The following is a 68,641-nucleotide window of genomic DNA, read 5'->3' as shown; positions in this document are numbered from 1 at the left end:
AGTTTATAATACATTTTTTTATTGGATATTTTTTTTATCAGTGATGTGTCAAAATATAGACTATATTTCTGCAAAACAAAGGAAAAATAAACCTGACAATTAAAACATTAATTAATATTGTTTGCTAAAAGATTTGACAACACTGCCCTCTGCTGGATTTGGACCTCTGTTACAATGTTGATTGCAAACATTAGGGCTGTCAATTGTGTTTAAATTTTTTTGATGTGAGTCAGCTCTTTAAAATAGAGTCAGGAAAGTGGTTGAATTAGTATACCTCAGGACCATCCAACGTCATCATGCAGGATCGAGGATGGAGAGATGTCCAACATCACGATAACATGCAGCCAGTCAGACAACAGAACGAGTTTTACGGTACATCAGCAGCACAGGACACAAAGACTGCATTACTGCACTATAAGAAGACAAAGGAGTATTAGGCTGTTGTTTTTCTTTTTTATCTAAGTCTAAAGGATAGATAACAGCTAATTTATATGTTGTACTTGTTTAGAACTTATGAGAGCTGGCTGTGATTAAATGGAGGTGTTGTTTTTTCATCTTGATTAGATAGAGTGAGTGATTTAGAATAAGATAACAAAATACAATTAAAAGCAAAAGTTTCATAGTTTTCATTGTTTAATGCTATATTTCACCATATATATATGTGTGTGTGTGTGTGTGTGTGTGTGTGTGTGTGTGTGTGTGTGTGTGTGTGTGTGTGTGTATATGTTGCACATTTAATTAATCCTAAATCCTATTTAGCTCGTGGATTTACATTTACAGTGAAGTGTTGTGGACATTTTGATCAAACATCATGAATATTACAGACTATAGACCCAAATATAAAACCTGTAAACTAGTTTCTATAATAATACACAATAATAAACGTATCATTCTGCACAAGGGAACAACCCTTCTGGAAGGCTTGAAGGCTTCTACTATGAATATTATTGTAAGATTCGTCTGCAATAAGACTCATGTTTTATTCTGTCATGGACAATACAGGGATTCCCAAAAGTGCCTGTATATATGGGAAAGTACACATTTTAGCAAAGTTTATTAAATGTCCTCACATGTAACATCTAAACATGTATATATATACACACACACACACACACACACACAACTAACATTGTCTCTCCCACTCATGATAAACACATCTAATGGTTTGCATGTTGAGCTCCCTCTCAAAGGCTCTGGGTTACTGATCAGTCTGTAAATTCAAGCCACAGCAGTGTCATGGTGATACTGTTGGGCCCCTGAGCAAGGCCCTAAAACTTTTTGCTCCAGAGGTGCCGTATCATGGCCGACACTGCATTCTGGCCCAGCTTCGTGATAATCTGGTTATATGTTGTATTGTGTTTGTGACAAATAAATATTTAAATGTGCTATTTCCCTTTTACACCATGTTTTTTTTTTTTGTTGCCAAAATCATTCCTAAATATGATGTGGAAAAAAAAAACATTAACTCATAAAATATACAAACTTACAATTTCTAAAAAAAACATTTTTAAAATCTAAAACATTTTTCTAAGTCATGTTCTAATGTATGTAGATTTTTGAAAAAAAAAAATACAAATAAAAAGATTTGTACATTCCCTTTTTTTAACGAGTAATGTTTTGGGATGTTTTGGGATCTAACGCCAAACTGTGCAGAACAGCTACTTAGACGTGAAGCAGGGTTGTGCGCATGCGCGTTAATGTCGCCACTGTAGCTCAGTGTGTGAGTTACGCGGTCCGGTGTCGGCCTTCCCGTTTCCACACTCAGCCAATACTTCAGAGCCTCACGGAGCTTTGTGTCCTGCAGCATGTTCAGATCCGCCCTCCGCCTTTCCTTCTCCGCTGCTCGGAGCATAACACAGGCCCGGACACAGGCTATAGGTAAAATATAACCTTGTTTTAACGACCTTGTGTCGAGAGCGGGAAGTGGTGAAGTTAGCAGCTTGTTAGCTTGGCTGCTAGCTTGTTAGCTTGGCTGCTAGCTTGTTCGCTAATTTTAGCCAGGCACATTTTGGGTAGTTCTATAGCAATATTTGCATTTCTGTCTAATTCATTATATCAGTTAGTTATTTTTGTAAGTATACGTTACATCCAAGCTATTAATATTTCAGCTTTAACTATATTTTTTACCGTGTCCTTGTAATGACCCGATGAATGGTTCAGGCCTGACATGAGGCAGGCTAACTCTCACTCGTCCTTGCTTATTTCAAGTTCAGGATAGACTTCCTGTGTTTCAAGCTCATATCTTGTTCATTTTAGAGACATGCCATTTAAATAACATTGAACCTTTAGTTTCTTCCATTTGTCCACTTAAACATACTTTTTTGTCTTATTTTCCAATTATTAAGAGTCTGTTAGCATTGTGTAGCCTGCAGTTTGTTATTGACTGTAAGCAATAGAAGGTGACAAAAAACTACCAGGAGACAAGCCTGGTTTTGTGATTATTATAAATAAATAAAAAAAAAAAGATCCCCCACCCTTACTTTGTGTGTATTGTCAAATGCGTAAGGTTGTAAAAGACACCCCAGAAGGAAGTGTTTAAACCGCAGTGTAAGCAAAATGCTTGAGGTGTCTAGTGAAACCGTTTCTCTACACATGATGCGGAAATGCATTCTCTTCCCTCACCTCCCTGCTTGTAGTCCTTGATTAATATTTAACCCAAACTAAATGCGATAAATAAATATTTCCTTTTATGGCCTTATTCTGTCAATATCTCACACTGGATGCTTAACAGGAGCACAGAGTAAGGGTCATCAACTGGTGGACTGCAGTCAGGACGTGGAGCCAGAAAAGTGTTTTAACAGCAAACAGAAAGCACAAAACAATACTGTAGCAGAGCTGAAAAACAGAGATGTATTACTCACACCTGGTGCACTTTTACTAGTATGCATTTATCTGCATTTTTAAATGAAGAGAGTAAAAAAGAGTTGCACTGTTTCAAGGCATTTACACAGAATGTTTCCATTCTTTGGTCCAATTGACAATGGGTTTTTTTTGGGGGGAATATGTGTTCAATGTAAAAAAAAAAAAAAATAATTGTTTTCTATTGCATTGAAAATGCAAAGCACTGGACGTTTGGAAAATTTTAGATCCACTTATTTGCTTCCCAAGAATATCAGACTCAACCCTCAAAATATATTTCCAGGCAGAATGTTTTTGTAGCAGATTTAAAATGTCTTACCATGTTAACAAATCAAAGTCTGTTTACTCCTGTCACACTTTTGGACATGGCATGTTTTACAGATTGAACAGTCAGTTAACGTTTGACATTGATTTGGACTCCTGACTGTATGATTGACTCACTCAGTCAAAATCTGATCCATTATTAGTGAACCTGCATTGTCTTCTGATGAGACAAGGCGAGTTCAAAATTAAAATCATTGTTGTTTTGGATTTGTTTTTAATTTTACTGCTTCTGAAAAGAATACACATTCTAGGGACATCTAGTGATCTTCATTTGAAAAGTGTTCTTTTAGATTCTTCACATCATTATTGTCATGTAATGTATCGCACATTTTGACACTGCTAGAAGTGAATTATTGGTATTCCTCTAATTCTAAAAACTGAGTGCTCTCAAAAAAATTTACTTGATCTACTACATTTGTGCCATGTCCCAGAGGGAGCTTGCTGTAATCTCCAGCCAGTGGCCTCCATCAGTGTACTCTTACACTCCCCTGGCCATAGTTGGGGTAGTGTTGCTGGGTTAGAGGTCACATCCCCCAGAGCTCGTCTTTGCACTTATAAAAAAAAAACTATTCAGCATGCACTGGTAGTTTAGGGTGCGTGTGTGTGTGTATAAATATATCTATGTATGTATATATGTTTATTAATTCCACCTAGGTCAGAATGGCACATCTATTCAGGTTATGTTACTTCTGTTATGGCCCATAATACACTGCATGTTTTTAATTAAGGGACCCTGTTATTTTTCACGTTAGTGTAAACTCAGAGTTTTCTGAGTGCCCCATTAGAAATTTTGAGTACAGCAGGTATACAAATGTAAACAATGCATACTAATGTTTGCAAAATTTACAATTTCTTGGGTGACTTCATAATTAGTAATAAATACAAAGACTCAGTACTCCAGATGTATTTCTTATTGTCGTTTACACTAATGCCTGCTTTGATAAGTGTGGTGTTATACAAGGTCACCTCTCTTATAATTTGGCCTTTTCAAATGCTGTGTGTCTAGAAACAATGTTAAAACACAATGAAGCATGCAATATTTTAGATTGTCTTTGTGTGTTGTTGCTTTAGGATTTCTCTTGGAACTCATTGTAACTAAGAAGCCTAAACCTGTTACAGCATGATCATGAATCTGTGCACAAAGCACATGCTGAAGTTGAAGTCAAAGCTCGCTGTTGTTCTGAGTCCTGGCCTTGTCTTGTGTAGTCACTTAGTTCTGTTTTTAATTTGAGGTGTCATGCAGGCTTCTTCTCTAATGTATTGTTTTCCTTTCAGCTCCTTTAGCTAGCCGCTGCTACTCCCATGGCAAGCAAGAGACAGACGAGGAGTTTGATGCCCGCTGGGTCACCTACTTCAACAAACCAGATATTGATGCTTGGGAGCTCAGGAAGGGTCAGTCATTAATGTTATGAATAATGAATGTGTGCTGTTTGATTTTTTTTAATGTTTTGAATTTTCAGTGAATTTAATACTTTTATATTGAATAACATCTTTGAATGTTTTTTGTAAAGAATGTAATGATAAAGGGGGAAAACATTTCCAACAGTAACACGCTGTTCAAGACAAAGGAAATGTTTTTCCGTATTTCTTTAAGCAACCAGATTGTCCAGTTTTTTCCCAGATAATGTCAACGGGTGTAGTTATCAACCAAAAACAGGAAGTACATTGATTTAAGCAGGCTAGCAGTTCACAGCACATTTCCTTGATGCAAATATGATTAAAATATATTTAGGCCGTCATTATGGGTTGGTAATGAAATAATAAAATCTATCCAGGTTTTTTGAGTGTGTTTTTAACTGCTCCTGCATCAGTCTAAATAAATTTCGCTTTACTATATGTGATTTTTATTTTAAAAAAATTCTCCCCATTCAGGTATGAATACGTTGATTGGGTATGACCTGGTACCAGAGCCCAAAATCCTGGACGCTGCTTTGAGAGCTTGTCGGCGATTAAACGACTTGGGCAGTGCCATCCGTATTCTTGAGGCAGTTAAGGTCAGTACAGTTTAGCACTAACATTTTAAGATGTATTAGGCACTGGTTGTCCTTTCTGTGAACTTATAAACATCTCTGGAGGTTTTAATTAGAACAATATAATGCACCTCTTGTTAATGCAATTTTTTTATTTATTTACACAGGACAAAGCAGGTCCTCACAAGGAGATCTATCCATATGTTATTCAAGAGCTTCGTCCCACACTTAACGAGCTGGGAATTCCTACACCTGAGGAGCTTGGCATTGACAAAGCATAGACAGTCATGGTGAGTTATGGCACATGTATACATCAAACAATTTCCCACAAACATAGTGGATCATCTAAGACATATTTGATGTCCATTGTTTGCATCATTACTTTTACACTAGAGCTATAAGACCTCATGTGATGTTTTAGCACACATTTTGTTATAAACTCGAACAATATTATCTGATGTGTTATCTGCTTAACTTCATCATGTACAGTTACACCAATTTTGGGAAGCTGAGTCTTCATTTATAAAAATGTTGAAATTTCATCGGTATTTCCTCATATACTTTTGGTGCTTTTGCACCAGTGACTTACTAATGACTTTGTTGCATAAGCGAGACTACTTCAGTGAGAGAATTAAAGAAAAGGTAGGATTTTATTTTTATATATATATATATATATATATATATATATATATATATATATATATATATATATATATATATATATATATAAAATACATACGTGTATGTGAATATATATGTATGTGTGTGTTTTACATATTTTTGTTAACACCAACATTATTAAAGTTATTGATAACAATTTAAAAATATGAATTAATTAGCCTGAGAATCAGTTTAGCTGTCTAAACTTTTTTTATTAAAAAGGGTGCCGTATCATGCATGTTATATTTTTTTTATCGACAATTTTATTTCATCTTTACTATTCACGTGCTGTTAAGGTCTTCTAACAAAGCAAGTATAGCCACAGCACAAGAAGCAAATTGTTGTAAAGTCAGCAGAGTGAGCATATTTTGTTGTAACGTCTATTTCTTCTGTGTTCTTCTGACAGAGTCTTCCAAGGGACCGTTGCCATGACTGGGAATGAGTGGATCTCCTGTACTTGAAGTCTTTACCATGTCATGATATTTGTGTAATATTTAATTGGCCTGTACAATGTTCTTTTGCTTGTAAAATAGTGGTGGACCTAATAAAGGGTGAGATATATATTTTCTGAATCTGGTCACTGTCTCTAAATAACAGCTGTGTATACATTCACCGCAACATTACATTTTGTGTGAGGTGAATAACCTGCGTGCAGCAGTACCACTTCTTTCCACCTGTTACAAAAATACACTTGATAAACGGTATTCGATGTTCTTACCACTAGATGGCAGTAGCCAGCTTGTTTACAAATTCAGGCCAAATACATAACGCGCTTTGTTCATGTAGGATATAGTGCTCTCTGTAGAGCATACAGCTCTATACGAATAGAATACAGCACTCGTATATTTAATGATACTGCTGTTTACTGCAAGATATAAATATTAATCAAGTATATATATATATATTTTTTTATATTGTATTCGTGGTTGTAAAATCTGCATGAGATGAAAATAGCAGTTTTATTGTAGGATCATGTAAAGTGCAATTTTTGCTATAAAACAATAAAATAACCAATCATGACAAAGTATATAGTGATGCCCCGTTTAAAATGCGCAATGTGTGTATAATTTTGCGCATACCTAAACTCATTGGAATTGTCTGAATCAATAACTGGCTAAATAAATGACCAACGAAACTAGTGATGGACAGTAACGAAGTAAATGTACAGTGACAGTAATCCAGTCACTTTAAATGATAGTAATTCGTTACTATACATAAGTAGCTTTTTGCGTATCTGTACTTTACTGAAGTATTTCTATTTGGGGAAACTTCACATTTCAAAGTCAAATATTCAGTATAAATTTTACTCAACTGCATTTTGTTCCTTTTTATATATGAGTGAATAAAAACTTAATTAGTCAAACACCAATTGTTTTGAACTAGTTTTGATTGGTTCTTGGTGGTATCTACTGTACTTGGCACAAACATCCTGTTGAGCCTCAATTCAACAGCAAGCAGAACATTAGAAGTAATAAATTATGGATTGGTGTTCTACGAATCTTTTCACAAAAACTGAGTTGATTAAGCAAAAGGCTTGTGACCAAGTGATAACAGATAATTACAGCAATAAGAAATAATAGTACTTTGGATACTTAAGTACATTTAAAGGCAAATGCTTTTGTTCTTTTACTCAAGTGACAGTTTAAAAGGAGTACTTTTACTGGAGTGATACTTTACCTATGTATCTCTATAATACATCGTTTGTGTATTGCGTCCACCTCTAATTGAAACAGAATTTAATTCATATTTTATGTGGATGATTTTCCTTTACCCGCACTGCACATTTCAATCCTTATTTGTTAAACCTCCACCTTTTAGCCAATCAGAATGGAGAATTGAACAATGGCTCAGGTTGAATTGCCAAACGGATAATTTATCAGTAGGTAGTAAATAAGAAGTTGACTATCATAGTGTGTGAAACGTCACTCTTTTCACGTTTAAAAATAAAACACATAAAAGCATGGATTCCTAAAAAAAAAAAAAATGTACCAAAGATCCATGAAGACATAGATGCGACAAGGATGGTGAATTCTGATCAGAATATTGTTTGGTCTGTCAATATGTGGTGCTTGTAGTGGATGCAGCTCCAACAATCGTTTCAACAGAAGTGTGAAAATGGTGTGTGGGACTGCACTGTCTCTGGAAGGCCTACTTGTTGCTGTAGTGCTGTAGGCGGGCTCTGCGATACTCTGGCTGGTGTGTGGGTGGAGAAACACCAAGGGGAGTGTGGGAGTCCCAATGTACGCGCCACTTCAGGAGGGCAGGTCATCGTGCGTTTCCCTTTGGCTGGCCCCCTGTTTCTTTTCTTTTTTTTTTTTTTTTTTAAACCCCCTAAATCCTAACATCGATTTTATTTTTCCTTGGGAGCACTTTAGAGGACTATCAGCGGCTTATCACAAGGAATATTAAGCACCCGGGTGGATGCACGCAGGCTGGGCGTGTTGATCGAGCACAGACGGACGGCTTGGTGGGAAAGAAAAAAAAACCCAGTTTAGTTTAGAGAAAGAGGGATGGTGGACAATTCCAGTAGCAGCAAGGCGCAAACGGTGAGCCCGACTCAGTATGATTAATATTGTTGTACTATACATCCAGCCCTCTAAGAGCCATAAAGTTTGGAAATTGAATTCATAAATTTTCTCTACACGTGAAAGCTTTTTTTGGTTAATTTATCCACTTTATATACGCAGTTTATGTCGCTGAAATTTATTGTGTACACGTCATGGCTGCAGGAGTTTTGTGTCTCCTCGAGTTGGAACAACTCTCCTGGATCTTTCAGTCGTTACAAATAACAATTTCATTGTGTTGGGGGGGGGAAATAAGCAGTGGGGTTTTGTTACACTTTTCTGTGAAAACACACTCCACCGCCGCGTCTCGGCTGTTTGTCCTCCCTGTGCTGGGTGATTGGAAATACGCCATACTTTCAAAGCCGCCGCCGGATAGTTTTTATGTATCGTCTGTTTGATGCACTCGTTTAAAACATCGATATAACAAATGTAACACTAACAATGCAGTTGATGTGGGATACATTATTTAAATGTAGGTATTCAGAGACACCGTGTTTGGCCGGACATCCGGTCACTGGTGCCAAGTAGCCAAGGATCGGGGTCAAAGTACAAACGTGCCTGTTTTTTTTTTTTGTTTTTGTTTTTTTCTTAAAATCTTGCACGACGTTTTCATTCTTTGTTTTATTTTAATCATATAACTAGACAAAGTCAGGTATTATGGGTTTTATGCCTTTGAATCGCCAAATTATCTAAGTGGAGGCTGAAAATCCGTAATCGCTCCCATTTGGACGTAGCGTGTAGCCCAGAGGCCATAATTACATGATCCTGCGTGGCGCTCTCATACTGGCAGACAGACTTTTAATCGGACTTGAGTTACACAGTAAGGAGTTATTAAGAGATTTAGCCTTCGGTCTGATTACCCCCTAAGTAAATTATATAAGCGGTGAGATTCACGGTCACTCCAAGCTTCTGAATTCATGACTTATATATTAATATTCAATCGTGGATTGAGTGTACAATCTAACATAATGGAAGAGGTGAAATGGATTGTTTTAAGAGAAACAGTTCACCCCTTTATTGTAATACCCTCGTTAAAAAAATTTTTTAGTCTAGACAAAAATACAGGAAAACTGCTCAAATAAAAAAGTCTACTACACAAATTAATGACGTCTGTGTCTTCAGCCCATTTTATCTCAGGATAGTGGCCTGGCAGGAGCTTTCTCTCAGACCGCCCTCGGTGCTGTGGCTGGTGTTAAACTCGAGGCCGTTATGGAGCAGCTCCAGAGGCAGCAGCAAGCTAAACTGGACATGGAGAGGAAAGAGCGACACCTGAGTGAAGCCCACATCCTGTATGCCCAGCAGCTCGCTGCTCAACATGCCATCATGGCTTCTGCCCGTGCCCAAGGAATACCAATAAACCCAGAATATTTTAGCAACAGTTCAAGGGATCAAGTGCTGAAAAGCAGCCAAGGGCCTCCACCCAGGGTTTCTACACAAAGTAGTGTGGAATCTGCGCAAGACGGGGAGGACGAGGAGGAGGTGAACAGGGGACCGGCTTCAACTGGAGAAGAGGATGACGATGAGATGATGGATGGTGAGGATGACAGTGAGGATGAAGAAGGAGAGGGGCTGGAGTTTCTCAGAAAGCAGAGTCTGGCTCTTCAGCAGCAAGGGGTGGGAATTGCTCCGTACCCTTTCCCAGTCTACGCTACCTCTTCATCAGCTGCGAAAAAGCGAGCCCGCTCGCCTCCACCAAAAGTGAAGGATGAGCCTGAGGACAGTCCATCCCCGACTGAGCAGCATGCATTCAATACGCCAAATGGCCTTGCCGACTGGAGTTTTGATGACTCAATCAAACAGGTTTGTCTTTTGTTCACATCTTTTTTTTTTTTTTTTAAGTTTGAAGTACACTATTGTAAAAACAAAATTAGCACACAGCATGAAAAGTGGGTATACCATAAAATCGTATTTATAAGTCTGATGTCACAGACTAAGCATTTTTATTTACTCTTTTATTCATTTTCTCTTTCCTCCCACATTCTTACTTTCCTCTGTTCTTCCTGGCTAGCAGTGCTTTCTTGGAACAGATACTTGGCAATGTATTGCTGTCTTGGCTTCTGTCCAGAGAGACACGCCGCCTGTGTTGTCAGACACAAGGCCAAGTTGTTGAAGGCACGTGCCTCTGCTACAAGAGACCAGTTACTGAGATTTATATGCAGCGGTGGTCTCACTGCAAAAAGTTTCTTATAGTATAGATTTTTTTTATTTAAAATGGAAGAAGATTTATGAGCTCATATTTTTGTATTCATAACTGTTGCTTTCTTTACCATTTGAAACAGAAACACACTGGATAATTATAAACATTCAATTAACCTAGCATGATGCATTAATTACATTTGTTACATTAATTACATTACATATAATTCTATTTGGGGGGAGGGGGGAGCTTTTAAGTACAAAAAGGCTTTTTATGTAGCAGAGATGATCATTTTCACATTTCTAATTATTTCGATTATCAAAGACAAACATTCAATTTGCAGCTTCGGACTAATATAAATTATCGATACACCAGCTACAGCATTGTTTTCAGTTTCAATGAATTTGTAGTATTGTCTTTATATACAGATATAGATATAGAACTTAAGCCTCTTTTATTCAGTCTGATACTAGACACACTAAGCTGTGTTTTAGAGGCAGTCACTGGGAGTCACCCAGCAATAAAGCCATTATGGCAGGAAGTGAGGCTCCATGTAGATGGGCAGCAGTCTGATGTTTTGGTCACACCCATGTCGCTGTATATTTATAGGATAATGGTGGGTGTGGGCAATATCATTTCCTGTCTTGCTGGCTGGATGTGGGCTTCATTACAAGAGATGATTTAATCGGAGGGGTTTTATTAGCTTTGTTTAAGCAGTCAGTTAGTATGCATACCGCAGTCCACATTCTGTTCCTAATGTTTAAACACATTGTTCAAATATACATTTTACTTTCATTTACAGCTTAACTTAAATATGGTTACATGAAATACACATTGGCCCAATATTAGTTAGGTGTGTCTTTTTTTTTCTTTTTCTTTTTTTCTTTTTTTTTTTTTTTTTATAATGAAACACACACATACACACACAATCTATGCAGCTCTGGTGAATTCCATGTCCAGGAGGATTAAGGCAGTGCTAGATAACAATGGTGCTCACACAAAATATTGACACTTTGGACACCGATTTGACATGTTCACTTAGGGTGTACTCACCTTTTGTTGCCAGCTATTTTGACTATGACTATGTTTAGTTATTTTCAGAGGACAGTAAATCTGTACCACTATGCAAGCTGTACATTGACTACTCTAAAATATATCATTTCATTTAATCAGTTTAATCAATTTAATTCATTTTATTTCTATAGTATGGTCCCTTGAGAATATATACCTTAGACTTAGAGTTGGATATAACTTATTGATCCTGTGGGGCAAGTTATTGCATTACAGCAGCAATGGGTCGTTATTATGTTGGAAAACTGGCGTTCTGTCCAGTTTCAGAAGCGAGGGCATCATGTTGTGCTTCAGAATGTAACAGTACATGTTGGAATCCATGTTTTTCCCTTAATAAACCACAGCTCCCCAGTATCAGCAGCACTTGTACAGCCCCAGACCATGATGCTACCACCACCATGCTTGACTGTAGGCAAGACACAATTTACTCATCACAGGGGAGACTCCATACATGCAGAACACCATCTGAGCCAAACAAGTTTATTTAAGTCTCATCAGACCACAGGACATGGTTCCATTAATTCATGCTCTTAGACAGGTTGTCTTCAGCAAACTGTTTGCGGGCTTTCTTGTAAACCAGCTTCAGATTTGGCTTCCTTCTGGGATGACGGCAATGCAAACCGACTTGTTGCAGTGTGCACCTTATTGTCTGAGTACTGACAAGCAGACCTTCTGCTTCAACAACCTCTAAAGCAATGCTGGCTGCACTTATCAGTCTGTTTTTGAAGCCAGCTTCTGCACCTGGTGCACAGCACGAGGATTCAACTTATTTGATCGACCATTGCGTGGCCTGTTACAAGTGGAACCCATCTTGGGAAACCTCTGTATGACCCTGGCCACTGTACTGTAACTCAGTTTTAGGGTGTTATCAATCTTCTTATAGCCTAGGCCATCTTTGTGAAGAGCAATATTTTAAATTCTCAAATCCTCAGAGAGTTCTTTGCCACGAGGTGCCATGTTGAAAATCCAGTGGTCAGTTTTGAGAGAATATATTCAAAGCACCAAAATGTAACTGCTCTAATACAAGATATATATTGTCCAGATATCCATAAAGCATGCATTAACAGAGAATAGACTTTTCCATGTCTATCTAATAATTTGTATAACCACAGAGCGTTGCTGGTTTCAGGTCTCATCTATCATCCCCATAAAAAATACTGAGACCAACAAAAATGTGTTTAGACTAGAAAAAAACCAATATATTTTGTGCGGGGGAGGGGGTTCCCCCATGTATTCAGTCTAAACATATTTTCCTGTTGTTCTGTTGTTATAAAAATTCTTAGACAGAGAGTCTTTTCTCTGTTAATGTATGCTTTATGGATATCTGGCCATGTGGTTTGGCTTTGCCATGGTAGGAGGTATTTATTGATGACTAGGAATTTGTTCGCCTGCCTTTATTGTCTCCATTTTGTTTTGCTTTCTTTTTATCCTGCCTTTTCATGTCTGCTCTTTAGTATTTAATGATGCTCTTCAGTGGTGACAGTATCAGATTGCAGTGTGGAGGGGGGCTGGTTTGATGGCACCGGCTATACAAAAGAGAACAGATGCCACAAATGGCATTTTCAAATGAGGGTGGGGGTTGTCTTTTTGAAGCTTTTCACACTTTAAAGGACAAGTCAATCAGTAAACACCTACATAGTGTTGGAAACCCTGGTAATGTTTGCTTATATCCTTAGGAAATCACCCAATTAATTGTCAGCGTTTAGATAAAAAAAAAAAAAACCTGCATTCTGGTTTCCTTTATTTGTTGTTTCCATGGAGATGAATTTGCTAATTAAAGTCACATGCATATGGCTGGTGGAATAGCCTGTTGGTAGTCATGAGATTAAGCAGTGTATGAAAAGCTGCAGAATGGCACCTTTGTAATGGAAACATTTTGCACATGGGTGAAACTTGTAAATATTCTGTATGCTATTACCACAATAATAAAGCAGACTGTTTTTAGAGCTTACCTGACAAACTTCATAGGTAGAATGTGGTTATTTGTGGACACCACACACGCACACACACGTGCGCAGTAGTTGTAGGCTCTTTCGCAATGACGCAACACCCAACCTTCTGGCCCCTAGCATGCTAATCTAGTATGATTAATGCTAGTTTAATCAGGCTCAGTGGCCACTGAGACACATTTGTGCTGAATTACAGCCAAATACTCTTAGCAAGAAGTATCGAGGCAAATAATTTGATCACATTCAGAGATTTATTCTCCTCCTGTGAAAGAATGAATATAAAGAAAGCTGTCTTTTTGTAGGCTATAAAATCGTCTAGCCAAACACTGTTATTTAATCGTCACTTCGGGAGCTGTGAGCAATCGTTCTTATTAAATTGATGTTTATTGTTGCAGTGGTTTTAATGATGATGTGATGGCTTAGATAGATGCAGCTATAAATAAAAATTTGATTTAGTTTCATTTACTGATGTTTTATGTGTATTTACCGTCTATGTGAATTTTGCGTGGTGTAACTAAAGTGCAATGAGGTTTAGCTGCAGGTTTTATGTAACATATACGTTATTCCAAAGAATGGCATTTCCACTCATTTTTTCTTTCTTCAATTGTCATCATACGCTTCGTGTTCTCTGCAGTTCAGTAAAATTGAGAGGTATTATTAGGCGTTAATGCTGAACAACTCTCTTGGGTCCTATGATCATTGCTGTCAATGCAAAGTGCAGCCATCTGTGTGATAGATCTGGTCATTCTGTTCAGCACTCGTCATTAAGACCTAGCATTTTTTTGGTTGCCTGCATTAAGCGTAGACCTGGTAGCATTTTTGAGAGTTTAAATGGTTGCATTGGTGTTACCGAATGTCATCATTACACACCATACCAATTGTTGGCATGTTCTAAGTATTCTTGACTTTTTAGTAGTGTGCTGTAAATTGTGCCGTTAGTTTGTGAAGTGAGAAAATGCTTGAATCTGAGGTATTTGATAGTAAAAATGTTTAACGGCTTGGGTTGAGTATGTGAGGTTGGGGGGGGGGTGGGAGGTGGTGGGTATGATATTGGTGTCTGGATTGTCCAGACCCGCCCAAAGGAAACATTCCAAGTGGCATTAGGAGTTTCTTCTCCTGAAACGGTGAGAATTCTCACCAGGGGTTTTTGCATGAACAAAGAATAGAGGGAGTGGCCATGTTGTCCTGTGATTTGTGACCTTTTCTAGTCAAGTTCATTGAATGTAACTGAAGTAGTAATGGATGGGGGTGGTAATCGAGCAGAAAGTTTGGGGAAGCAAAGGAGGCTGCTATTTATTTCCTTGTCCATTTCCTTTACCACTCAGAATGTCTAGAATGTTTGTTGTCTATACACCTCCCCACATCTACCACCAACGCCTGTCCTGACCTGACTGAGGTTGTTTAGATTCAGAAAGTTTGAAGATTCTTGCAGTTTTTAGATTTTTTTTTTTCTGTACACCAAATTCCACTTAGGAAGGTTTTAGACCCTTATTTGATAAATTACTTCTTTTCAAATCTCTAGCCTTAAAGAAAAGCAGTATGATTGTGGTGGACAGTGGGATATTCTCATCTGTATCCATTTTGTTAAAAGGCTATCTGTTCTTTGATGTAACACCCAGTCTATTTTCAAAGAGCTGTCGACTTCTCGATTAGCAGTTATAGGCTTCTCTATGGCCCTTTGTCTGCTCTGGCTCTTCTTCTGTGTGGAGACTAAGTAACACTGTCATAAAGTAAATTTCAACACTGTTATTACGCTTCCACTGTATAATTTGCAGCACGTCTCGTGTACTTTTTTTCTGCCCATGCTGATCTCTATATGCTGAAAAATGTTGTCGTTTATTTTATGTCCTTCATTGAATTGATTATATATTTGCATTGTTTTGTATTAAGGTTTACATTGATTAGCAATTTGCCTTGCAGAACCTCTGTAAGTAGGCTGGTAGAAAATCTGTGAGATTAAAGTACTCTCTCAGTAACCAAATACACCAAAGAGTTCAATACAGCAATAATGCTTAACGTTCAGCAGTGGCACGTAGGACATATGATTCGGCTTACATTTATTTAGAGTAAATTGAAGATTATATGTTGGTTTTAGTGGCAGGAATTTCATGACTATGACTCACTGTCTGGATATAGAAATTCAGAGGAAGAGAATGATCGTAAAGTAAAGGAAGACAGTACTGCTATACTACTGGAACAGTTCTAAAATATTTTCTGCCGAATATGAATCAGTGTTTTTTGTTTTTGTTTTTTGGGAAATGTTTAAATTCCAAATGTTGGATTAAAATGATTAGCTTCTCGTGTGAATGCTAGTAGTACACTGATCACAGTTTTTTTAAAACGTGCAAATCTAATGCTAAACTAATTTCTTTGATTGTGGATTTCACGGTTTGATTTCATTGGTGAGCTCCAGGTTTCTTGTGAACTCACCAATCAAACCAGGAAAAATCTGAAAACCCAGAAATGTCTGAAACCTTAAACATATGTAATTTTTTATTTTAATAGAGTTCATTTTAGAATACACACTAACTATTTTGCCACTTTTTTTATAGAAAGCAAATTAAAGTCACATCCTCATCATATTTCAGGATGTTGCTCTGTATGCACTCAACTCCCACACAGTGCATTCACACTTGGTAACATAAGGTGTTTGTCCCATCTCCCAGAGTAATTATTTGACATGGTCGCATGTAGTTTCTATTGAATTGATATGGGGGATGGGGACTTCATTTCCTCTTTCTGACCCTGATGGTCATCTGTTCTTGGCTAATTTGCCCTCTTACTTCATCTTCTTTAATATAATTAGTGAGGCAAAACCCTGATAACAGCATGCACAGTTTATAAATGTCTTGACTGTGAGATAATGGTGTGTGTGTGTGTGTGTGTGTGTGTGTGTGTGTGTGTGTGTGTGTGGAACAATTTGCCATGTCGGCGCCATAAAAAATGGCAGTTGAACACCTTTGCATTGATGAAATGTTGATTCTTGAGTGTGCATGTACAGCTAAAGTTTCCTGTTTGGTTATGTTGAGTGCATCAGTGCTGCTTATCAGTATTTCATAATTTATGTTCAATGTCTTTGAGGCTTATAAAGTATATATGTACACAAACTTCCCGCTCTTTCTTTTTCACACACACACAAACAATACCACACAGTATGTCTGTCCTCTACAGTTCCCCTGCCGAGTGTCTCCTCTCATGTGGGCCCAGCTGGTGTGTATTTGCTATAAACTCTGAAGATCCCATTCTCTCCCCAGCTGTGATTCACTTAGCATATTAAAGAGGGGGATGGAGGGAAGCTCCTGTAAAACTGCTTTATTACCTCTCTGCCTTGTTTCTATAGCTGCTCTCAGGGACAAACTGGACAGCCTGTAATCAAGCAGAGTATATGCGCAAAGGAACTGTAAGAGCTTAGAAGTGCTTTATGAGACATGCCATGAGAAGCACTGATGATGCAGACGTCAAGAAATTGAAGGAGATGCCTATAATCTAAGTGCCTGAAAACCTTTACCGAAATATAAGTAGAAGCTTAAGTGTTTGTTTCATAGGTTACGCCTTTATGACTTATCCCTTTACTTATAAAAGAATTATAATAAAAATTACAAGAAAGAATCAGGAATCACCACAAGTTTTTTTTTATATGCAGTTGGAAACGGTGAGCACTCTAATGTTTAGAGATCAGTGCTAATTTAGTACCTTTTCTTTGTCCTTAGTCTGTTTTTCCTGGTTTTGACCTTTCTTTCTATTAAGTCTTTAGCTTATGGGAGATAGTTTTCTTACTTCCTCTTCTACGTTTTTCAGTGTTAAATGCATCTCTTGCCCTACAGAACGGTAATGCAAGCTGGAATGAAGAAAGCGATGGAGGGAGAGGAAGAGGGGAGGCCTCTAGAGACTTTGCCAAGGTAAACTTAAGAGCTGAAAGTCATGGCTGTTATGTTCTTATCAGTGACATATTGACCCAGTTTCACAATGTTATCTGAAGGGCCTGTGTGCCCAGACGGTAACATGTTGTAACAAAGTGAATGCAAAACCATTGCTCATACTTTAAAAAGGGGCAGAGCAGACTGTCAGTTTATTTCATTCAACATATGGGCAATGTATTGTAGTGATCAAAAATGAACAAGGATGCAAAGTCCATGACTGTATTTATGAGATGTTAGTTACTTTATAGTAATGCTGCTGTAAAGAATGTTGTGAGAAACTCATACTGTATGTAATGTTTTTTTCTTTAATATATAGCTTTATGAACTGGACAGTGACCCTAACAGGAAAGATTTTCTAGATGACTTGTTCACCTTCATGCAGAAAAGAGGTAAGTTGACATGATTCATTAAACTTTGATTCCTTGAACATTTTGTTCTAAACCTAAATCCAACAGCACTGAATAATTTACACTGCACAAACCAGTTCATACTATTTAACCAAATACAGTATCTCACTTTAGGATTTAAGATTTTTTTCACATTCAGTCCAAAACTCCTTTGTGTGTATTAAGGACATGCACTTATTTAGTCCTGACACATCACATGACCCAATGTTTTTAGTCATATGTTGGTAAAAGCAGACACTCTACCATCATTTGATGATGGTTAGAGACTGAACATAGCACACAACTCACTCAAGGGCCAGTCTCAGGAGATAACTAAGTGGATTCACATGTACTCGGCCTCTGTGATTGTCATATTGTGACAGTGAGATGAGCCTGGTAGCGTCATCAGACAGGCTAAGCTTTCAGGGACACAGCTTGACAAGGCTGTTAACCCCTACCATAGGATTTAAACTTAACCAGATGGGGAGCTGTTTGTGCCTGTGTGCCACCCCTCCCCAGCCCTCTGTGTGTTTGTGTGTAACTGAAGGCGTCAAGAAGTTAGGTGTAATAGAGGAGGGCGAATGGCAAATGTGAGATCACGCCAAAAGTCTGTCGGTGGGGTCTGCTCCTCATGATTAATTATGTTTGTTTGACTGCTTTGGTGTGAAAGACATGCTAGTTGAGCCAGACAGTGAAAAATGGGGTTTCTAACAATCCTCAAGTTGTTCCTGTCGTGCAAGTTTAGTGTGGCCCACTTGAGGGAGGAAACTGAGGGATGTTGTTTTATCGGTTCCTTTTCCTACACACAAAGTGGGGCAGAATGAGGGCCTCTTCAGTATTTAAAGTTTACCTAGTATTGCCTGCAGCTAAAGCAAGATTTTTCATATAAACAGATATGCACAGATAAACAAAACAATATTTCTGATTATCTGGCTCGTCACTGAAGCCTCTGGGGTTAATGTGCAGATCCTATCATGTCATGAGCAGTTTGCATTTTTGATTGCTTGTAGAAATACAGCTCCCATTCTTTGTCCCAATTGATCATCTCAGGAATTTGAATCAGTCAAACAGTGCCCCTTAATGAAACTCACATACACACTTCGATACTCATGGGCCTCTACGCATTGTCCTAGTTGTCAAAATGACTGAAACCTGATAAGAGTGGAGGAGGAGAGCAGCAGGAGCTGCAGGCAAGATGGGTGAGGTTCTGTGTGTGTGTGTGTGTGTGTGTGTGTGTGTGTGCACGCAGTGGGGGGCAGGTGGGGTGTTCACTTGCTAGGGGCCAAAAGGAGTGGGGGGGGGGATCAGATAGAGGGGGAGAGGTGGATTAAGGGGCCTCCTGTCCTCCTGAAGAAGATTAATGAGTTCCTAAAATGTAAGGACTCACCTTTTGATATAAAGGAAATGAGACAACAAGAGAACATTGGGATTCTATAAAAAGCAGATGGAGAAGTAATTTTATCAAGTTAATGGTGACTTAATGGAGGAAGACCAAGTAATGTATAAAATGCAGGCGCAGGTAATGCAAGTTATTGTGAACGGTTGACAAAATGACATCATTCTCAACACACTGGACAAAAAGGTTTATGAACTAAATTATAATTTACTTACAACAAGCCAACCCATACAGACAGAGACATGCACAAATGCATTATCTGTTAAGTGTGTTAATAAATTATGCATCTCATCATTGTGAAGAATTCAGCATATGCCTTTTCCTGTTGCTCAGTGGAAAATGGATTTGTTGGTCATATATATTGTGCTGAGTTAATGTTAAGTATGGTATGTCCTGTTTTGTGAACATTTTGTCTTTTGCTCTCATGAGACTTGTTATTCTTTTCTGGTGCGTTTTTTGACATCCTGCTGAATGGATTTCCTTTGCGTTTTTATGCGTTCGGCGGTTCCCCTTCCCAAACTCTAAACTTTTATGGTGATCTGCTAGAGATTTATTTTGTAAGGACAAGCATTTCCCCCCACCTCTTCCTGCTTCTTTAGTCTGCTCTTTCTTTCTCGTTCTTTCTCGTTCTTTCTTTTTTCCCCTAATCATTTAATTTTCACCGATAGAGGTGGACTGTGCCATGCCCTTTGTACTCACTGTCAATTGATATTTGTATTGCTCACGAGGCTGGGCTTTTAGAGCTACTAAAATGTTAAGGCTATATGCAGTGCATAACGTTAGTATCATGCAGTCACATTTCTTAAATTAAAATCAAATCTAAACCATTATTTCATTTTTAGCACACTTAAGATAATTACAAAAATATAACTAGCTAAATTTAAATCTTTTTTTATGGAACACTTGCAAAATAGCCCTTGTTTTTTTATTTATTTATTTATTTATTTATTTTTTTAACCATAATTCAAATACATTCTTGACGTAGGTAAACAGCAGAGCAACAGCATTGGTGGTGGCCGCATGCATGCATGTAGGTTTACATGTAATTGTTTTGAGAATTTATGTCTACAAGATTAATGTCTGGTTACACGTCTTAATGGATCCATGTATAGCAAATGGCTTTGTATCAGTAATACTGGCTTATGACCTTAATATTAGCCTGTGTCTGACGCTGTAGATTGCAGTAGAAGGATACAGGTTTTATCAGATATTAGAACAGGTTGGGATGTTTATATTATTGACTTGAAATATAATATGAAAAATAAACATCCTTTTGCACAGCCAGTTATTAGGTAGACCGATGAGAGTCTCGAATTAAATGTCATTGTCAAGCTCTTACAACATAGCGGCAGATACTATTGTGACATAATGGAGAGGCCTGTGCTTAGAACCTGTGGACTAAAATTTAAATGGGGGTTAAACCATTTTCAGGTTTAAATGAACATAGGTTCAAATGGAAATTTGCACTTAAATCTACCAACCCCCTTGTCCTTGTTTTAAATATGCTGCAAGCAGAGATACAGGAGTATATATTAAAAACAAAATAACCTTCAGAAATCTAAAACAATATACCCATTCATCTTTACTCGAGCATATCTACCAGTTAATACTAGTTATCACTCAGTGTTTTAATAACATATAGTAAGGTATAATTTACCTTAGATGACCAAAATGCCCAGATTACATTTATCTATTTTTTCATTTGAAATTTGTAATTTTTTACCACGGAATAGTATCCCTTTCATTATATAGCAATATCTGATATTTTCCACATTATCATTACTGCGCGCATCGATCAGCAGTCCTGTTTTTAATCCTGACTGATCTTGTCCTAACTTGTCCCTTAGCTGTTTGGCCTTTGTACAACTTCATCCACCATATCATGCAGGATGTCTGACCTGGTCCTTGCATTTCCTGTGCCCCTTACCACTGACTCTACAGTAAGAAAGACAAGCATTGTTTAAGTCAGAGTGTGGTATTTCCTTGAGCCGACTGCCATCACTGTGCCTGATATTTCTTCATTAAAGAGTAAAAGCCTCTTAAAATAGGCAGCTGTTTCCTCACTTTATAGACCACAGGTCATATTCACTGGATTCTTCCCATTTGCTGAGCAATAAAGAAAAGAAGAAGATATCAGTAAAAAAGTGTCTCAATGAGAAAAAGTTCTTAATACCTACTAGTTTTTTACTGCATGTATCCAGTTTTGACCAATACTAGAAATTTAGTTGTGTGTGTGTGTGTGTGTGTGTGTGTGTGTGTGTGTGTGTGTGTGTGTGTGTGTGTGTGTGTGTGTGTGTGTGTGTGTGTGTGTGTTTAAGAAGTTTGTCTTTTTTGTATGTCCCCCACCCACAACAAATAATCCCTAATTAATTAAATATAGGCAATGTGACTAGTTGAAAAGTCATAAGTTTAAAGCCAGGGAAAGGTTATTATAGAAGCTTTCTTGGTGTTAAAAGGTCTGAATGGCTTTTCCACTGCACTGGAGTGTCATTGGTTTTAGTTATGCTACTCGCCACACGATCCCTCTCTTGATAATAGTACTTTACGTCCCTCACTTTGACCTGTTCTCAAGCCCTACCATTATGACCCGGGGTTAACCCTGAGCTTATGCCTGTTTACTGATCGTTTGATGAACGGGTAATGTCATCCCCAACATTAAATAACGCGTTTTCAAAGCTTGCCTTTGCCATCCCCAGGGGGTGCTGGACCCTGTCATGGAAGCCTGCCGTTTTAAATCATGGAGTGCTCTCTGGGTAAATGAACACATCATGAATATTGGCATATTCCTGAGCAGGACTTCAGAGGCAAAGAAAAAAGCTTGTGGTGCTATTAAAACCTTAGAGAAACAGAGTGCAGCATCATCTCTTGAGTTAAACATGTATAGCAGTATCTCAGGAGATTTCTTGTGCTGTCTGAATTAGATTTATTTTAAAGGTGACTGTGGTCCACATTTCATGCTTCTTTCCCACAAGCAGGAAAGCACATTTGTTAAAGCAGTTGTGCTTCTGGAGAAGTAGCACAGCTGTTGTAGCATTTTCATCCTCTAAAATGTTTATTGACCACCACCAGTTGAGACTCATTACAGTCTTTCCATTGGCTCAGAAAACATCAGTCTATACAAAGACTGAGCTTATGGTTCACAGTTAATATGTAAATGTACACACAGAGTACATGCATGTGTACAATGCACAGAATGTTGCCCTCTATCGCACTGATGTGGGTTTGTTTTTTGCTTCAGATATTTGTCTTCCTGTAAATGATCTGAGAGTAATCCTAGTCTTTTTTCCTAGCACACACTAGCTTTGATTCTTGAATTGGAAAGCTGACCTGAGCAGCACAGCACATGCTTTAATGATATTTTCTCCCCACCTGTCTTTCTTTTTATCCATTTATCTATTATGCTTTTCCTTGTTTCTTGCATATTTAAACTACCGGTCTGTGTGGGGAGGGTTTGTGCGGATTTAATGGATTCAGTTTTTCCAAATGAGTTTTGTTTGTGGGCCTATGGAATAATCTTCCTGCTGCTAGCACTCTCAGCCAGACAGCGTTGTTCATGAATGATTCAGTCTCTTTAAAGTGTTACTAAGTTTAAAAAAGTCACAATTGCAATGAGTCATTCGTTTTATGTAGTTGCTACTGATGGTCTGAACAGTACATGGTATCTACAGCTGTCTTCATAATTATCAAACAGATTTTTTTGTATGCAAGTGTAATTGCATGTTTTATACTGTGTTTTTATAGTTTTGTTAACGTGTGTTTAATGCAGCACACATTTCTCTTTGACCATTTAATTAAAAACTGTATATATAAATTTAAATATATAAAAGAGGCGAAATTAAACAACACAACGCATTTATTCACAACGTCCTTTTTTTACTGATTCAAAAATTAAACCCACCAAAAAAAAATGTTTATTTATTAAAGATTTGTTTTATTGATGCGGCAAGTCTCAAACCAAGTACCAAAAACCGTCATGATGCACACATCTAGCGTTTTAAACCATCCGTGTGGAAACATAGCAAAAGTTCAGTTTGGTGTCCTGATGATTTACATAATTGAAAACACCATAATTACTTATCTTTTTCGATTAATCACGAGTTAACTGTGTAAACTGGGTTGTATTTGTAACTATGTAAGTTCTGAACTTGATTTGTTACTCCTGTTAATTATTCGGTGAATCGGTGTGTCAGTGAGTTTTATTGAGAACCTTTCTGGCTAATTTAAAGATTTCCAGTATGAAAGAATAATTTTTTAAAACAATGACTTGCAAACATTTTAAAATGACACGGAATTGGCTATTATGAACCATTTTGGGCTGTTTAATTAGACTTTTGTTTGTTTTGGACATTGGCATGACATTGACAACATTTGGGTTGAATTTAACTGAATTTATCTCTGAATTAATCTTTTGACTGAACAGATAGAAATGACAAAAGAACAACTGATGTCCACTCACAGCCTGAATTTCTGTATTTACCTAATGGTGTGTTCAACACACATGCATATACTAACAAATACTAATGCTGTTAAAGGATGCACACACAATTGTACCATAAACAACACTATGCAAATTTATGTAAAGCTTTTAAAATATTGCACTGCAGTAAAACACTCAAAGTAAACATATAGTAGAGCAGTTGCCATTCAACTAAGCATGCAAACAATTGCTTGGTATAGGGATTTTTCATGTAATACACCAGTGGAACCTATAGTCTGGAAAAAACAGTAATTAATCTGAAGTCTGAGCTTTTATTGCTTTTATGGTTTTAGCTTAGTGTTCTCTGTAATTCCTCTATGACTCACCCTAAATGGAGCTACATACAGTCATGTTAAAGCTAACAGACTGCGATTTAACCCCCCCAATCCTGTGTAATACACTACATCAGAGTACATATCGGAAACCAGAAGCTTTTTTTTTTTTTTCTTTTTTTAACATTTGCAGATGAATAAAGCGATCAACGGAAAATTGCACACCAAACCATAGAAAAATGTGTTTGTTTTGAAAAAATAGAAATTAATTTCACCTATTTTTGTTTTCAGGCACACCAGTGAACCGTATCCCCATCATGGCCAAGCAGGTTCTAGACCTCTATAAGCTCTATAAGCTTGTGACAGAGAAAGGTGGTCTGGTGGAGGTGATCAATAAAAAAATCTGGAGAGAGATCACCAAAGGTCTGAACCTTCCCACCTCCATCACCAGTGCTGCCTTTACGCTCCGCACACAGTAAGAACATCTATTATTTCTAGTTATATTTTCAGTCGCATGTTTAAAGGGTTGTATTATCGGGTTGTAACACTGTTTGCTGATTGCTACTTATGTATTCTCTTTGTAGGTATATGAAGTACCTATACCCCTATGAATGTGAGAAGAAAGGACTCAGTTCTCCTGGAGAGCTGCAGGCTGCCATCGACAGCAACCGCAGAGAAGGCCGTCGGCCTGGGTACAGCAACAGCCTGTACCGCTTCTCTCCTTCCCCTAGTGGTGGTGCACCTCACCTCCTCTCGCCTCCCAAAATGCACCTGCCCAACTCCGGGCATAACGGCTTGCAGAGCACACCAGGTCCAGCCCTTAAGAAAGCGACAGGTAGGATCACAGCTGGCTTTATTTTAAACTAAATGGCTGATTTATAGGTTACAATGCAAATATTTCAGTTACTAAATAATTTAGTTTACCATAACAAATCTATTGTGGTGTGTGTGTGTGTGTGTGTGTGTGTGTGTGTGTGTGTGTGTGTGTGTGTGTGTGTGTATATATATATATATATATATATATATATATATATATATATATATATATATATATATATATATATGTATGTGTGTGTGTATATATATATATGTATATACTGACCAAGCATAATTTTATGGTTTCCAATCAGCATAACATTATGACCACCTGCATAATATTGTGTTGGTCCACCTTTTGCTGCTAAAACAGTCCAGACCTGTCAATCATTAATCTTTAGCAATTTGAGATGCAGTAGCTTGTCGGTTAGATCAAATCACATGGGCCAGCCTTCGCTCCACGCATGCATCAGTGAGTCTTGGTTGCCCGTGACTAAAGGTTAACCGATATGGGTTTTTCTCTGTCCAATGTTGATATTTAGAAATCAGGCAGCCAATGGCTGATGTATGATGATATGTGATTTTCTTTTTTTCTCCCCTTCATCTAATCAAATCAGTTAATTAATATGTGATGCAGAACATTGCTTAAATTAAACATATATGTATTTATTTATTTATATGTTGGACCATGTCAGCTGTTTCTGTATGTCAAATCAGAGGCTGAGAAAGCGAACTCCAATTGGTTATTTAGCTTATCGATTGTGCACACGAAAAAACGGAACACGCTTGTTGTTTTTGTAACTTAACATGATTGAAAAAAGCTACACAAATCCAGTTAGCAATGATCGCTGCAGGTGGAAATTCTGCTTGCTTTATATATTTACAGTTGTAGCTCTTCCGTTTTTTCCTGTTTGGATGCCGAATACACACCACTGCCACCTGTTGGTAGGAGAGAGTTATGTTCTCTCATGCAAGCGCAGCATCTATATGCACAGTTTGGTGAGTCAGATGCACCTGCCTAATTTACAGCACAACCAGCCAGTGCCTGATTAAATAAAAAAAATAAAAAAATTGTCCCACTAAGTCAACCTTTACCCATGACCCTGTCTCTGGTTCACTCTATTTTCTTTCATGGCCTATTTTTTTATAATACTGAACATTACAGACCAGGAACACTCCTGCAAAAGCTGTAGTTTGGACCCTGTCGTCCAGCCATCACAGTGTGGCCCTTGTCAAACTCGCTTAAATCCTTACCATTGCACCTTTTTCCTGCTTTCCAACACATCAACTTTGAGGACAAAATGTTCACTTACTGTTCTTAACCTATCCCACCAAGTAACAGGTGCCATAATGAAGAGAGAATCAGTTTTACTCAAGTCAAGTCAAGAGGCTTTTATTGTCATTTCTATTATACACAGTGGTACACAGTACACAGTAAAAACGAGACAACGTTCCTCCAGAACCCTGGTGCTACACTAAACAACATAGAGCTACAACACAACACAAAGCTACATAAAGTGCATCGAGTGCAACCAAGTGCAAACAGTGCAGACGAAAAACAGGACAGACAGACCGATAACACAAAACACATAACACAAGATAGCACCGATCAGTTAACCTACTGTATACTTTGAATATACAATACTGTGCAAAGAGAACTACAAAAAACTATAACCAAGATTATATGTAAACATACACAGTGCAGTGCAAAAACAGCAGTAGCAGCAGTCAAGTGGAGCAAAAAACAGCATGTAAACAGATTAAATAATAAATAAATAAATTGTGGTGGAATGGATTGAGATAAGTAATGAGTGTGTTCACTCACTGGTCATAATTTTGTGTCATAAAGGTATGCCTGATTGATGTACGTGTGTGTGTGGGTATATATGTTTAGGGAACTAGTGATTCTAATTATGTTTTGTTATTGTTTGACATCAGAAAGGTTTGTGTAAATAATGCTTTTGAAGTCATTATCATGCTTTTCTTCTTCCATTTAAATGTTTAGTTCCTGAAGATGGGCCAGCTTCCATGCTGCCAGGTCGTTTACCCCTGGCCCTGGCACTAGGGCACCAACAACAGCTGGCACGGGCTGCCACCTTGGAGCAACTGCGTGAGAGGCTGGAGACCGGCATGGGTGCGTCGCCTCTGGCTGCTAGTGCCTCTGCAATAGAGGGGCCTGAGAGAAAGATGGCTCGCCTGGCTGAGGAGCAGCAGAGGCTGCTGCAGCATGCCTTCCAGCAGAACCTGCTTGCAATGGCATCACAAGTGAACCCTGCTAATCTGCGCCTCAACACTACCAGCACCCCCCGTGGTGAGTTCTCAGTCTTCATCCAGTCTGTATTTCAAGTTTGGTGGGAATTCTGAATAATTTACTGCCATTAAGTGTTAAGACAATGTTTTTTTTTTTCTCTTATCTAGAGGAAAAGCAGGATATGTCTTTCAGCATCTCCTCAAATGGATCAGCAAGTATCACAGTGTCAGTAGAGGTTAATGGGATCATTTACTCAGGTGCGTGTGTGTGTGGCAATTATATATTCGCAATACTTTTATAGTTATAAGAATGTATGTTAAGTATTGTTAAGTCTAAAATTTCTAAAAAAAAAATTAAGTCTAAAATTTGCTAATTGCTTACATTTCATACAGGATCACTGTATGCTCAGAAGTCCTCTGGAGCCTCTGCTACACCTATAGGCCAGAGCCCTGCTCTCAATCCCAGCATCCCCTCTTCTTCTAAAGGTTCAAGCTCTACAGAGCCTCCTGCTAGTGGTTCTCCTTAGCTCCCACCTGCCACTTGGTCTCTCGCACTCTCTTTCTTGGAAAATCTCACCCTCAGAGAGTCCAACGGTCTACAAAGCCAAGTCTACCTCTTTTGTTTGGGTTCATTCTGCTTATGCAGTTGAGCTTTGCTCTTTACCACTTGTCTGCTACAGACTCTCTCAGGACTTAAACGATCACGAGAATGATCTAATTACAACGAATACCTCAAATGTTTTAATGAAAATGTCATGAGCATATTTCTGTGCTCTAGATATTTGATACTAATGCAATATGCCTTCCTCTATGCATTTATGCCCAGAGAGTCATCCACCTGCAAACAATCATGGCACAAAATATTCTGCCAAAATCATACAGTAGGTGTTTGACTGTTTGACATTTTGCCATCAGTACTGTTCTTTCGAAGAGTTGACACATCAGTAGTGGATTTCCAAGCATCCAGATTGGATCTTTTTTTCTTTCTATTTCTGTCTGTTCCGTGGATATAGGAGTTTCATGGTTTTGTGCATTTTGCTTTATTTAAAATGGATCATCCTTTTTTTTTTTCCTTTTTATTTTGTACTTTGTGTATTTACTTGAATTGATTGTGGATTTTTTTCTATTATTTTCTTTTTTTAGTTTGTCGATATCCAGAAGTATTGTATTGCTTTTGAAAAGAGTTTTGAGTACTGAATCTAATATTTTCAAAGCCAAAAGCAAACTTTTTATTTTTACATAGAAACTAGAGTTTGGTTTAAAGAAAAAAGTATTAAGATCACAATAGGGACGGATGGTGTTCCACATGTCAATCATTTAGATGGCAGCATTAGACGATCAATTCTGGCTCCTAAATCTGGGCCTTTATTCCTTCAAGGAGGAGGAATTAATCAGTTATCAGAAATACTTAGGAACCAAATGAATCAAACAAGATGATATAATAATGCTGAAAAGAAGGACCAGGGTATTTGTTCATAAAAAAAAAGTTTTCTCAATTCATACTGGTTTTAGTGACCTTGTGCTTAACTTTAACACTAACAAGCCCCAAATTCTTTTTTTCCCCCCTCTTTGTTTTCACTTTTCCCCTCAAATGGCTTTCCATATTGGAAAGCAAGTTTCTCAGGAATTTCAATTAATCTCAGCCGTTTTTATTTTAGCACCAAGGCGCCTCATGTATCAAGGCTAGATATACCTCAGTGGAAGAAAGTGAATATAGCTACCTCAAAGTTACCGTTATTTAGTATGAGTTAGGATTTATCTATCAGCTCCTCAAATCACCGTAAATTAAGATACTATTAGCTTTAAAAATTACCTCTTCTTGAATTCTGAAGTTTTCTCAGGTTATTAGTACAAAATATACCTCACATTAATGAAATAGTAGAAAACTTGTTTTTACTATGTGAGAAGAGTCATTGATGTGCAGATGATTTCTCCATTTGCTCTGTTTGTTGTACTTATCTGATGACCACACAGCTGAAAACCAAAGATGATCACACTGTATTTCTACTGTGTTCTTACTGGTGTTCGTACTTTATTTACACATGGAGCCTGACAAAGTAGAATTAAAGTCTGAGTTAATGCAACAGGTCATGCAGAGCCTGTCTTGTGGTTATTCTTTTTTTTTTTTCTTTTCAGTGTTTGTACACTGGTTGAATTATATCAGATTTGGTAGTAATTTCCGGTGTGCTCTTAGTCATATAAAAATGGCTGTACTCGCATAAAGGTAAAGGGTCTTCGGAATTCAACAACACGACAAACAGCCGAGACAGCAGTATAAAGGAATGCATTTAATCTTTTTGAAGACCAGAAAATATTAGGTATGATGTTAAAAAAAAAAATGTTTATAAAAAAAAAAATGTAAGTAAATGGAAAAATTAATTCAACTAATTTATGCGAATGATAAAATGTTATACAACAGTGGTTTTCGAAGTGGAGTCAAGGGGTCTGAGAAGCATAGCCACAGGATTTATTTATTTATTTTTGTGGTTGAAATCACAACCCAACATTATCATAGTTATATCTATTATTGACATTTTGCTGGAACAAATGTACATCAGAATCGAGCTTCATCCGCTGCCCTACTTCCACTTTGACATGAAGGGATTTGAATAAAAGCGACATCTGCTGATCTGTTGTGAAGGATGCTTGTGTAATGACTGGGATTATGATGGGAAATGAGTGATTCCAGTAAGAAGGTGAGCCAAAACAAAGACTCTCCCTTTTTATACTAATCTTGGTCCTAGAATTATGTCTGCAGCCATATTGACTCATTTTATTTACAGAACACTCATAAAAAGTGTGTAAGATCTGGATCACATCAGAGGTTTACATATAATCCGGACTAAAGATTAGTGATTGAATACGGGATTTTTTTTATACCAGATTTATTAAAGAAAAATTACAAATCATTCACAACTTACATTAGTATATGCACAAATATACATTAGGTCATTGTATTGTAGTTAAACTAGCAAAGTAAACTCAAATGATTTAAGGTAATGCATTCATTACAAAAAAAAAAACATGAAGGCAAGCATCTAAACCACAGTGCTGAAAAAGCTCACAAGCTTAATTAGAGGAACAGTTGAATTTTTATAGAAATTTTGCACATTAACCTAACCTAATTTGTTTTTAAACACCATACAATTTAATTAATCTAGCATAATCTAGTTCTAAAACATAGGCCTAATAGGTGTTGGTATTATTTTTTAATCTAGACACATTTTCTAGCGTTCTACAGATCTGCTAAATAAATGTCTGGTACACAAGGTAAATAAGATAAACCAAACACTGTATAACATTTTTGCTACAATAATTTGAATACTCAGCAAACATTCTGTTTCATTGACAACATTTGCAGGAGGGTTTCTCAAATTTTCACTGTACACTTAATGCATGTGAATTTTTAGTGAATAAAATCAATTGTGATATCTAACATAATATCATTTTCCACTTACACATTTATATATTAAAGTACAAATCAGTGCCCTTCTTCTCCACAACAAAAGTATACATCTCAAGTTTCTCCAGCTCTGAACCACACTCCTCCTTCTGCCTGGCAAGTAATACTCCATGCACAGGCAACAGGGGTGGTCTCATTTTCAGGGCATCATCTTATTTGTTAATAAACAACACAGTTTTGGGCTATTCTCTATGTTATTCTTAAATGCTGGATCTGCTGTGGATACTTTTTTTTTCTTCTGTAAAGCAGAACAAAATTTAGTTTAAAAAAAATCACTGACATAGAAACTGAACAAACACCGACCAAAATTATAAACGCAACACTTGTTTTTGCCCCCATTTTTCATGAGCTGAAATCAAAGATCTGATCTAAGACTTTTTCTATGTACACAAAAGAGCTATTTCTCTCAAATATTGTTCACAAATCTAGTTCGTGAGCACTTCTTCTTTGCTGAGGTAATCCATCCACCTCACAGGTGTGACATATCAAGATGCTGATTAGACAGCATGATTATTGTACAGGTGTGCCTTAGGCTGACCACAATAAAAGGCCACTCTAAAATGTGCAGTTTTGTCACACAGCACAATGCCACAGAGGTCACAAATTTTGAGGGAGCGTGCAATTGGCATGCTGACTGCAGGAACGTCCACCAGAGCTGTTGCCTGTGAATTGTATGTTCATTTCTCGACCATAAGCCGTCTCCAAAGGCGTTTCAGAGTATTTGGCAGTACATCCAACTGGCCTCACAACCGCAGCCCACGTGTAACCACACCAGCCCAGGACCTCTACATCTTGCATCTTCACCTCCAAAATTGTCTGAGACCAGCCACCCGGACAACTGCTGCAATAATCGGTTTGCATAACCAAATAATTTCTGCTAAAACTGTCAGAAAGCGTCTCAGGGAAGCTCATCTGCATGCTTGTCATCCTCATGAGCGTATACGACAGCGTGTTCCAGTTCCTGCTAATATCCACCAACATTCCATAGGCCACAATCAACAACCTGACCAACTCTATGCGAAGGAGATGTGTTGCACTGCTTGAGGTTGCACTGGTTTTTAGTCCCACCCCACTACAGTAAAACTGCACATTTTAGAGTGGTCTTTTATTGTGGCCAGCCTAAGGCACACTGTGCAATAATCATGCTGTCTAATCAGCATCTTGATATGTCACACATGTGAGGTGGATGGATTGTGCTCACTAACACAGATTTAGACAGATTTGTAAACAATATTTGAGAGAAATTCAGTAGATTCAGTAGATTTTCTGTTTCTCACAGTGGATTTAAAAATCATTCTTAGCAGGTTTTTCATTCTCATTATTATCTACTTGATTAGCACTGCACTTGAGCTGCTAGGGCTCTTTCTCAGAAACGTTTTGTTTCGAATTGTGCTCTTCTGTCTTCTCATGATCACTTAAATCATGTTCACATTTTTGTTGCCCCTTCACCTTACCTCTTCCTCTGTCCATGGTGTTCTCATTAATAAAGAATTTCAGTTAGAATGTTATTTCATTGTAACATTATTTCATTCCAGTCAAAACTAACATGCAGTTAGGAATGGCTCTATACCATAATTTTGGCTTTGGTACAACACCAGAATATAATACCTCGGTATTGATACTAAATAGAAAACACATGTGACAAGTAACCAGCCTCAAAAGATAAATAAACTGAAAACAATTGTATAAAATAAATAAATAAATAAATAAAATTAAATAATAATAATAAAATAATAATAATAATAATAATAATAATAATAATAATAATAAATAAAAAGCTTTGTATCAAACTGTAACAAAAAGCCTACAGGAAACATGTTACATTTTGATGTTGGGGAAAAAATAAATAAATCATAAAATAATATAATTTTTTTATATTAAAAACACAATGCAAACAAAATGTTTTAAAAATGCAACTGAAGTAACACGTGCATATGGCATTTGCATATCTTTTCAGTCTTTTAACGGTTTCGCAGTAATTTGGGAAGCACTGCCGCCTACAGGTGGATTTCGGAACAGCTGTGTATGAAATACCAAATTCAGCAAAATTCTATCGTACCGTTTGAAATATAATATATAGCGGTATTTTTCCAGTACCGGTATACCGCGCATCCCTACATGCAGTGTAACCACAGCTGTATGCCCATGATTAACAACATTAGGTGTGTTGTGATATAACGGTTAAAAATGGAAAACAAAAAATAAAAGTGTTTAATAAGTTTGTTGTTTATAGTAATCAACACTTAAATGACTACCTTTGTAAGTTTAGGAGTCCAGTACCGAGTCAGCTTTTCTCTGGATCATGGAAGATGCCATATCACCCTTCTGTTCTCTCCCCTTGAACAGACTTTTCAGCTGGTACAGAAATGTTCATATGGATGAAATTATAAAATGCTGAGCATCATGTTTAATTTGAGTGTATTATGTACACTGATCGTTAAAGGACTTATTTATGGTTTACCTTTTCAAGGCAGTTATTTTTAAAAAAGTCTATTTTATAGCCATCAATATATTTCAAACACAATGTTGTCAAGCAGAAAAAAACTATAAAATCCTTTACACTGTCTACCCACCTGCTCCGTGATTAGTCTCTGCTGTTGGTCAGGATCTACGATATCAGATTTTACTGATGTGTCTTTTTCCTTCATTAATGATGATTTCCTCTCTTCTTTTCCCTAAGTTGAAAAAAAAACACCAGTTAGTATAGATGAAAGATCTAGAAGTGAGGAGTTGGTGTTTGAATGTTGTGTAGAATTCCAGTACCTGTTGAGGAGGTCTGACACTATGCACTTTGTGGACATGCTGCTCTTTTTGTTGATCAGTTGATTTACAACTCTCTGTTACCACAATACACAGTCATTATAACAGTTTGTATGTAAACTGTTTTTTATTTAATCTAATGAGTACACAAGCAGTGCAATTACCTTCCTTCAGGGATTTTTGTTGAGGGCCCAGCTTCTGAATGGTCTTTAGATCTTTTAGTCCAGCAACCTGAATGATGAGTATAAAAACCAGTTTAAAGATTAATTGAAACCACCAAGTTATGGTTTATTTCTTTAATGTTCAGCACTTTAATTAGAAATATTATCTGCAATAATATCTATAGGTTGTGTACCTCATTTTCAAGAGCAGTTATCTTGGTTTGGGCCTCTGTTTTCTCTGTGTCTCTCTGTCTTATAAAATCTTTTAGGGAAAGATCTCTAAAGAGGAACACCAACAACACATTCAGTGCAACAATAACGGTGTGATACAGCAGAATTGTACTATGAGCACTGAGACATTTATCTTAATTTGGTCTTAACCATATAAGGACAAATATAATTATACCTCAAACATTAGGGTAATAATACTGAAAGCATTGTACGTATTTTGAAAGAAATAATGACATGCTAATTTAAGAAGGAAATCTAGCTCTGCTCTAGATCGAGGTGCAGTGTTAGAATAATGCAGTTTATTTGGACAATAAACCATAAAGGAATTTTCATTCAAACAAACAAAGAAAAAACATTTGATCTGAAGTCCTATTGTAGTGTCCCATCTTGGCTTTGCTTAGTTAAGTGGTGACATTTACTTGGTCACAGTTGCCATAGGGTTGTTCTACATTGTTTGTGTATCAACAAAACAAAACATGCATTATGTGACAACATTTTTGCAAACTGTATAACTGGTTTCTGATTACAGTTATGTGTATCCACCTTTGTTTCAATTCCTGATCTCTTTTATCCAGTTGCTGCTCCAGTCTTTGTACTTTCTCGTTCTGCTGAGTCACCTAAAATATAACAGAAAAGGTTAAACTATATAAAATTATCTTTACACGGTAGTCAGATCATTTTCACCTGGTCACGAGCAGACTGCAACTCATGCTGCTGCTTCTCCAGCTCAGTGTCACGACTCTTAAGCATGTCCAACACCTTCTTCAACTCAGCCTTAAGCTGCACCAGCTCTCCATCCACTTCTTCCAGAGGCACCTACAGCCACCCACACAATAATAGTCTATTACCATGAATGTATTAATGGCAACAGGTGGCCTAATTTGTGACAGAAAAAACATGGACATACAGGGTTTCCCATCAGTCTCTGCTGCAGATTCTGGCTTCTGTTCCTCTCTAGTTCCAGCTGTTGTCTGCAGGCATCAAGCTCCACTCGCTCCAAAGCTCCAGCTTCTTTCTATAAGTGAATGAATCTCACCGTTATACTTTCAGCCTTGTTTATAAGTAGGTAAATGGTAAACCTGTTATTACTAGCAGTTATTATTAGCTTTAATGTTAAATATTAATGACACATTATAACATACAATTAGATATACCTTAACTCTAGCTAGCTCTTTCTCGTACTGTGTTTTCTCTTCTTGCAATCTCTGGATCAGATTTCTAAAAGAGGACATATATAAGATCAAAAACCCTTCATGGATTTACACTAACCACAATTCTAATCAATACACAAAAAAATACAATGGCTGTACCTAAAATAATTTTGTTTCGATACAAACGTTAAAAAGTTTGAGGATGGCAAAAATACAAACCATAGGCCAGTCCAATTTTTGGTGATAAAATATATATTTTATATGAGCTTCCCAGTGCGTGTATTCTATAGAGATTTGTAACAGAACTTATCATTTTAAATTCATTTTGAATGTTTTCTTCTCCATCATGTAATATGACAAATGCTGCTTGCACACACTTACTGGCTGTCCTTCATCTCTGACTCAAATGTCTCCAACTTGATGGTAATTTCTGAAGTCTTTTCCCTCAGCTGAGGACACACATATAAAGCAAAAATAATTTTATGAAAACAAAAAAAAAGGTTTTGATATGAAATTATTTTAAATAGTAAATCTGTATATTCCCTATTAAGAAGATTACGCTGTTTGGAAACATTAAACAAGTGATGCAGTCCATACCGCATCAGTGTCTTGCTGTGACTTCTTGGTCTCCTCTAGTTGAGCCTGAGTAGACTGCAATGCCATTGCAACATCCATCCATCGCTCATTCCAGTGAGCTGCCACCCTTTTCAGCTCCTCCTTTTCTTGTTCCATTTTTTCTTTCATGAGCTGCAGCTCTTGTTTCTTAAGATCATACTCTGCCTCAACATTTTCTACTTTCTTTTCCAGGCCCTGGCATTGTGTCTCAAGCTCCATCTTTTCATATTCCAAGATTTTCTGTAATTCTCTACATACATGATAAAGGTATAGAATCCCAGAGTTAAAATATACTATCAATTCAGCTACACATTTGTCTTTTTGTTAATAAACGTAATTTAGATGTCAGACCAAAACTCACTGGAGCTGGCAGCATCTCTCCCTTAGGTCTCGTAACTCTTTCTGATCTCCCTGGTCAAACACGTCCATCAGCTCCTCCTTCTCTTCGATCAGCTGCAAACGCTCAGTTTCCAGTGCAGCTATCTGATTCATTTGGATCAATTTCTCTGCTTCCAGTTCATGAAGCTTCTGTAGTGTTTCCTGAAGCCTCTCTGTGGCTGTGGCCAGGCTGGCTGAAAGTTTCTCTTGCATCTGCACAAAAGACAGAACAAAGCTTAAACAATATGTCAGAGCATAAAATGTTTAGAGAAAAATCTTCCTAAACATGAAATGACATTCAAAATAATTAACAAAGTAGGGGGTTTTGTTATATGTTGTTGTGTTTTACTCTTTTTCATCATACGTTAAAAAGATTTTAACATTTCAGCTATCTAATTAAATTCTGATCGCACACAGGAATTGGTCATTTACAATGAAGTTTTAAGATTACGCAAACTGAGCTGTATTTTACACTGTCAGAGGAATAATATAATTATATAATAATAATGTTATAATCAAAGAGTCTTTAATTTGGCTTATTGCTGACGTAAAATTTGATACTAAATATTTGACCCATTTACCCTCTTTGCTTTTAGCTAAATTAAAAAGCTTAATTTTTCCTGCATTTTGTACATCCAGGGCTCTTAAAATTTTTTAAACAATTTATTAATATTTTTCTGAAATTCTAAAATTCAAAGTACATGAAATTCCCTAAACAATCCTCACATTTTACCAGAACAAATTTCATTTAGACTACTCAACAATATGGCACAGCGTGACTCTAATAGCAGCAGTGAGAGAATACAGTGTTTTCAATTCTGACCTCTTTGCCTAAGTGCATTTCCTCTTTCATTAATAAGATACTCTGCTGTTGTTGACTGGCCTGGCTCTTGGCCTGAGTCAGCTCGGAGTGAAGATCACACACCTGCTGGGTAAAGCCCTCTCTGCCCAGCTGGGATCTTTGCAGCTCTAGATCCAAACTTTGCACTCTTTGGTGCAGTTCAGTTTTCTCCTATAAAGATAAAATAACAGGAAAAGAACACTATAATTATAGCTTTTACCTACATAGGGAAATAACAGCAAATGAAGACAGTTGAATTTCACAGAATGTCCTTGTCTTAGTAAGTAGGAATAAATAATACAGAATATTTAAGCAGCAACATAATGCGCCTGAAAGGTCTAAAGCACCTGCACAAGGCGATCTTTTTCAGCAAAAGCACTGGAGAGCTTGGACTTCAGGTCCTCTATGTTATCCTCCAATCGCAATATTTTTGTGGTAAGCAGTTCATTTTCCTGTGGAGTATTTTGGAATCCAGAGAGCAACGTGAGTGTCAGGGTAGATAATTCATGAGGATTTCATGGACCTATTTTCTTGCATTTTAAATCTCTCACCAGTTCAAGTTGGCCATGGCGACTGCTGGTCTCACTGAGCTGGTCCTGCAAATCAGTCTGTGCCTCCAAGGACATACCAAACTTCTGCTTCAACTCTTCCATCTGATTCAATATCTTCTGTTTATCCTAAAATGCAAACCAAAGAAAAGGGGAAAATAGTTGTCTGTTTAGTGGTAGTTTTAGGATTATATTTAAACAGTAAGAGAAACTGACTGACCTTTTTATAGAATTGAAGTTGTGTTAAAGCATGGTCCTTTTCAGCCTCTAGGGTTGTGGCCCTCTCTTTTACCTCTCTGAGGACTTCTTCAAGCCTCTTGATTTCCCTCTCAGCTATTTTCTGTCCCTGTCAACATCAGCATTTTACATAATTCAAATTCAGGAGCATAATAAAATTTCATAAATCACCAATATCTATAAGATCCTATCTATTTTTTACTTTTTAATAAATCTTTGCTCATTTCAATGACACATGCAGAGTCTACCTCTCTGACAAATTCGTCTTTTGTTTCAGGCATGGTCCTGCCTAGGTGGGGCTTTGAATTTGATGCTTGATTTTGAGTATTGCTCTTGTTCTCAAGGCTAGATTTCATGTTTAAAATTTCCTTCTCCAGCTGCAGCACCCTTTATAGAATAACAAACACACACACACACACACACACACACACACACACACACACACACACACACACACACACACACACACACACACACACACACACACACACACACACACACATTCAGATCCAGTGGCTAACACAATGGATAATTTATGAAATGCCTATAAATTGTCACAATTGTTTTATGATCCACATATTTACTTGTCCTGCAGATCTGAACTCTCAAAGTGACTTTGCTCAGTTGCTTCTTTCTTCTCCTCAACAACACTCAATGCATTTGCCAGCTGCTGTGAGAGAACAATCAAAAACAAATAAGTAGCCATAGAAATGAAAAAGAATTGAAACACACACACTTTCCACCTTATTAGAAAATACACCTTATATCTAGGCTTTGATAAACTCCATTATATTTTCCAATAAAACTATATACTTTAGACCCAGATACAAAAAGTATAAAATATATAATTTAAAAGATAATAACCTACCTTCAATTGACTGTTTTAAATAAAGTTCACTTTCTAATAAACCAACACAGTAAATGTTTCAACTATAATAGAATTAGTTAAATCTCTGTAAAAAGTAAAAATGTATTCTTAACATTATTCTTACCTAAGAAAAAGTAAAAATTTGCAAAGGAAACATCAACATTTCTGTTATATAAATGCAACTTAATTTCCTTTTCTTTGACTGGCTTCAAGCTTTTTAATTGAAACCATATTTTAATCTGATAAAAGCCCAACCTTACGCTTGAGCTCCAGAAGCTGGGCACTGCTCTGGCTTTGCTCAAGCTGGGTCTCTTTGGCTTTCAGCAGGTCTGTTTGTATGTCCAGATGGTTGTGAACTTCCCGAAGTCTGTGGATGAGCTCTGTCCTCTTCATTCTGCTGTCGTCTAGTGCACTTCTCAGCTCAAATTCAGAATGAGACCCGGGTGCTCCGTCCGGTGCAAGACGTGAGGCAGACTGACATCTTTGTCTGGCAGCTGATTCGCTGTGTTTCATCCCATATTTACGGCCAATGGAGCTGATACACAAAGGATGAATTAACACAACATCAGTATGTGAATTAGTCTGAGAGTAAAAGCAAATATAAATACACAGACTATAGGCCACTTTGCTTTATATAATTGTGGAAAAAATGATCAAATGGAATCAAATTTTCTGACCTGGTGCTGATTTTAGAACTGTGATCTGATCGAGGCACATCGACACAACTCAAAGCTGAGGACTGAAAACAACCAGACATAGTTAGAGACGACCAATATGTGAGTATAAACAGAAATCAGAGATATTTTACAGATTGTATTTATGTGTTTATAAGTTATATTTGTTATTATAAATATGCTATACAAAAATATAATTAAAAAGGGGGTTTAATATATTAAATATGATAAGATTTAATTTATTGACTCACAATCTTAAAAAATACAGAAGTCACAGACATAACCTTATAATTCCAAAAAAGTGTTTGGGAGTGTTATACATGGTTATCAGTTTACTTTTCACTAGTTTTTTTTTTTTTTTTACAATACTTATCTATACCAAAATGTCTAGTTATTTATTTAGAGGTCTGGGTGTCCATTCATCACTTACCCGTGATTTAAAAAGGGACTTTTCCCACAAGTCAAACTCAGACAGCAAGAGAGATTTTGAAGATCTGAAAGAGTTCCTTAGTTCCTGAGATCCCAAACCAGAATCCCATTCCCAGTCATTTCTGTCTGATGTGCACCTGTTGTCACTGATCCAGCTGGCCATATTTTCAAGTGACCTGTATGAATGCAAGAAGTACTGTTTTAGTCTGAGCTAAAGGTTTGCAGCAAGCTGTTTAAAGAGAGCTAGCTGTTGCTGTTACTGCTGATGGAAATTGTGTTGCTTGATTTTTCCAAGAACATCGCTGCCCTACCCTCAGTCAGTAATATTTCACACAGGCTGGAGAGTTCTTACACCTGCTATGCACAGTAACAACTGTAACACAATACTTTGTATTCAAGCTGAGCAACTATAAAATATTATATTTATTCAACCTATGGATGATGATGACGACAACAACAACAACATAATAATAATAATAATATTAATAATAATAATAATGATTATTATTATTATTATTATTATTATTATTATTATTATTATAATGCTATTTTCTCATATAAAAATATGAACAATCTTGTTCAGAAGGTTAATATTTACCATTGTAATCTTACATGCAGTTGCTTTTCGGGTCGTTTCTTTTCTTCCTCCCTATGAATCACAGCTTATGTCTCCATGAACTGTTTATTCTTCAAGCAGCCTGTTGAAACTGTGGCCTTGATAGCACGTCTCCATGGTGACGGTAACATGCAGACCAAAGCATGTGTTCAGCCTCTCTCCTCTATGAATGATCAGCTCAACAGTTTGGCAGACCACGTAAGTGCAATCTCTGTGTCACCAATCCTTAAACTCTCTCATGTTTTGTGCTTACTAAATTTAGTCAGTGGTTCAGTTCCAGAACCAATTTCATATGACATTGTACATTTTTTTTTTTTTTTTTTTTTTTTTTTTTTTTTATGTAAGTAAATGTGAGAAGAAAAATAGGCTTAGTTTAATTAACTTAGGCCCAAAAGACAAGTAAAGAAAAAAATGATGTTGTACCAATTTACACCATAAGCATTTAGATAACATACATCTAACAAGGTTTTCTGACTAATAAATCGAGACATATAGCAAAACTGCGGAACTTGGAATTTACCTTTTGATCCAAAACAGGAATCTTTTTGTCCTATGTTGTCTAGTCAAACTTGTCTTGGGTGTCCATATTTTTAATAGACAGACATACAGACAGACAAACTTTATTCATAATTTGAGAGTATTAGTTATTATATTGCTAAGAATGGTGAACTCAAAATTCACTTACCTATTAAAAATTTACTTGATCACAGCATACACCATATCAAAATTGACTAATTAAGCTATTCAATTTGCAAAAGCATAATTTGACATTTATTTTTTTTAGGTCCTCTGGTTTTCTCCACATTCGAAAAAATGCAGGTGGGCAGACTGGCTGCACTAACTTGCTCTAAAGTGTGAATGTGTGTGTGTGTGTGTGTGTGTGTGTGTGTACGTGTGTGTGTGTGTGTGTGTGTGTGTGTGTGTGTGTGTGTGTGTGTGTGTGTGTGTGTGTGTGTGTACGATAGTCTCGATTGGTCTAAATTGCACCCAAGGTTACCAGAATAGGCTTTGGGCTCCACTGTGACTAGAATTAAGAACTTACTAAAGACCTGTGGATAAATGAATGAAGGTTAACAGCATAACTACAATACTATTGTGCAAAATTAGTTCTACCACTGGTCCACTAACTTTATTGGAGAAGCTGTGTTCCAAGAGTGCTTGTACTTATATAACTGCACTGGGGTGTTTGAGTTTGTTAAACACTGCTTATCTAAGTTCACTATGTACACTTCCAATAATAACAGTATAGTGTCTGCTACATTGAAACTGTTACAGGTACAGTAAAGTTTGAGACATCATTAAAATCTGATTATGAAAAGGAAGTGTGAACAAATATACAATCAAATACTAACACCGAGGGGAGCACGGGTAAAATTAAACAGGTGTTAAAGTAGATAAATAGATTATTTCTATAATTGGAGGTAGACAAATTATTAGAGTAAAATACATAAAAATGTATTTTATTTTTCCCAGCATTTCAGTGTAATTCCTGGCAAACAAAATGGTTAATTACAAACTCTACATTCACAGTTCCAAACATTCATAAGATTGTTCTTTGTTTTATAAAAGAATATGAACAATATCTTACTTTACTGAAATTGCCAAAGAAGAAAAAAACTTTGCATCTTTTGTAATCTTTCTTGTTTTGTAAGCTCTTTTTCTCTGTTTATTGTTATGTGCATTAATATACTGGATTTAAGAATACAAAATAAAAATAAATACTATCAAATCCAGCAAGCCACTAGGTGGCGGTAAAACAATACATTCGTGAGCCTACTACCACATCGAAGAAGTAGTAGAGGACGAAGAAGAAGCGGAGCATTAAAAATAATAATAATAATAATAATATTGGCGCATGCGTGAACACGTCTTTGCCCTTGTTTTTACATAGTTCAGCAGACACATGGTATCCTATCAATTACTTCACAAGACGGTGTTCGGGGGTTAGACAGCTGTTTATCGATATGAACCGAGGATTGCTCATTTGCTTACGTGGCAAAGACTTGCTGAGAAAATCCATTTGGGCGGTTCAACATAAAATCATTCGCCACTACAACTGTGAAGCAGAAAGTGAAATAAAGCGGTTTATTGCAGAAAATACTGAGATAGTCAGAGATCAAAGTTTAACACCAGAGATCTCTTTAAGACTATTTACAGTGAAATGTCGCTTCTGGACGGAGAGACCAGAGCTCTGGCCATTTCCTGATCCCTTTTGGGCAATACACTGGCCTGGGGGACAGGCACTGGCCAGGTAATGGCGCTGGGCTTTCTTCTTCTTTTTTTTTTTTTACCCACAAAATCATACAAATTGACTTATAAATACTTTTTTATATATACAGCTCATGTTGCAGGGGAATGATAGATTGCATTGTAATTAAAAGTGTTCAAATTTATTTATAAAATAAAATTAATTTTCATTGATATTTTAGGCATCTTCTAAACAACCCAGAGCTGTCTGCAGGTAGAAAAGTGTTGGATCTGGGATGTGGCTGCGGTGCATCTGCTATTGCTGCTAAACTTAGTGGGGCTGCTCATGTTGTAGCCAATGACACTGATCCAGGTGAGACATTTATTTTGACAATTACAGCAAAAAATCATTTTAAATATCTAATTCTCTCTAAATCTTAAATACCAAATAATGCGTTTTATAGAGCTGACCCATCATTACTGCTGTCTTGTAGTTGCTGCTATTGCCACAAAGATGAACTGTGAGCTGAATGGTTTAGAGCCCTTGCCCTGCGTGACTGAGAACCTGATTGGATCAGAACCTGAGAACTGGGACCTCATTTTACTGGGAGACATGTTCTATGAGGAGACGCTTATCGACAGCTTACATAATTGGCTGAACAAATGTGTAAAACTGCAGAGAACACAGATCCTTATTGGAGATCCAGGAAGAGCTCAGTTTGAGAGCCATGAAATCAAGAAACTGTTGTATGAACAGGCTCAGTTTGATTTACCAGACTCAGTTCGGGAGGAAAATTATGGACTTACAAATAGCACAGTGTGGAGCTACAGACCTGAAAACTAGTTGAGTTTAAATAATAAAAAAGAAATATCAGTATATTATTATCTAATCCTTCAAAGTAATGTAATTAGAATTTTTTTAATTATATTACTTTTGGAAAGCAGTTTGTAAAATGTTCACTATTTCTTGTATGAATGAAGTTCTTTTCTGCAAGAATGCTTTCTGTAAAACTGCACTTGAGTTCCTTCAAGAAATTGGTAGAGTAAGAGCCATTAAAATGAATAAAATAAAAAATAATTCTTTATTTTGGAGAAGATGCAATAATCTCCCTCCTATCAGGTGGGAGCTGATAGGAGGGAGATTATTGCATCTTCTCCAAAATAAAGAATGATTCCCCCCCCCCCCCCTATTTCATTTGTAAATATTTGTTAAACATAACCCTGTTTATTGATTGGCTATGTTGCAAGACTTTGTACTGTAGTTACACAGTAGCCCTAAATTGACTCAAGCTAGCTCAAATATTTAACCATAAAATACATTTAAAAATGACCTTATAAGACAAAATAAATAATCAGCCAGATTCATTAAGACTGGAGGAGGAGGCGTTTAGTTTATTAACAGTCAAGCAAAACAGCTGGTACCAGGAATACAAGTACCATAAACATGTGACTTGTACCAAGGTTTCACTGGTTACAGTATCCGTTCATACATTTCATTGTATTAAATTTGCATGTACAATTGAAACACCAAACAAGTGGGTCTTTCGAGAACGAGGAGAAACGGTGAAAGAGAGCTACACGTGTACATTAGAGTAAAGGTCAACATGAATGCACATATTGGACCAGGGAACAAGCCCACACACATGCACACACTAAAATAAAGATTAGTTCCCTTGTAAACATGGCCATCTGAAGATAATGTAGATAATAAGATAATGAAAAACTTGGCCATAATGTGAGTGTGCATGCAGAAACTGGTTTCCAGGATCTATAACGGAAGTTAAATGACTGAGTATACATGTGGAACACCAAGAACTTGTGAGATAATGAAAAATTTATGTAGTGCAGATACATGCACTAAATTGTAACTGGTAGAGAATAGAGAGAGGAACATGGCTGAAATGTATATAAAGAAATTCTTTTGAGCTAGCCTGGGTTAATGCATGGTATAGAAGAGATTGTCCTGTATCATGCATGTTCCTCTTATCAACTGTTAGCCAAATACATGTTACCCCTTTTGTTTATATCCAATCACAATTTCACACATGTATTCTGGTTATGCAAGTTCCCAATATGTCTAGAAAACCGTATCTGTACATATGTATTTTGGTAATTTAAGTTTCTATTATCTCCAGTTGGCCTTGGGCCAGTCCTGTGTTTGTGTGTATGTGCTCCCCCCTCTCTTTGCATTTGGTGCAACTGTCTCTGTGCCTTCTTATCTCTGCATAGCCATTACTTCCTCCTTTTTTATTCATTTTTGACCACTTTGGGTCTGTTCCAAGGTGATATTAATCCACCTCATGTTAAGAATTTTTATATTATTCCAATATCATATAAGAAATGTACTTATACTGAATGTCAGGTCATAACTATATTTTAAACACAAGTTTCCAAAACCCTTTCACCCACCTTTACAACTTAGCATTATATTTATTAGGAAAACCAAATGATAAAAAAATTAAAAGGTGCTCACATCCAAAAGTGCTTTATAAATATATTGTAATATAAATTAATATATAAAAAAAAAACACAGTATTACTAATATTTTTTATATACACATCACTGATATTTTTTAATTTTTACTTACACACACGTTTCACCTGAGCTATGGACACTTTCAGCTCAGAACACACACTGTAAACTTGTAGGCTAAGAGTGAGTTTAGCAGTGACACCTGCAACTTGTTAAAATTAAACCTGATTTTAGCATTGTAGTTAATACGTGTTTTTTTTATTCCAGTAGATTTTTATACACATTAACAACTTTGTAGATGTACTGCTTCATCTTAAATCGTGTATTAGAATAGAATTAGTACACAGTCCAGGAGATCTGTTTAATCTTTTTTGGCCCGATAAAGTTATGAAGTGCTTCTCTGGATTTATCTAAAATACAAACCAAAGATAAGACATATTTTAGTACTGTATTGACAAGGAATTAAAACTCTTATATCAGGTCATGCATATGATGTATATCAAACAGGCTATTACTGTTCAATATCACTGCATTAATTAAAGTATAAAAATAGTACAATGAATACCTGTAATGAGGGGACATCCATGAAAATGGAATATTCTGATGTTGGCACAGTTTGAGAGAACAGCAGCCACAGCCTTGTCTGTTAAATTGTGGCACCGTACCATCTGTAGTTCCTTTTTGAGATTAAGTGAAATAAAGTTTGAGCAGAATCAAAGCATCAATATGTCAGATAAGTTTAAGAGGTCTTTATACAGTATATGGTTTAGTATAAAGATAGTAAAACTACTACAATACACAGGAAAAAATGTTAAACACAATGGGGTGTGCTGTTTAATTTGTGAATACACATTACCTTTAAGCTCTGGCAGCACACTTCAGTCACAAGACCAATGACACCATCGTCAGTGACCTGTCAGGAGCATGTCAAGTGGTAAAGTTAGAGCTACACAAATATGGCAGGCAAAATCCGTAAAAAAAAAAAAAAAAAAAAAAAAGGAAAAAAGGAAGCAGCTTTCACTTCATGGTGTGACTTCAGGGTCAAATCCCCATTGCCTGAAAAATATCTGTTCCCCACATTGCCCCTCAAACAGTATCACACAAGATATAAACAGTTACTGATAAAACATGGTTAAAGCTTTAGGATGCTGACTGAAAAGTTGAGTTCAATTTCCAGCACTGACCCTCAAGTTAATATATATTGTTGTATTGAATGCTTTCATTATGTATCTTAATTAAACCAGTGCTGTCTAAGGTTTCTGACCTCTAACAAATATAGAATAAAAAATATATTTAATAATAGTCTAATTAAACAATTATAATTTTGACACTGTGTGCATTGATCTCTGAATTACTATTGGTGTAATAAAGTAGCACCACTATGATATCACTTGGTATCTTCTCTTTTGAAATTTACTAAATAGACTGCACAAATGTTATCAACATTAACAGGAAGTGGTATCCACAAAAACTTTTTTTAGATGGGCACACAAAAATTTAATATGTCTAAATAATAAACAAAGTACTTCTAGATCAGGTAACTTACCTCTGTCCCAGAAAAATCGATGCTGTATAGACACCTGCAATTAGCCCCTAGCTCGATCAGGGCTACATCACTGATTGCAGGGCATTCACTGAGAGAGATAACCTCTAACCGCTTACAGCTTCGTGCCAGCGCTCGTACACCCGAGTCAGTTACAGCTGCACACCCAGTTAAGTCAACTACCTGAAGACCCACACAGTGTGAAGCCAAAGCATTCAGACCTAAAACACATTATTATTTATAATAGTGGGAGTATTGCTATTATTATTAGTCTTGAAAGTAATCAGAAAAATAACCAGAATCTCAAATAATTTTGCACTAAAGCATACCTTCTGATGTAATGTGCACACATCCTATTAGTATTATAGTCTTTAGATGCTGACAGTTGATTTGTCTGAGTGCCGAGTCTGAAACCGTGCAGTTCTGCAGGGAGAGGGTATGAACTCCAGCATGCAGGAGCTGCAAAAACATATCCTTAGTAACCAAAAAAAATTAAAAAAATTTTCAAGGATTTTGAACATTTTACTAGCCCTACATCTAAGTGAAAAAACTTGTATGTACCTGAAAATATTTCACAATCCAAACTTATCCAAAAGACTATAAATTTATTATTTGATGATGTGATTTATGATATCCCCATGACAATTAGCTGTAAAATTATTTCTAATCTGTACTTTCATCCAGTATTCACCTAGCAATATTGTTACTTTTGAAAGATGTTACAAGTCTCCTTATAGATAGATAGATAGATAGATAGATAGATAGATAGATAGATAGATAGATAGATAGATAGATAGATAGATAGATAGATAGATAGATAGATAGATAGATAGATAGATAGATAGAGATATTTTATTTATTTACCTGGCTTATGTTGGAGTCGGTGAGAGTTCCTTTAGTCGTCATTATTCGGAGCAGTTTCTCCTTAACTCCACAAGGTAGCGTCCTAATGCACTCAATATAACGGTCTGCATACTGAGCCACACACCTCACGCTCCTGTAGCACAACACACGCACAGATTTTCTGGAAGGCTGCACAAGTAGTTCCGGCTGGTTTAATCACCTTCACAAATGAATGCGCTGCCTATAATCAACTGTAACTATAACAGAGTTACAGATGCATATAATAAAAAAAGCGCAGGTAGAAAAGAGAGGCGATTCACACACCACTGTGATAATGATTATTATTAATGATATTCATAATCATCATCATCATATTATTATTATTTCGGCTGGTCCAATTAGGGGTCGCCACAGTGGTTCATCCGCCACCGTGTAATAATAATAATAATAATAATAATAATAATAATAAAAATTAATAATCATATTTCTTTTTATATATATTGCGTATATAAAAGTTGCGTTTATAATTTTATTCAGTGTTTATATATATATATATATATATATAAACACTGAATAAAATTATAAACGCAACGCTTTTTGTTTTTGCCCCATTTTTCATGAGCTGAACTCAAAGATCGAAGACTTTTTCTATGTACAATAATCGGTTTGCATAACCAAAGAATTTCTGCTGAAACTGTCAGAAAGCGTCTGAGGGAAGCTCATCTACATGCTCATCGTCCTCATGGGCGTAAACGACAGCGTGTTCCAGTTCCTGCTAATATCCAGCAACTTCGCACAGCCATTGAAGAAGAGTGGACCAACATTCAACAGGCCACAACCAACAACCTAATCAACTCTATACGAATCAGATGTGCTGCACTGCGTGAGGCCAATGGTGGTCAAGGCGGATACTTACTGGTTATCAGACCACCCCCGGACACCCCAGTACAGAAAAACTGCACATTTTAAAGTGGTCTTTTATTGTGGCCAGCCTAAGGCACACATGTGCAATAATCATGCTGTCTAATCAGCATCTTGATATGTCACACCTGTGAGGTAGATGGATTACCTCAGCAAAGGAGAAGTGCTTATTAACATAGATTTAGACAGATTTGTGAACAATATGATGGATGTATAAAGTGTGTAGGCGTGTAATCTGTTATTATATTATATTATATTTTGACATAACAAACAGTAAGGTCAATTAAAGATAAATTAACTTACAGGTCTAATAATGAATCCATCCCCAGGCTTGTCCGTTCTTGTCCACACAATTCTGTTAAACAAAGAAAGAATAATGTCTTGACTACAAGAATGAAAGATCTCAATTATCAACCATTTCTCAGTATATAAAGTAAAATGCAGGTAACATGCATGTCAGTTTGTTTACATCGGCAGGCAAGTAATAACGAACTGAGCTTCCGGTATTAACTCTATATTTCAAAATACAGGTTTACCCTTCAAAATCAAAGTATACTGAAGGTTTGTAAACGGTGAGTCTATGCACTTCAGATATTTGATTACTTTATTATTAGAGGTATTCTCGATGAAATTACATATATATATATATATATATATATATATATATATATATATATATATATATATATATATATATATATATATATATGGGTTAGGGTTAGGGTTAGGGTTAGGGTTAAACACAGCTCAGCCAATAAGATTTTAGAACTGAAAAAAGTACATGACAATAGAATTTTAATGTTACAAATAATATTGCTTGTAAATTAACACATGCTGGATGTAAAAACTATAAACACTGCTAAAAGCAAACCAAAAAACGTCTTTAACATTTCATATTCTTAATTTTTTATTTCCCCTTTGGTCTTGTAAGTCTTGTTTAAGACCTTCTTTTCCTAATATACATATTTTTTTTTTATACAGCCCCACGATTGTTATTATTTCTTAGTTTTTCTTAGAAGCTCTTCTTTGAAAAACATTTTCTGTTTCTACACATTCTTGTCTAAAAACATTAAATGTTTTTCCTCACACCTTGTTTAAAACATCTGTGTTTATCGCACCTTGTCTAAATTTAATTACCAGAGTACACTTTCTTCATGTACTAATCCCCTGTGTGTTTTTATCTGTTTCTTTCTCTTACCCCAATGTGTTCGATCTCTTTGCATTCACTCTATGACTACTTATCTGCACAGATAACTTTGCGGCTCCCTTCAGCATCTTCTATTATCCTACAATGTGTTAGCATTACTGTTTATTCCTCTAATTTCTTATTTTTTATGCTACTTCTACTTAAGATTTCATCACTTTGCTTAAATATAGTTTATGGTTTAAAGCTCGCACGATGTTCTGTGTGCTACATGCTATAAGAAAGCTTGTTTCATATATTCTTGTGAAGGTTATATTCTGTCATATATCTTTTTATGTTTATCGCACTTTGTTTAGCTTGGGAATATGTTTCATTAAGCTAAATAAATATTTTTCTCTCTTTCTTTTCTTTGTCTCTGTTTTGGCACAGTTTTCCGTGTGTGCTTCTAATAGGTGCTCTACGAGTGGATTATGCAATATTGTTTCCAGGGTGTATCTGGCTTCCGTCCCTGAAACTATTGTAATTAAATAAATAAATTATTCATTTCCCCTTATGCACAATAACCCTTCTGGTTATATCTCAATTTTACAATGAAGTATATCTCTTTAGTAACTTCTTCTTCTTCTTTTTCTTTCGGCTGCTCCCATTAGGGGTCGCCACAGCGGATCATCCGTCTCCATACCACCCTGTCCTCTATATCTGCCTCTTTTACACCAACTACCTGCATGTCTTCCCTCACCACATCCATAAACCTCCTCCTTGGCCTTCCTCTTTTCCTCCTACCTGGTGGCTCCATCTTCAGCATTTTTCTACCAATATAATTCATGTCCCTTCTCTGCACATGTCCAAACCATCTCAATCTCGCCTCCCTCACCTTGTCACCACAACATCCTACATGTGCTGTCCCTCTAATAAACTCATTTCTAATCTTGTCCATCCTCGTCACTCCCAACGAAAACCTTAACATCTTCAGCTCTGCTACCTCCAGCTCCACCTCCTGTCTTTTACTCAATGCCACTGTCTCTAATCCATACAACATCGCAGGTCTCACCACAGTCCTATAAACTTTCCCTTTCATTCTTGCAGATACTCTTCTATCACAAATCACTCCTGTCACTCTTCTCCACCCACTCCACCCTGCCTGCACTCTTTTCTTTACTTCCCTAACACACTCTCCATTACTTTGCACTGTTGACCCCAGGTACCTGAACTCCTCCACCTTCTTCACCTCTTCACCCTGCAACCGCATCACTCCACTGCCCTCCCTCTCATTCACACACATGTACTCTGTCTTACTCCTACTGACTTTCATTCCCCTTCTCTCAAGCGCATACCTCCACCTCTCCAGGCTCTTCTCAACCTGCTCTCTACTCTCACCACAAATCACAATATCATCTGCAAACATCATAGTCCAGGGAGACTCCTGTCTGACCTCGTCCGTCAACCTGTCCATCACCACTGCAAACAGGAAAGGGCTCAGGGCCGATCCTTGATGTAGTCCAACCTTCACCCTGAACCAGTCTGTCGTACCTACTGCACACTTTACTGCCGTCACACTGTCCTCATACATGTCCTGCACCACCCTCAAATACTTCTCTGACACACCTGACTTCCTCATACAATACCACAACTCCTCTCTCGGCACCCTGTCGTACGCTTTCTCTAAATCCACAAATACACAATGCAGCTCCTTCTGTCCTTCTCTATACTTCTCCATCAACATCCTCAAAGCAAATAAGGCATCTGTGGTGCTCTTCCTCGGCATGAAACCATACTGTTGCTCACAGATGGTCACCTCTTCTCTCAGCCTGGCTTCCACTACTCTTTCCCATAACTTCATGGTGTGACTGATCAACTTAATTCCCCTGTAGTTACTGCAGGTTTGCACATCTCCCTTATGCTTAAAGATCGGTACCAGCACACTCCTTCTCCATTCCTCAGGCATCCTCTCCCCTTCCAGAATCCTGTTAAACAATCTGGTTAAAAACTCCACTGCCATCTCTCCTAAACATCTCCACGCTTCTACCGGTATGTCATCTGGTCCAACCGACTTTCCATTCTTCATCCTCCTAATTGCTGCTCTCACTTCCTCCTTACTAATCCTATCTACATCCTGCTTCACCAACTCCACATCCTCCAACCTTCTCTCTCTCTGATTTTCCTCATTCATCAGCTGCTCAAAATACTCCCTCCATCTTCTCAACACACTCTCCTCACTAGTCAACACATTTCCCTCTCCATCCTTTATTGCTCTAACTTGCAGTACATCCTTCCCAGCTCGGTCCCTCTGCTTGGCCAATCGGTATAAATCCTTTTCTCCTTCCTTAGTGTCCAACCTCTTATACAGTTCCTCATATGCCTTTTCCTTGGCTTTCGCCACATCCCTTTTAACCTGCTGCCGCATCTCCTTGTACTCCTGCCTACTTTTCTCATCACTCTGTCGATCCCACTTCTGTTTTGCCAATCTCTTTCCCCTAATGCTCTCCTGCACTTCCTCATTCCACCACCACGTCTCCTTGTCTTGCTTTCTATTTCCAGATGTCACACCAAGTACTTTTCTAGCTGCCTCCCTCATCACTCCTGCGGTAGTTGCCCAATCATCCGGCACCTCTTCACCACCACCAAGCCCCTGTCTGACCTCTTCCCTGAACCTCACACTACACTCTTCCTCCTTCAGTTTCCACCATCTTATTCTTCTTTCAAACCTTACTTTCCTCCTCTTCTTCTTCGCCTCCAAAACCATCCTACAGACCACCATTCGATGCTGTCTAGCTACACTGTCCCCCGCCAACACCTTACAGTCTCCAATCTCCTTCAGGTTGCATCTCCTACACAGAAGATAATCCACCTGTGTGCACCTTCCTCCACTCTTATATGTCACCCTATGATCCTCCTTCTTCTTAAAATACGTGTTCACCACTGCCATTTCCATCCTTTTAGCAAAATCTACCACCATCTGCCCTTCTACATTCCTCTCCTTAAAACCATACCTACCCATCACCTCCTCATCACCTCTGTTCCCTTCACCTACATGCCCATTAAAGTCTGCCCCAATCACCAATCGTTCTTTCCTAGGTACACCATCTACCACTTCATCTAATTCACTCCAGAATCTTTCCTTCTCCTCCATCTCACAGCCAACTTGTGGAGCATAGGCACTGATGACATTTATCATCCTCCCTTCAACTTCCACCTTCACGATCATCACCCTATCAGAAACTCTCTTCACCTCCACTACACTCTTACTGTACTCTTCCTTCAGAATCACCCCTACACCATTTCTCTTCCCATCCACACCATGATAAAACAGTTTAAACCCACCTCCAATGTTCCTGGCCTTACTCCCTTTCCACTTGGTCTCCTGAACACACAACACATCTACCTTTCTCCTCTCCATCATATCAGCTATCTCTCTCCCTTTACCCGTCATAGTACCAACATTTAAAGTACCAACCCGAACCTCTACTCTCCTACACTGCTCCTTTTCCTGCCGTCTCTGTAGACGCCTTCCTCCTCTCCTTCTCCTCCTTCGGCCAACAGTAGCCCAATTTCCACCGGTACCCTGTCGGCTAACGATACCTGTGGCGGTCGTTGTTAACCCGGGCCTCGACCGATCCGGTATGAAATTCTCATTTGTGATCCGCATATTTGATTTGGCACATGTTTTACGCTGGATGCCCTTCCTAACGCAACCCTCCCCATTTACCCGGGCTTGGGACCGGCACTAAGAGTACACTGGCTTGTGCCCCCCTAATGGCTGGGTTATATCTCTTTAGTAACTATTACTACATTAATATTGATAATGCTGAAAATGTATGCAAAATAAACTTATACTAAATAATGCTAAACGATATTGGCATAAGCTATATTAATGCTTAATAATGCTGGCATAAGCAAAATTTCTCTAAAAAAAGTAGCTTAATAAATTTAAAACTGGAGTAATGAAAAATTCTTGCCTTGTTAGAAAGATGTTTTTTGAGCAACAATGGTTTCCAGGATATTCAAAGCTGAAGCTATTTTTGTACAATGTTTGCAACAACTCCTTTGACATCATGGTGTCGCATCTCAGAGACACTGCAAGCACAATCATTCACTTACTAACTCCTATAATCAATAAACACCTTGATTATAATACTAACAGACTTAGTGGATGCGAAAAACAAAATTGGAGATTATTGTACAAAACTGTCAATAAAAATAAATGAGCAATTCTAGACATCCCAGAATGATCTGAACTAGCTCTAATATCCAGGGCTGCTGGAAGTAATTTTGAACAGTAATTTTTTGGTGCTGTGAATTTTTATTTATTTTTTTTGGACAAAAAACCTGTGAGCCTATGGGCCTATTTAGAATACATAAAAAAAAATAAATACATAGGGCTGTGACGATGACACTTTTTTTTTACCACCGCGGTGGTAGTGGACCAAATACCGGCGGTGTTGCGGTGGTTGGGGGGTTGTTTTGAAATAAATAAAAGAAAAACCCAAAGAAACAACACACTAAAGCCTGTAAAGCAGGGGTCTCCAATCTTTTCCAGAAAGGGCCAGTGTGGGTGCAGGTTTTTATTCCAACCAAGCAAGTCCACACCAAATTCTACCTGTTCAAATCTAATGATCTTCATTTTCAATGACTATCAGGTGTGACATTGATTGGATGGAATGAAAACCTGCACCCACACTGGCCCTTTCTGGAAAAGATTGGAGACCCCTGCTGTAAAGCATTGAAATAAATATCAGTAAATACTGGTAACTTACATAATATAATAAAGTTGAATCCATTTAAAAAAAAAAAAAAAAAAAAACTTTTATATTTCCACACAAAGACGCGTTATAGCCTACCGCTCTGCGCTTTGAGAGGGATGTGGAACACGAGCAGGAAAGAGACCACCGATCTCTTTTTCTGATATCTTCATGTTGTTGTAAAAGGTATGAAGAGCTAATTTTATCTTCCACAAGGGCAAGGCATTTAGGCTATGTTTGCGCGCTGCCAGAGAAAGCCAAACTAAAATCACCCGCGCGTGTGAAACACGCTTTACAAATGAACTTGAAAAATCAATATAATTAAAATAATCAAAATAATTAAATTAAAATCCAAAATACACTTAATAGCCTACGTGTGTCAAAATCATTTCCTAAAATATCCATAAGGAATTTATAAATTGTGCAAAATATTTTTAATAGCCTACATTTAAAAAAAATATATCTCTCTCGCCAATAGGGGGTGCTGCAGCACCCCCAGCACCCCCACTTCCTGCAGCATGCTAATATCTCCCAGAATTTATGCTTAGTGTCTCCAGTGCTCCCTCTGTATTTTTCCTTTATCTCTTGTCAAAAATTTCCCATTGAATCCTTTTTTTGAGCTGGCAAATTCTTATTATCTTCTGTTTGTAATCCTATTATTTCCCGTTGAATCTAATTTCTAATTTCCCTTTGTTGTGTCTTGGAACATTAATGGCCCAAGCAACCAAGTATGACACCACACACCGACATTGCATAACTTATTTCACTGTTACTTGGTTATCAGGAAAATGCTGATGGCAGTAAACCACAATCAACCTGAGAGCATACTCATGACATGTCAGAGATAGTCTGAAATCTACATGACAAGCCTTCTACCTGTCCAATCGTTACCATTTCGTAGATTTAAATGGAGAGCTATCCAGGATAATGCTAGTAAATTATGGTGTGCCACAAGGGTCAGTTCTAGGACCCCTGCTTTTCACAATATACATGCTTCCATGTATATCTTATCTATATCTGATGCAGAGAAGCTCGTCCATGCGTTTATGACCTCTAGAATAGACTACTGTAATGCATTACTAGGTGGATGTCCTGCATCATTAATAAACAAGCTTCAGTTAGTTCAGAATGCGGCAGCAAGAGTTCTTACTAGGTCAAGAAAACACGATCATATAACCCCAATCTTATCGTCCCTACATTGGCTTCCTATTAAGTTTCGAATAGACTACAAACTACTGCTACTCACTTATAAAGCACTAAATGGTTTGGCTCCCATGTATCTATCCAGTCTTTTAACACGCTACAATCCGTCACGCTCCCTGAGATCTCAAAACTCTGGGCTTCTAGTAGTTCCTAGAATAGCAAAGTCCACTAAAGGCGGGAGAGCATTTTCACATTTAGCTCCTAAACTCTGGAATAGTCTTCCTGACAGTGTTCCGGGTTCAGATACACTCTCCCAGTTTAAGTGTAGATTAAAAACATATCTTTTTAGCAAAGCCTACACATAACACACATCACACACATCACATCACAACCTTGTGCTCCAGAATATATGATTACATGCACATTATCAACTTGTGCTGTTAATATCATGAACAGCAGCTACGCTAATTCCTCTCCACTGCTTCTCTTTCTCTCCCCATCCCGAGGCATCCTGAGGTTTGGCCAGCTCCAGTCACGTCCCACCTCGTGAAGATTATGGACCTATGGATGATCATGGAGAAGTAGATGCCGAGTGTTTAAAGGCCCTGGCATGGAGAAGCTGATGCTGGATCTATGATGATCACAAATTGTTCTGTATTGTTGAAAGATTTATGACCAAACTCTTGATGTCACCCATATGAGGATGGGTTCCCCTTTGAGTCTGGTTCCTCTCAAGGTTTCTTCCTCATATCATCTAAGGGAGTTTTTCCTTGCCACTGTCGCCACGGCTTGCTCATCAGGGACAAACGCACACCATTCACCTTCACTGTTGTTTTCTGTAAAGCTGCTTTGAGACAATGTCTGTTGTGAAAAGCGCTATACAAATAAACTTGACTTGACTTGACTTGACTTCTTCATTTATACACATTGAGCATCCTTGTTTACCATTAACTTTGGAAACTCCCCAAAATTAGGCCTTCCTCGATTACCATTAGCTTGAAAAAAAAAACCATAATTTTGTGTGTTAATATCCTTACTCACTGCGTCATTTAAGGTTCTTTTTTTAACTTCACTTGGTGTTTCACTATGGCAGGGGTGTCAAAGTCACGAATGTTGTCTTTATTACCTTTTTCCACTCCAAGGCATAGACTGGTATTAGTTGAAAGATTGCTTTTTTTAATTGAAGGAAATGATTATTATTTTTGGTTGTGGTGTTGTTGCCCTGTGAAAAAAAGGTTTACATTAAAGAGGAATTAGAAAGTCTATTGATAGAGACAGACAGACATAATAAGAAACAAATAACACTGATTTGTGTATTATTTCAAATTTAATTTCTCCTGTATTTATAATAATAAACTTTGGTTGTTCCAGATTCAATGTTTATGCAAAACTAAAGTTTGTTTCCATATGAAAAGGTTCAACATTACACATCTGGAGAGAAGGGAAAACATGCACAATTGCAGTAAATTTTTCAATAAATATTGAGTTGGCCCACGAATTTCATCCCAGTTTTTAATTTTGGCCCACTGTGAATTTGAGTTTGACACCCCTGCACTATGGAAATCGCTTTGGGCATGACCAACTACAGAAGCTCCTATGACACCACGTCTGTCTTGACAGACATGTCGACCCCTTACAACATCATTAGTTTTCTTCCCGTGAAGGACTACATCAAGCTCTCTCACCACACCAGATTTCCTGCTGGTTTTTGCTAAACCGTCCATCGCGCGAGCCGTCATTGGATTCGACCCCGAATGCAAGACCGGTCATACAGGATCATGCTGAGCGACATCGTGAAACTCGGTATAGTGTCTGCGTCGAAGTGGCATCAAGCTAACTAAAGCTTTACATGTCAAGGCGGAGCCTTCGAAGGGCTAACTACCCTGCGAATATCGATAGACTAACGTGTTGTGATAAGTCTTGATTTTTTTCCATACTTAGCCATGTCAACGGTCATCCCCCCGCCAAGGGGAATGTGTCCAAGATCGGGGGGTTGCATCCATGTCCATCGTCATGTGGAGTAACCATCTCAGACAGGGACCCTCACCCGATGTGCATCGCGTGCATGGGGCCAAAGCACGCTCAAACGTTGCTCACAGACCCACAAGCATGCGTACACTGTGCATCAGTTCCGGTGAAAACTTAAGAAAGACGGCTGAGAGTGGCGGTGGCTAACTAACAAGACCCAGCGGTAGAGTCTTCGGTGGCCTACCAAATCCATCCGAATCTGCGATCTATTTCCACCTCCTTTCAAATTTCGCTGCCAAGCAAAATGGAAAGACTGACGGCATCCATTCATCAGAGGACGTACAAGTCAGTCAGTGTGCTCGCTGAATGCTGGGACTTTACTGTCCGTGTACCAGGCAGAGATTTTGAAGGAGCTCCCGGGTTGGGCACAGGCCACAGGCTGAGGGCGATTTGCAACCCAAGTTTAAAAAAACACCAAAAAATGTGGCACCCCCTAGTCTCACTGCTGAAGGGAGTGCTCGCTCCTACAGCGGAGCCCAGCGCATCGACGGTCGTAACGTCATCAAGGCGTGACCAAAGAGGAACAAGAGTATAAAGGGGTCCTCTTTTTGCACGAATGGTGCGCATGCGCAGCCCAACCGTGGGTGTTAGGCAATATTTCACGGGGGTACAGGCTTCAATTCGCTATGAAACCACCCAGGGTAAACAAGGAGTTAGTCTCGGTGGGCGAGGGAGAGTCGGCTCGTGTCCTAACAGCTGAGATCGACTCTCTTTTGTGCAAAAGGGCAATCAGAGTTGTGCCGGAAGAGGGAAGCTATCAGGGCTTTTACTCCCGGTACTTTGTGATCCTAAAAAGAGGAAGCACATCTCTTCGTCCGATCTATGACCTGCATGTGTTAAACAAGCACCTAAGGAAATACTTATTCTAAATGTTGACACACAAAGTGCTCTGTCAGTCGAAATGTCTAAACGATTGGTTTGTAATGTTTGTATTTTTACATAGACGTTTACCCGTTTCACATAAAATATCGAAAATATCTGAGGTTTTCACACAGAGGCACTGCCTACGAGTTTTAAACCATACTGTTCGGACTGTCTCTAGTCCCTCATCGAGAGAGAGCAAGCAATCAACGAATAAACAGGAAAAAGAGCTGCTGAAAACCGCCCAGTGAATATCTAGGGCTCAGTATTGATTCCCTCTCCTATCAACTCACGCTGACAGGGAGGAGAATTGCATCTCTAACACGGTGTCTTTCTAATTTTTAATGGCCTCTGTAATTTCTGTAGTACATTTGGGACTTCTCATGATGAGAGATTTTCAGCGTTGGGTTACGCATCTGCGGTTGACATCTCAGTCGACCGGTCAGAGTAACGCATGCATGCCTAAAACCAATCCGCTAACGGGGAAACCCTGCGACTCTTCAGTCAGGGATTCCTTCGGGGGTGGTGACATCGAGAGTTGACGATGGACGCGTCCCTAGTGGGCTGGGGAGAGACCCTAATGTGCAGAGCTGTGAATGGCTTTTGGCCTGCACAGCTAATCCTGAGACATATAAACAACTTAGAGCTGTGGGCAATATTTCTAGCGCTGAAACACCAACAATTCCACGGTGGGCGCTTACATCAGCCGGCAGGGAGGCGTGCGCTCCCTCTAGTTGCATCAGTTGGCAAGCAAACTGATAATGTGGTGTGACACGAGGTTCTTATCCATCAGAGACACTCGTGTCCCAGGCGTGCGGATTTATTGTCCAGGGGAAACCCCCTGTACAGGGAACGGAAGCTGCACAACCAAGTGGTGCCGTAGATCTCTTCGCCTCGCGAGAAAACGCTCAATGTCCTTTGTACCTTTCTCTAAAGGACAAAAATGCCCACCCATGGCCGAACGTCCTTCTATTGAGTGTGATAGGTTTACCCCATCAGTTATACAGAGGAAGCACACCATAAGAGGCTAGTGTCTAGGCAGATGGTTCCACTGTGGGATCTGTCTATGGTCTTTGAGGCCCTTTCTCAACACCCTTTCGAGCCATTGGATAGCATAGGGTTTATAGATCTCTCAGTTAAGACATCAATGCTTGTGGCTCTGTTGACAGCTAAGCACGTGAGCGAGCTGCAAGCCCTGTCTTTCAGTCCATCCTGCCCTAACCCAGTGTTTGTACCTAAACTAATGGATTCTTCTTATAGGTGTCTTATTGCAGAGCTTTCGGCTTTTCCACCCTCCTCCATTGTCTTCTCGGGAGGAGGAGAGGTTGAATTTCTTGTGCCCGGTGCAGGCTCTCCATACATATGTCAAGAGAACAGCAGACTTCAGGAGGAATGACCATGATGCTGTTTGTGTTTTGGGCTGCTCCTCATAAGGGGAAGCCATTGTCAAGGCAGCGGCTCTCCAAGTGGATTGTTGAGGCTATATCTCTAGCATATGATTTAAGGTCTAAGGGCCCACTCTACTAGGGGGATGGCAACATCATGGGCCCTACTTAAGGGAGTTTCTGTTCAGGAAATTTGTGCGGTCGCTGGTTGGCCTACACCACACACCTTTGTGCGATTTTATAGACTGAATGTGTCTGAGTCAGCCTTAGCACATGCAGTGATAGGGGCCAAAAGGTAAGAGCCCATGTAATTTGGTATAGCAGGATCACGTGCAATCCGGGAGTGGTCTATATCTCCTATAGTGAAACACTTAGAGAAGTTAGAAAAAGAACGATGGGTTACTTAACGTAATCCCTGTTATTTGATAACAGAGTGAGGTGTTTCACCAGCATTTCCCTCTTCGCACAGGAACAGTAAGAAATCTCGCTACAATGATATTGTAAGGCGGAGCCTGATCTCAGGTCGACCTGTCAAGACAGACGTGGTGTCATAGGAGCTTCTGTAGTTGGTCACGCCCAAAGCGATTCCCATAGTGAAACACCTCACTTTGTTATCAAAGAACCCGGGAATACATTAAGTAACCCATCGGTTTGTCTTTTCATTCTGGTTAACATTATCTTCTGCCTGTTGAGGGTTGGACCAAAAAAAATTAAGGAACATTTGCAACCTTTCTATGCTTCATTTTCTTTTCTTCATTTTCGTTTTCTTTTGACCTTTGAACAGTGCTCTTATTATCTCTCATTTAGACCATGTGTAAGTACTTTATACTTTGTTATTACTTGTTAGTAATAAATAAGTAGTATAAAATTCAGCATAAGCACTCAAATTAGCTCTTATTACATCTAAGCATATTATTATATTTTGTCAGCCGGGCTCTTTTCTGCACAGCGTCACCCATCGCAAGGTGTGTTGTTTTCGATAAAACGACGGTATTGCCAATTTTTTAATTCCACATTTGTCTGCTAATCTTTCCCTGTTTCTGGAAACCTTGGTGTCTTTCACACCTGCTCCTGTGGCCATCATATAGTCCCTCAAGTTTCTGATGCTTCTAACCAAACAGATATTTCTCACCCTTATCCTACCCCTCCGCTCGACCTTGATTGTATCAGTGTGGGGATTAGTGACAGCGTTGCTTCATGTGTCAGTGTGGGTAGACATGATTATGGGCCTACTTCACTGGTTTGTGATCAGGACAGTTATAGCTTAGTTGGGGAATTCCTCCCCTGATAAGTCAGCTTATGTGTTATTTTCTTTTGTGGAATTAATCAAACTTTCCAGAACTCTGTGTCATGTGTTGCATATTATATGTTTACTACACCTGGTGCTTTCCTAATATAAATAACATAATTTGCCCATTACTAAATTATTTTTTATCCTACAAGGATACAGTTAGAACAAAGTTCAACTTTTTTACTCACTTACTTTATTATTCAATTATGTATATGAACATGAGTAATTCTCTAGGAATGATGGTAGACCACCTCACCACTGCTTACACTTAGGGGATTATTCTGCTCAGAAGCAATAAGGGGAAGCCCTAACCAGTATAGTTAGAGAAACGATAATGAGAGCGCTGATCTCTCACTGGATATTGGTAAACAACTTGATTTCTATTTTTTGTCGAAAAAACAGTGAGGACAGTTTCGTAGCAGATGAGGAAATTGAGGTTTTGAAGACTACAGAAACTGATGAACTGTCACTTATTTAATCAGTGACTTCAGCAAAATCTGTTAATGTGCTGGCTCCACTTAACAACTGGTCATTATGTCTCCTTCACAAAAGGTTTTCAGCAGCTTTGACTTCATATGACACTAAACCCGTCTGGGCCTCCACAGTAGCCCGGACCCATTTTGGACCACTATCATATTTCTGGGCTAATACAGATGAGCCTGTCATAAAGGTTTTGTCTTTGACTTGAAGTTTCCATCTCTGTACCTGATTTATTTGTTGATGGAGGACAGTTTCATAGAGTGTGGCTGGTTTAAGTAGCTTGAACTGTTGTAGAAACGACTCAGAGTCATGGGTTTTCCTTCCAGAAGATGACGGCCTTTATTATCACTAAACAAAGGCCAGAGTTGGTCCACCAAGCAACTGCCCTCTCCAGCCTCACTTCCACATTATATACCCTGAGCCACAAATGTATTTCTATACATCCCACTTCTCTATCTATACATTGTTTACCCAACATCTGTGTGCCATTTGGGTCCCTCTTATACATACAATGGTGGTGTCCAAATGTCTACTTACAGACACACACACAAAAGCAAACGATACTATTTCATGCATAGATACCACACATGTCACATTCCTGTACGCACACACATCAGAAGAACATTTTACATTTACTCCTCATCATTTGATTTCTTATACCTTTCATATCTACATACACGCATCTTGAGAGCACCATATTTGTAACCGTAATTTATACAATGCATCTCTTCCTAACAAATGAACAGGCGTCAGATTTGAGACTAGAACAGGTATAGTGACACTTTTGTTATTACTTTGTGGACAGACTGGAGCAGTCATAGGAATTAACTTCTTCTGTCCTGAGAATCCTACCATCTTTGCAAATTTCCCATAGATACCACACATGTCACATTGCTGTACATACACATCAGAAGAACATTTTAATTGAAGTTATATACACATGTTGCATATGCATATTTGATTAACTTTATTCTTCTACAAAAGCTTGCCCTGAGCTCTCTATTGAACATTTTGACATTTTGGTAATTGCGTGCAGAGTACTATGATAGCACAGCAAGAAGTTATGAAAACATTGGTGAAATATGCCCTGTCCGAACGAGGCTTTTACAGTATGTTTCCTGGTCTGAACAAACCTTTCTCTTGGTCCGTTTGTTGCAGGATGATAGTGTGATGATGTGATGTGTTGGCACCTCGTTGGCTAGTAGAAATGTGGCCATCCCATGAAATGTAAATTGGGGGTCATTGTCTGAAAAAAAGACCTACAGTAGGCCTCACTATTGATGACACTGTATGGCAGAAAGCCTGGAATACGCAACAAAGCTCTCTGTCTGTAATCGAACAAAATCAACTCAGTTTATGATCCTACATTGTACACACATAACACCGGTTCTTAAAAATAAGATAAATCCCATGTACCCCCAACCTATTGCAAATGTAAATTTTAGAATGGTACCCTTCACTGTTTTTGGTCATGTGTCAAATTACAGAGTTATTGGTCTGGTATTGTGGATGATCAGTGTGTTATGTTTGATCTTCCAAATTAATCAGATCCTATGTGCCTCCTTCTTGGCCTCCCAGATATTCGTATTTCCAATATCATGCATACGGGCTTATTCAATTTGCTGACCTTTGCAGCTGGGAAATACTTCTTGTTGTTCTGGATTAAGGACACTGCTCCAACAAAAACGGTCTTGTACAATATTATTATGGATGTCATTCCTAATGAATAAATCTTTTCTATGGATACCTTCTTCAAGATTTGGGACCATTATTTAAAATTAATTGGACCTTTATAATCTTCCTCTGTATTTGTTATGCACGGAGAAAGCGGAGGCGGAAGCCATAGCAGGTAAAGCGGGGTTTATTGAAAATAGAACCACGAGCCGGGCAGGTGAATGAGATAACCACGCAACGAGTTGGTATATCCATGGTACGCCCAAAAGGGGCGAGGTCCACAATGTCCGAACCAGGAGCCGAAATGCTGTAGGAATATCCGTGGTGCACCGGGAAGGCGTGGTCCACAAAAGAGAGAGCGAGAGAGAGAGAGACAGAGGGAGAGAGAGAATCTTGGGAGAGCTGGGAAACGCCCTCTGCTGGGTTCAGGGATGGAGTGATGCTCTTTGCGGAGGTTTAGAGCCGACTCTGGGGTGTGAGGGCGCCCTCTGTGTGCGTCCTTGGCGCTATGGCACTTTTAGTGGATCTTGGAGGCGAGCCGCCCTCGTTAGGGGCTCCGAAAGACAAGACGCCGCCTACAGAAGAACTTGGGTCTGTGGTGTCACCCATAAGGGAACCTGGAACCGTGACATCATTCTTTGATGAGCTAGGAAGTGACCTGCCGCCCTTCGAGGGACTCTTCGTCGCAGTCGGAGGAGCTCGGAGGAGGAGCTTCGGAGGAGCACGGAAGGCAGGACGTCGCCTTCGGAGTAGCTCAGAGGCGAGACATCGCCGTCGGAGAAGCTCAGAGGCAGGACATAGCCATCGGAGGAGCTCGGAGATGAGACGTCGCCTTCAGGTGAGCTCAGGGGCGAGACGTCGACGTCGGAGGAGCTCAGGGGTGAGACGTCATCCCTCGGCAGGACTCCGCCTTCAGGGGCACTTCGAGACCAGACGTCGCTTTTTGAGGAGTTTGGGGACGAGATAGACCTCCCGGAAGGGTTTGGCAACGACACTTTGTCTGTGTCACAGCTCGGTGGTGGTACGGCCTCCTTCTCGCAGCCTGGTGGCGGTACGACGTCCCCTTCTCGGCCAGGTGGCAGCACGATGTCCCTTTCGTGGCCAGGTGGTGATGTCACAGCATCCTTGGAGGGACACTGGAGCTGGGCTGAGTGCTCTGAGGAGCTCTGGAGTGGAGTGGCATGCTCGACGGAACCCTGAAGCGGAGCGGCACCCTCGGCGGAGCACAGGAGCGGAGCAGAGCGCTCGTGGAAACCCTGGAGCGGAGCGTTTGTGGAAACCCTGGAGCGGAGCTCTCCTGGAAACTCTGGAGGGGAACGGAGCTCTCCTGGAAACCCTGGAGCAGAGCAGAGCTCTCCTGGAAACCCTGGAGCGGAGCAGAGCTCTCCTGGAAACCCTGGAGCAGAGCAGAGCTCTTCTGGAAACTCTGGAGCGGAGCAGAGCTCTCCTGGAAACCCTGGAGCAGAGGGGAGCTCTCCTGAGCACTCTGGAGCAGAGCGGAGCTCCAGGGTCTCCAGGATTTGTCCAGGAGAATCCCCTGTATGGGGAATGGAAACTGCACACCCAAGTGGTGGAGCAGGTATGGCAGGGATACAGCCGGGCTGCCGTAGATCTCTTCGCCTCACGAGAAAACGCTCAGTGTCCCGTTCTTCTTTCTAAAGAACAAAAATGCACTGTTGGGTCTGGACGCTTTAACCCACCCATGGCCAAAAGTTCTTCTATATGCATTCCCCCCAACTAGCTTGATTTCCCCCACTCTAGTCAGAGTTAGGGAACTGGGCTTGTCACTGTCACTGGTTCTGATAACCCCACGCTGGGCATCCAGACACTGTGTTGCCAAGATAATTCAACTGCCGTCAGATCAGTGGTGGCCACTCCCTACACAGAGGGACCTCCTGTCCCAGGTGGAAGGGGAGATTTATCATCCACACCCAGACAGGATAGCTCTCTGGGCCTGGCTCATTAAAGGTGGAACTTGAATGTGGAAGGTTTACCACCATCAGTTATACACACTATTCAGAGTGCCAGAGCCTCAGCTACTCGCACACTTTATAACAATAAATGGCGAGTCTTGGAAGAGTGGTGTGGCCATAGTCACATTGTCTCTTGCCAGTGTTCAGTGGGAGACATATGTTTTCTCCAGGATTTTCTGGACAAAGAGAAAGCTTTCTCTACTTTGAAAGTATATCTAGCAGCTATTTCTGCATGTCATGTCAGGTTTGGTAACGAACCTGCAGGTCAGCACCCTTTAATAAGTCATTTAATAAAAGGACCACGCCATATGAGGCAGGTGTCTAGGCGGATGGTTCCACTGTGGGATCTGTCAATGGTCTTAGAGGCCCTTTCTCAACACCCTTTCGGGCCATTGGATGGCATAGGGTTAAAATTTCTCTCTCTTAAGACAGCGCTGCTTGTGGATCTGGTGACAGCTAGGCGTGTGAGCGAGCTGCAAGCCCTGTCTGTCAGTCCATCCTGTTAACAGTTTGCCCCAGTGCTCTCAAAAGTTTCCTTTTGCCCTAACCCAGCGTTTGTACCTAAAGTAATAGATTCTTCTTATAGATGTCTTATTGCAGAGATTTCGGCTTTTCCACCCTCCTCCATTGTCTTCTCAGGAGGAGGGGAGGTTGAATTTGGTACCAGGCTGCGGCAAACGGAGATCTTAAAGAGGGACTTCAGGATCCTGGTGGAGACGGTACGCAGCACATCACCCACAACGAGGATCATTGTGTCAGGACCTCTTCCCACTTACCAGCGAGGGGCTGAGAAGTTTAGTAGACTTTTAGCTCTAAATGAATGGTTACAGTCATGGTGTCGAGAACATAAACTTCTCTTTGTTAATAACTGGAACTGTTTCTGGGAGCGTCCTAGGTTCTTCCGCCCTGATGGCCTGCACCCCAGCAGAGTTGGAGCAGCAGTGCTATCAGATAACATCTCTAGGATACTTCACACCATCTGACTGGTAAGACATCAAGAAATCTTCAACTATAAGAACACACATACTACAGACCAAATAGTTACAAGTTCACACACAGCCCAGTTTATAGAAACCGTATCTATTCCTCGAGTAGTAAAACCAAGAATTACATACACAAGATCCAGAAATAATCTTATTGCAGTTAAAACTGAAAAATGCCAGATAAACAAACACAACAAAGTTCTAAAGTTCGGTCTTTTAAACATTAGATCACTTGCACCCAAAGCACTGATTGTAAATGAGATGATCACAGATAATAATCTCGATGCACTCTGTCTCACTGAGACCTGGATTAAACCAGGTGATTATATGGGTCTAAACGAGTCTACACCGTCAGGATATGTTTATAAGCATGAGCCCCGTCAGACTGGTCGTGGGGGGGGTGTAGGAACCATTTATAGTGCTTCTCTTAATGTTAGTCAGAGATTAGGATTCAGCTTTAAATCATTTGAAGTGCTCGTTCTTAAAATTGCACTTTCAGACATGCATAGAAAACTCGCTCTGGTCACCGTGTACAGACCCCCAGGACCCTACGCTGATTTTCTTCATGAGTTTGCTTGTTTTCTCTCAGACCTCTTGATCAGTTTTGATAAAGTGCTGCTTGTAGGAGATTTTAATATTCATGTAGATGATGCAAACGATGCCCTAGGATTATCATTTGTCGATTTACTAAACTCTTTTGGAGTTAAACAAAACGTCACCAGACCAACCCACCGTTTTAACCACACACTAGACTTAATAATATCCTACGGAGCAGACGTCACTGATATAGATATTTTACCCCAGAGTGATGACATCACAGACCATTATCTCCTACTGTACACACTACCGGTAGAGCAGATTAACCGTGTTTCACCACGGTATCGACTTGGTAGGACTATTATTCCAACCACTAAGGACAGATTCATAAATAACCTGCCTGATTTATCTCAGTTTCACATTAAACCCATAACTGCTGATCATCTTGATGAGATGGCAAACAACATAGACCTTATCCTCACTAGCACTTTAGACACTGTTGCCCCCATCCGGTTAAAAAAGGTTCGAGAACAAGCACCTGCACCTTGGTATAATAGTCATACGCATGCCCTAAAGAGAACAACACGTAATCTGGAGAGAAAATGGAGGAAAACTAAATTGGAGGTATTTAGAATTGCGTATAAAGACAGTATGCTTAGCTACAGACAGGCGCTAAAAGCTGCTAGAGCTAAACACCTGAGCAAACTCATAGAAAATAACAAAAACAATCCCAGGTTCCTTTTCAGTACAGTCGCTAAATTAACAACAAATCAGGGATCTGAAAAATGTGTTCCATCACAGTTTAGTAGTGAAGACTTTATGAATTTCTTCACTGAAAAAATAGATAACATTAGAAAAACAATTGTGGCAGTTCAACCTCTGACAGCATCTCCCGACACAATCGTACTTACAACCCCACAACTACACTGTTTTACATGTATAGGACAGGAAGAGCTGTATGATGCTATTATGAAAGCTAAATCAACAACATGTCAGTTAGATCCAATTCCCACTAAACTACTGAAGGAAGTGTTATATACAGCTGGTGAGCCTCTTCTCAATATTATTAACTCCTCACTATCGTTAGGTCATGTCCCTAAATCCCTCAAGTTAGCAGTTATTAAGCCCCTCATTAAAAAACCTAATCTGGATCCAAACACGCTATCGAATTACAGACCAATTTCAAATCTCCCATTTATGTCTAAGATTTTAGAAAAGATTGTCGCTGCCCAGTTATGTAACCACTTGCAGGAGAACAATATCTTTGAAGAGTTTCAGTCAGGTTTTAGGCCCCATCATAGCACAGAAACTGCTCTAGTTAAAATCACTAACGACCTGTTTTTAGCTTCAGACCAAGGCTACATCTCCTTATTAGTTTTACTAGATCTTAGTGCTGCGTTCGACACTATAGATCATGATCTTCTCCTCGATCGCTTACAGAATTACATCGGTATTCAGGGACAGGCATTAAGCTGGTTTAAATCCTACCTGTCCAATCGTTACCATTTCGTAGATTTAAATGGAGAGCTATCCAGGATAATGCTAGTAAATAATGGCGTGCCACAAGGGTCAGTTCTAGGACCCCTGCTTTTTACAATATACATGCTTTCATTAGGAAATATTATTAGAAGGCATGGAATTAGCTTCCATTTGTTTGCTGATGATACCCAGCTATATATTTCATCCAAACCAGGCGATACAGCTCAATTAGCTCGCATAACTGAGTGTGTTGAAGAAATAAGAGATTGGATGACCCATAACTTTCTGCTATTAAATTCTGATAAAACGGAGATTTTGCTCATCGGCCCAAAAAATAGTACACAGAAGCTCCAGCATCTCAGCCTGCATTTAGACGGTTGTTCTGTAACTACTAGTTCAACGGTAAAAGACCTGGGAGTTATTTTAGACAGCAACTTATCTTTTAAAAATCACATCAATCAAGTTACAAAAACAGCCTTCTTTCACCTTAGAAATATTTCTAAGCTAAGAAATATCTTATCTATATCTGATGCAGAGAAGCTCGTCCATGCGTTTATGACCTCTAGAATAGACTACTGTAATGCATTACTAGGTGGATGTCCTGCATCATTAATAAACAAGCTTCAGTTAGTTCAGAATGCGGCAGCAAGAGTTCTTACTAGGTCAAGAAAACACGATCATATAACCCCAATCTTATCGTCCCTACATTGGCTTCCTATTAAGTTTCGAATAGACTACAAACTACTGCTACTCACTTATAAAGCACTAAATGGTTTGGCTCCCATGTATCTATCCAGTCTTTTAACACGCTACAATCCGTCACGCTCCCTGAGATCTCAAAACTCTGGGCTTCTAGTAGTTCCTAGAATAGCAAAGTCCACTAAAGGCGGTAGAGCATTTTCACATTTAGCTCCTAAACTCTGGAATAGTCTTCC

At 38.6% G+C, this 68,641-nt stretch overlaps 5 protein-coding genes across 8 annotated transcripts; 3 read left to right on the top strand and 2 right to left on the bottom strand.

The window, feature by feature from the left end:
• Positions 1-1,672: 1,672 nt before the first annotated feature.
• cox5aa (cytochrome c oxidase subunit 5Aa) lies at positions 1,673-6,379 on the top strand. The gene is given in 6 exon segments (XM_083546049.1): positions 1,673-1,758; positions 1,760-1,878; positions 4,459-4,575; positions 5,056-5,177; positions 5,321-5,443; positions 6,220-6,379. Coding segments are annotated over 5 exon segments (543 nt in total). The 5' UTR covers positions 1,673-1,687; the 3' UTR covers positions 5,435-5,443; positions 6,220-6,379.
• A 1,604-nt stretch (positions 6,380-7,983) lies between these two features.
• Positions 7,984-29,140, top strand: arid3b (AT-rich interactive domain 3B). The gene is made up of 9 exons (XM_083546048.1): positions 7,984-8,359; positions 9,500-10,177; positions 17,359-17,433; positions 17,771-17,843; positions 24,277-24,460; positions 24,570-24,820; positions 26,807-27,112; positions 27,220-27,309; positions 27,445-29,140. The coding sequence occupies exons 1-9, from the start codon at positions 8,324-8,326 to the stop codon at positions 27,576-27,578; spliced, it is 1,827 nt and encodes a 608-aa protein (XP_083402174.1). The 5' UTR covers positions 7,984-8,323; the 3' UTR covers positions 27,579-29,140.
• A 3,629-nt stretch (positions 29,141-32,769) lies between these two features.
• On the bottom strand, positions 32,770-40,794 carry LOC310728498 (uncharacterized protein). Of its 4 annotated transcripts, XM_083545988.1 has the most exons (22): positions 40,006-40,093; positions 39,409-39,583; positions 38,982-39,043; positions 38,560-38,839; positions 38,021-38,106; positions 37,685-37,823; positions 37,420-37,545; positions 37,203-37,328; positions 36,999-37,103; positions 36,634-36,822; positions 35,794-36,023; positions 35,415-35,682; positions 35,199-35,266; positions 34,821-34,884; positions 34,574-34,681; positions 34,351-34,482; positions 34,210-34,283; positions 33,630-33,714; positions 33,439-33,505; positions 33,278-33,351; positions 33,088-33,189; positions 32,770-32,869 (listed from the first exon to the last, which is right to left on the bottom strand). In XM_083545988.1, exons 2-22 carry the CDS (start codon positions 39,568-39,570, stop codon positions 32,780-32,782), a joined length of 2,637 nt encoding a protein of 878 aa, XP_083402114.1. In that variant the 5' UTR covers positions 39,571-39,583; positions 40,006-40,093; the 3' UTR covers positions 32,770-32,779. The 4 variants fall into 4 exon arrangements, with proteins under 4 accessions (XP_083402114.1, XP_083402116.1, XP_083402115.1 ...); XM_083545990.1 differs by lacking the exons at positions 32,770-32,869; positions 33,088-33,189; positions 40,006-40,093 and adding an exon at positions 40,709-40,794 and having other exon boundaries at positions 33,324-33,505; XM_083545989.1 differs by lacking the exons at positions 32,770-32,869; positions 33,088-33,189 and having other exon boundaries at positions 33,324-33,505; positions 40,020-40,041.
• Positions 40,795-41,824: 1,030 nt separating this feature from the next.
• Positions 41,825-43,295, top strand: etfbkmt (electron transfer flavoprotein subunit beta lysine methyltransferase). Its single transcript, XM_083547402.1, has 3 exons — positions 41,825-42,274; positions 42,453-42,583; positions 42,705-43,295. The coding sequence occupies exons 1-3, from the start codon at positions 41,988-41,990 to the stop codon at positions 43,052-43,054; spliced, it is 768 nt and encodes a 255-aa protein (XP_083403528.1). The 5' UTR covers positions 41,825-41,987; the 3' UTR covers positions 43,055-43,295.
• A 284-nt stretch (positions 43,296-43,579) lies between these two features.
• amn1 (antagonist of mitotic exit network 1 homolog) lies at positions 43,580-48,433 on the bottom strand. Its single transcript, XM_083547401.1, has 7 exons — positions 48,293-48,433; positions 47,090-47,222; positions 46,555-46,684; positions 46,229-46,446; positions 45,539-45,595; positions 45,248-45,359; positions 43,580-45,092 (listed from the first exon to the last, which is right to left on the bottom strand). Exons 1-7 carry the CDS (start codon positions 48,310-48,312, stop codon positions 45,019-45,021), a joined length of 744 nt encoding a protein of 247 aa, XP_083403527.1. The 5' UTR covers positions 48,313-48,433; the 3' UTR covers positions 43,580-45,018.
• Between the last annotated feature and the right edge of the window lie 20,208 nt (positions 48,434-68,641).

Source organism: Silurus aristotelis, assembly GCF_946808225.1.
Source record: "Silurus aristotelis genome assembly, chromosome: 7".
Taxonomy (NCBI): domain Eukaryota; kingdom Metazoa; phylum Chordata; class Actinopteri; order Siluriformes; family Siluridae; genus Silurus; species Silurus aristotelis.
Note: the sequence above shows the minus strand (reverse complement) of the source record. Positions and strands in the feature narration are given on the sequence as shown.

Bases quoted from the DNA above. Each gene is read 5' to 3' on its own strand.
- arid3b (XM_083546048.1), top strand. From the start codon at position 8,324: ATGGTGGACAATTCCAGTAGCAGCAAGGCGCAAACG. The intron at 17,844-24,276 runs GTAAGTTGACAT...TTTTGTTTTCAG, and splicing joins CACCTTCATGCAGAAAAGAG to GCACACCAGTGAACCGTATC. The intron at 24,821-26,806 runs GTAGGATCACAG...TTAAATGTTTAG, and splicing joins AGCCCTTAAGAAAGCGACAG to TTCCTGAAGATGGGCCAGCT.
- LOC310728498 (XM_083545988.1), bottom strand. From the start codon at position 39,570: ATGGCCAGCTGGATCAGTGACAACAGGTGCACATCAGACAGAAATGAC. The intron at 33,715-34,209 runs GTGGATACACAT...GTTCCTCTTTAG, and splicing joins GATCAGGAATTGAAACAAAG to AGATCTTTCCCTAAAAGATT. The intron at 33,506-33,629 runs GTACACAACCTA...CTCATCATTCAG, and splicing joins TAACTGCTCTTGAAAATGAG to GTTGCTGGACTAAAAGATCT.
- etfbkmt (XM_083547402.1), top strand. From the start codon at position 41,988: ATGAACCGAGGATTGCTCATTTGCTTACGTGGCAAAGACTTGCTGAGA. The intron at 42,275-42,452 runs GTAATGGCGCTG...TTGATATTTTAG, and splicing joins GGGGGACAGGCACTGGCCAG to GCATCTTCTAAACAACCCAG. The intron at 42,584-42,704 runs GTGAGACATTTA...GCTGTCTTGTAG, and splicing joins AGCCAATGACACTGATCCAG to TTGCTGCTATTGCCACAAAG.
- amn1 (XM_083547401.1), bottom strand. From the start codon at position 48,312: ATGGATTCATTATTAGACCT. The intron at 47,223-48,292 runs GTAAGTTAATTT...GTTGTGCTACAG, and splicing joins ATGGATTCATTATTAGACCT to GAGCGTGAGGTGTGTGGCTC. The intron at 45,360-45,538 runs GTAATGTGTATT...AATCTCAAAAAG, and splicing joins TGTGCTGCCAGAGCTTAAAG to GAACTACAGATGGTACGGTG.